The following is a 72,089-nucleotide window of genomic DNA, read 5'->3' as shown; positions in this document are numbered from 1 at the left end:
TCATCGTATTCCACGAGACATAAACCTCAAAGCCTCATAATAAACGATTCATCAATCGCCTGGTGGCGGTCCAGCCCAGCCGAACCCTGTGGGTCTCACGTCATCACGTCACTTGCGCCGCTTTCTTAAGGCACGTCTAGCGTGCGTGAGAAAATGTGCCCTACCTGCGTGTTTCGTCACGCACTGAGTGCGACAGATTTGGTGTTGAGAATTTGTCAGGCCCAGGACTTTAATCACTGTTCGGCGCTTTTAGCGGTGCAAACTAACTAAAAAATAACAGGGCAGCAGGGTTTCCTTTAAAAATATTTGAATATCTAAATATCTAAATCTAATAATAAATAGTAATAGACAGATAAACATAATTCCCAGAACAGAGTTCATTAGGGTGACATCACATTTGCCTTCCGTGCAGCTGTACCGAAACTCGTTCAGTGGCTAATTCTTTTTTTATTTTTTTATTTCAGTTCACCATTTATAAAATGTGAATTATGCAAATTAATATTGCCGAACAGTCGATGAATAACTCATTTTAATTATATTTTAATTCTTCATGCATATAAATATTTTAGAATAGAGGCCATATTTATTTAAATGTTACTTTTTTACATCGTGGACAAACAGGCTCTTAAAGGAGCGGTTGATTTGCTGAATCTGTCAGAAAATATAATTTAACAAACAAACATTTACCTAATATTTTAAGTAAAACGGTGGTAGTGAAAAAACTACCGAAAGTAATCAACATAACATTAACATAAACAGACATCTGTTTTATAAACCCACAATTATATAATACATATACAAAATAAATCTTTAATATATGTACACATATAAAACTGCGTTTGATTTTCACATTTTTAAATTAAATTTTCTAATCAACATTTAATTTGTAAAAAGAGATCATTTCAGAACCTGCCTGTGGAAACGTGTATAGTATTTTAAAATAGCGAGTTGATTATCTAGTTTATAACTGGACAGTGTGATAATAATAATAATAATAATAATAATAATAATAATAATAATAATAATAATAATAATAATAATAATAATAATAAAACATTTGTTTAGTATAATTGCCCCCAAAAGGTTTTAATAGATGCGCCAGAGTATTTTGAGAAATTTGGACACACGCGCACAAACACAAACACTGTCTCTCTCTTTTCTGAATGATAAGCATTTACACAATGCATGGTAGTGAACACTGCTGGTGCATTCTTTCTGAGAGTACAGGATGTGGTTCTCTTTTACCTGTGAGTATTTTGCGTCAGTTTCTAAGTAAGGCTTATCCACTCCAAGTGGAGAGCTCGCTGACGAGAAATTACTCCTGCTAATAGCGCTCCATTCGTCTAGTTTGGCGCTGGGAGAGGACGGACTGTCACTAACTGGGGGCAAAACAGAGACAGGGAAGAGTGAGATCAGAGGGAGCAAGCGTGGAGTACAGCACAACAACTAAGTCGATACTGACCCAGACCGACCACAGTCTAAACCGTCAGCGGCAGCAGGCCTTTTAGCTAACAGCTAAAACCCTGCCCCACCAGCCGTGAAATATCTGAGACCCAGCTCAAGCTTTTTACACATAACCCACCCAATCAGATGCTCTGACATTCAGTAATCAGTCATATATATATAATAGTTTTGATGAACAGAGGAAAGTTGAAAATGGTCCCTCAAGGACACTGCAGATGTTCGTGCTGAAGTATGACCTTGTTTGAAATACAGAGTGCACACTGCTGCTTTTACAATTAACCTTACTACGTGTGTGTGTGTGTGTGTGTGTGTGTGTGTGTGTGTGTGTGTGTGTGTGTGTGTGTGTGTGTGCTCGCGCGCCTCGCTGATCAAACTGAGCTTGCAGCATAATGGAATATAAGACGATTCTTTGGTGTAATGAGCAGGGCCATTTACCATGCGCCTTCCTGTGGGGACAAATTAGATTTACTCTAACCGTTTCCCTTTTGTCCGTGATGGATATTATATTATACACGGTTCCTAAAGTCTGAAATTGGAAAAGTAAGGCCACCAGGGCTGTAATCTGAGAGGGCTACAGAAGAATTCCTTGAGTTGTTCTTTCATAAACACATTTATACATCGTCGCTGTCCTGCAAAAAAAAATGCACCTCCATTTTTCACTTTTGGCATTTTTAAACATCACAGATGTTTTTATACTGTGCCTAAACTGATGATGAATTAACGAAACAGAAATGCTTCAAAATAAAGTTTTTTTTTTTATTCTATGCATGTTTACACCTACTGATTTTTATACAGGCTACTTGTGCTCCAAATGAGAAAAGGCCCATGTGCGATTTCTCTCGCGTTCTCTTTCGAGTCAGCAGTAGGTGTTTTCGACATATTTTTCATCAAATAGGCTGCCCTGTACAGCAGTAGTCACCGAGCGTACGTTCAACGTTATACCAGCTTTCAAACTAGCCACAACCATCTGCTAATCATTTAGAAATGCATAAATTGTTTAGAAAATCGGCTTCATTCCTCTTCAGTATTTCTTGTTTGCTATGAACAGCTGTAGTCGCCGTAGCTGCTGTAGTATGGACTAAGGCTGGATTGAGGCCTTCAAGAACACGGACATGTTTCTGCACAGCACCGTGTTATCTCAACCCACCCTCCCACCTCCTTAATCAACCCCCCCCCCCCCCCCCCCCCCAACACACACACACACACACATACATTCAGACAATGTGCTCCATAAGACAAAACAAGAATTTGCTAAATGACCAGTTTAATTTCGTATAAACGCGTTTTGTACATATGTTAGAGAAGCCCGGTACGCGGTGTTACATTTGAATCAATTGTCGTTAAAAATAACTGGAAATCTAACACCTCTGCATTTCTAAAAGTTGTAACGATTAAAAAAAATAGTTACATAAAAACAAACAATGGGATCCAAAATGTATTATGTATTATTGTTATTATTATCATTATTGTTGTTTTTGTTGTTAATAATAATAATAATAATAATAATAATATTTTGTATTATTTAGTATTATTGCTAGTATCATTATTCTTATTACTATGTTGTTGTTTTAATGCCAGTCTACCTGTGATATCGTAAACATGTAATTTCGCTTTGTGTCTCTAGTAAACAAACCCTTTATCATTTTGGCCTAAAGAATAGAGAATAGAGCACATGCATTTATATGTGTGATGTTTTTAATGAAGCCGTTGCAGAGTATAAAACTGACGTTAAAATACGGATATATAATATAGTGTGATGTAAGCATTTAAGTAGTGGCTAAATTTTAAATTAAACTAATCTAAAGACAACGCAAACTTTGATTTTCTTAATCTAATCTAGTTAAAATGTATACATAGTATTTGCATAAAAATGATTTAAACGCTGGGTCAGAATAATAATCCAATATGCTTGGTCAATGCTGTCCAATAGTAACAAAGCAGGTTGTGAAAATGATCCCATTTGGGTGCATTTTAACGCATGTACCAAACATCTGATATAAAGCACCATCCTCTTTTACAGGCTAAAGTTTATTAATTTATATACAGATATCCTTCTTCTTTTTATTAATGTGGGATTAGGGCCATGTTTTTGTAGCCTAATGTTAAAAGCCTAATATCTGCTCTCCAAATTATTAAAGCACACTCACAAAACAAACACAAACAAGACCTTTCAGGCACTAAACATAGGTTGGGCCTGTCACACACACTCACACATCAGATTAACTGTGCCCATAAAGGCAGTTTCCATTACCAATAATTAATAATGTGCTTACTTTGTTGCTCCGTTATTGACCGAATGCCCAAAATGTCTGTAACAGAATGAGACGATGGCCATATTCTGTGCATAGCCATATGTCCAGGTAGAGAGGACATGCCGGGGGGGGTGGGCACCTTAGTCCCCGTCGCTGCGATGGGAGTCGGGTAAGAGTACAAGTGGTTATAGGGCAACGCAGGCTGCGGCGGTGGATGGGACGTCTGTTTGCTGGACTCGTACTGGTTCTGCTGGCCCACGTTTCCGATCTTGTTGCGAAGGATCCTGCTAATCGAGCTGACGGAAGGCAGGTTGAACTTATCGCACACCCCATCGGCAAGCAACCTGTCCCTGATCTCCCAGGCGAAAATGCCCGGGTCCCGCTGCTTGTAAGTCCGTATGTGCTTCACCACGGTCGGGGTGGTGACCCGCGGCTTGCTGCCACCGATCGCGCCAGGGAGGATCGAGCCGGTCTCGTTGTAACGGGCCAGGATCTTGCTCACGCAGCCATGAGAGACCCGCAGCTGTCTGCTGATGTCACAAGGCCTGATGCCCAGCTGAGCCAGCTCTACAATCCTGAGGCGAATGGCGTTGGGCAGGGGTCTTCCGTTTACAAAAACACCGCCGAGCTGGTTCACCTCCCCAAAGGCTGGTTCTAGTCGTATAGAAACACACATACATAAAATGTAGAATCAGTCAACAGTGGCACTAGTAAACAACGTGCATCCACCAGACCTTCTCTCGCTTGCGATTCGGAAAACCCAATGCTCATTTCTCAGACTAAGGTGTCAGAAAATATTCGCAAAGGCCTACAATTGCCACCTTATTCCTTTGGTCGTACAGTTGTTCTACCTTTTTTTACCTGTCATTATATTCACTTACAAAGAATCAGCTTGTAGCTGAATTGCATACTGATCAAATGCAAGACTTTATTGACAGACACGCTACAATATATTCTGCATCTTTGACTATTTAACAATTATGTCGGTCATAAATATTACCAAAATAAATTACGTAACCGATTCAAGTTTATTCACAATGCCTAGTGTCCCTTCTGTAGCGCCACCAAAGTAGCGAACCCGCCGCTTCAGAAACAATGCACTCAACGCCATTTTAAGACTACCATCAGATTGAAGTGTGAAGTGCGATCTACTGCTGAACGTAAGCATTTCTCCAGCTTCACGGCTTCAGTAGGAAAAGAAAGACGAACTCGTGCTCTTACCCATCGCGTGCAACCCTCCGATGAAAAAAGAAACCCCAGACTGATGTCTCCTGAACAGCTCCGAGTCCAGTTTAGCTGGTCTCTCCGCTGGCCTGCAGTCAAAGTGAGAAGAGGAATCAATCGTCTCACGCAGATGCAATAGCGATTAGTTACAAGGGAGGGAAATTCGCGTACTGTTTCCTGATGGCAGGCAGGACAGGCTTACATTTCAGTTCGCAGGATTCGGGGGACGGCCTTCCAAACTTTTCTGCACTGCCAGGACTCGCCGTCCAATCGGGTCTCGCCGTACTCTGACATGCTGCATCTATTGGCTGAAAGTATTGACGTGACGAGCAGGCGCCGTGGCCAGGGCTTCCCCTCCCGCGTTTGATCTGCGTTTGGACGGGGTTTCCTCAGAGTCGAATGTATTTCATACAGCTCAGATAAAATGGTAAGTTTTCTCCCCGTCTAATTAACCGGTAATTCTGTTGATAAGCATAATTAAATTAGATGGTTTCGAAATTTCATAGATTCTTTTTTGTAAATGTATGTGCAAAAGGTGTAAATAACGAGTTTGAAGAAAAATCTACACACAAGTGCACAAGTAAACTTTATCAAATTTGACCAAAAATAAAGCGTGAGCTACAAACCACAAGTCGCCAACTGCATACAACTCTAGTATAAATATGAAAAAGATGTAGCCTATAGTTCCCCTTTTTATGCATTGTTGTTATATGGTTATATGCAAGTCCTTTTACCTCATTAAAAAAATGTAATACTTTCCAACCTGACATGTTTTTTTGTTCAGTTTTCCGCATTTGATAGGGTTTATTTTTATCCACGAATGTACAAAATGTTCAGCTTCAAAAACAGGTTAAACTTTGAACTCTTTAGTTTCTAACTGATATATATTGTCTGCCATACCATATTCGCCTACTTTATATATTTGTTATTTTTACATATTTTAGGTTTATTTAAAAACGGAAATGAAAGCATTTACCAATATACGAAATGAACAGTCTCAATGCCCCCTTAAAAGTTATCGAGCAATGTAGAGGTATCCTCCTGTGAGACCCTGGTGTCAGGTGTAGATGACTATTGTTCTGCTGCACTTAGGACTGTTTGAACAGTTTGACAGCCTTTGCATAGAGTCCCTCGGATCTTCCTAAGTCATTTGTATCTCTGTTTCCTGTTTACCTAAGGGAACATGTTCTGGGCTCCTGTGTCTGTTTATTTGCGCTTAACATCTTGATCTCACATCTTAACTGATGTATCACTTTACATTCTAGTCCGTGGAGCTCATGGAGTCACAAACTAGTGCATTGCTTCTCAATACTTAATACAAGAATTTGTTTTTGGTCTGTTTTGGTGGATAATGTGGCCATGCCGAGAATGTGTTCTAAACGTCTCTGTGGCGGTGTTTCCCTGCGGATGGATGGATTTTTTTTCTTTAAATGATCAGACTCTGATTTTAGTCACTGAAATGTGCTGGGGCACATTTGCAAAACATTTGCAGAGTCCAAATGAGACGCACTCTTCTGGTAAACTGAGACGATAAACAGCGCACCAGAGCCGCCTTCTCCTTTCATCTAATCCAGAATATACTGTTTAGAGAAAAAATAAAAATATAACAAGGTGAGCTGTATCCAGTGAAACAAGAAAAAGAAGGACTGAGGCCTCAGAAGAAATATGTGAATTCATCTTAAAGGGTGTTCACGTGATTAAGGTTTAATTGCAAGTTTGTTTACGTTGAGGCAAGTTTTGAGTGCCTTCTTAAAGAAGAGACGTAAATCTGGGGTGTTAACTGACCATTGAAAAACAAGGAGACGCGCAGTGTGCATTAATGAGCCATAGAATGCGCATGAGACAGCAAGCAAGCAATTTTTCAACCTCTGCGAGAAACCCGATTTAGACTTTTACGTAATGCTAGATTTTATAGTACTGGAATATCATTAGTGTTCGTGATATTAACTGAAAAACCCTTCGCTTGGTTTTACACATTCTTCTTCTTCTGCTTATTATTATTATTATTATTATTATTATTATTATTATTATTATTATTATTAAACCATTAAAATGTTCTAAAATATATCAATAAAGCAAATAAAATAATATACCAAAATTGTTGTTAATACACCCAGTAGCTTTGAAAAGTAATATGTTTTGGGATTTTCTTTGCAAAAAAAAAACATTCTGTTTTAGTCAATTTGGATTATAGCGATTGAAAATGTACAGTTTAAAGCAAGTTGAGACCAATCTATAGTTATGGTGACAGCAGTTATTATTTTAATGATGAGACGCTGAGAAGAGCTTCTCAGCGCTCATCTGTGCGTGACGCAAGGAGTGTGGAGATTGCACTACATTGAATCAGAACATTGAATCAGAACTGGGCTAAGCTATCATGTGAATGTTATCTAACAGGATTGATAAACAATATTTTTATCATACAAAAAGACCCACTGTAGTAATTAGTAAATTAAAAGGATATTTTATAATATTTATTTGAAAAATTCTTATTTCAGTTTTTATTATCTGTGGTAATTTGTTGTATATTTAATACCGTACATTAGACTGCTGTTTTTCGTTGCCCTTATTCCAAACGCATCTAATTTCAGTTAAATTTACATTTTTAGTCATAAATTAGCATATAAATTGACGGTAGCTAAATTGTAAAGACGAATATTCGTCAGAAGAATACATCTCTTTCAGTGGTCTGCAGCATGCCGAGGCGATCCGTGCTTTTTTTTTCAACACCACCACAAGTCAATGCATCACATCACTCTTAAGCACTGGAATTGATTAGCTCAGTTAAGAACCGTGAACGATACCTTCACTTACGGTTCTCTTTAAATATTTTCGTTTCTCCCCAGTGAAGATCATCAGACAGCCTTGAGTTTACGCTGCTGATTCGGCAAACCGATTAGAGTCACTCCCTTAGGCACTTAGGGGCAGTTACGGACAGAGGAAACTCCGGCATGAAACATTTACATATAGATTTTTAAAAATGTCCAATTATGCGGCCCATGAATTATGTATACTTTTTTATTTAAAATAATAAGCCATTCAGCTGCGCGACACTAGTTTGCGTTAATTAAACAAGAAAAAAAAAAAACAATTGACCAATTCAAGTTCGCTATGCGTGAAAGAGTTGCATATACATCATTTGGTTATGTTACTCGGACGGAAACTGGAAATGTGTTTAAAATGCATTACATATTTTAAACACATTTTAAATGCATTAGACATTGGTTTCTGTGCCTTCAGCAGACACACATCTTAGATTCTTCTCCTGTAATTACTTTATACATTACTGATAGTTTGCATTACTTTTAGTTAGACTCGAAGAGTTTGGTCAGAGGGCATTTACAAAACGCCGCGATAAAACGCCGCGATTGATAAGCTGATGAATCTGGAATTTAATTATTAGTTTTCAGATTTTATCAGGTGTGTTAATGAAACATTTTCAAGTTTCCCCATTCATCTATTACAAAATATTGTCGTCTCTCAAAACGTATATCCAAAAAAAGCTCAATTTTGGAGTATCTCTTTGTCAATTTGTTGTGGAATTTGCACATATGTATAGTAAAAATTACAGCTGCCAGATTATTATTACGATAAGACTGAAATATAAGGTGTTTGATAGAGAGCGACGTCATATAAAATTAAACATATAAAGATGACGGTGACTGCTGCTTGCTTAATATTTTTTTACGTACATCTTGGTCGGAGATCCAATATTCTTTTTTAGGGACATTTTGGAAGAAATGTCAGAAATAACCTGTGGTACAGTATCATAGCATCACAAAATAGGTTTGCAGCTGCGGGCAACACATACATTAAAGGTTATTGTAGACGTAGAACTGAGAAAAATTGGGTAGTCATAAAAATTCAACGGGCATTGCACTTCACATGCCTGTCAAACAGTAGGATATGTCGTACTGGATCCTATGACATGCAGTGCCTATACTGGGTAAAAATAGCAGGTCTGTTTTAATATCGGATTTGTTTTAGTTTTGCGTGGAGCAGCACAACAGTGCAAAGAGAATAATTTCTAATTTTTAACAATTTTTTAAACAAATATATTGTACTAAAATCATTTGTGTGCTGGAGCACAATAACACCTTTATTTCTCTTAATTGTCTAAATATGATAACGTGGCGGTAATAGCTTTATAATTCGACTCTGTGCCAGTATGGTTTTGTCGAAAAGAGACTTAACCATCGCTTGATTATATTTAGTGCTGGAACTAATTCAGGTTTGTTCATTTCATGTGATGTAGATGATAGCAGCTTGTTTAATGTAAAAGTTATTTTTTATTTTTAATCTATCCTTATAAATATAGCGCTGCATTGGATTAACAACATTTGGTCCTTTAGATGTAAAATGATTTTTTAAAGAATTAATATTAGTTTCCGGTGCCAAATTCAAGTATAAATATAGGTCGATGTTAATTCGACTTTATCAAAGCTTTATTATAAAACTGTAGTTTTTAATAAGTGTACATTTACGTCTTTAGTTACAGTAGTTTGTTTATGTGTAACTTGTCTTCTAATTTTCATGAATCAATTAATGATTAATTGTTTATTTTCTTTATTTGCCTTATTAATATACATGGCAATTTGGGAGACGAAAGTAGGGAGTGGAGTTCAGATGTATTGTCGTTGGAAACGTTCAATCTGACTATATTAAAGAAACATTAAAAATCACATTTGCATTTAAAAAAAAAAAACATTGAACAACTGCGAAATTCCATATGCCCGTTAAAAACGATTATTTATACGAAAAATAAATTCGTAAATCCGAGGAAAACTAGACTTAGTTCTGTTATTTGATTATAGTGCTCTGTTATAGAGGCAATGCTATATGGTTATACTCGGGCTTATATCGTGATAGATTCAATACCATAATTTGCTCATATTAATTAATCAATTAACTGTTCGTTTCTATATGGCGTTTCTCTTTTTACAGCACAGAAATGTATGCTGTCTGAACAGTATAGGTTCCGTAAATGTATATTAATTCGTACTGTTATTTAAATCTTTCAGCATCAATTTATCCGTTTAAATATAATGTGTATATATATATATATATATATATATATATATATATATGTTAATCTGTGTTTATGATAAGCATAATTTGCTTCTGGTAGTGTGTGTGTACAATAGGGAAAATCATACTTTACAACAGTCACCATGGAAAACCGATAGCAAAAAAAGATCACTTTTAATTTTGAACTGGTTCAAAAGGTTTCCGCTCATTAGGAAAATTGCGACAGACTATGGATTTACTGAAAAAATAAAAACAATAACTCCCTGTCCTCCTAGATTTCATGTAATCCATACACATGCCGATAATACATTAACATCTGAATACTAAAGAAAAGTTTGTATTTATAATATATTTATTATAGTATGTTTAATTATCATGATCAAGAAATATAATACATTCAGTTTTGTTGCATACGTGCAAAACTTAACCTTCTTACGCGCCTCACCGCCTCATCGGTTGATGACTGTAACCTCTATCTTTTAAATGGGACTGACACCATTAAAGGGCTTTGCAGGTTAACACCTCTAAAAGGTTGACTGCTCCTGTAACTTAAATCCAGCCGTAATGAGGACGACAGCAGGTTAACGACGTGTGTATGGCTGTTTTCGGGGCCACTTCATGATTTCACGTTAGAGGGACAAAAGCAACGATATTTACGAGGTTTTTAGGCATCGATCACAGTGACGGCTCTTAGTCCACACACCTGGAGTTCATTACTCTTAAATATTGCATTCCATTATAATTTACTTGTATTTTTCAATCAAAAGGAGCTAAGGTTTTCAGGTAATGGCCTGTTTAATAATGCCTCTTTATGAAGAAACAACGATATTTCAATGACGCTTTAGGCAGTTAATTACATTGATTACATTTGTATACAGCATTTTCTTACTTACTCACAGCTGGTTTAGCCCTTATCAGTATGACATTTTCTCCAGTTGGTCTCCGTCGGTCTATAGAGAAACGTTGTTACTCACTGTTAAAGATGAGTTAGTTCTAGATTTTCCACATTGTTGTAACTTTCTACGTCACTGTCAGCATCGAACAAGAAAAACTGTGATGCCAAGATTGTTGCAGAGGTGCACAGCTTTTTCTTGACATCAGGACAAGCACAAAGTAGCAGCCTATGTATTTGATGGAAAGCGGCGCCACCTGCTGCTCTTCCTGTGATAGTGCAATACCAAAAGTAAAAACTACTTCTCTTTTCTAGAAGGATACTAGTCTTGTCTTCCCTTTACTACTTTTTTTGGGTCAGATAGACTTGATAAATCTGTAACGATATAAATACCGTGAACCTGGAGGAATTACATTGCAATTGTGTGTCCAAGAACTGAACCAACAGTTGTACATTATTTAGCTTTTTAATGCAATGGAATAACCGCTTTTGTAAAAAAATAAATAAATAAATACAGACATGCCTGAGAAAACAACTTAAGTTGGTAAATAACTTATTCTGAAATGACAATTAGAAGTATCATAAAAGTGTATATAATTAGGTGGTGTTTGAAATAAATATTGTTTGTATAGGAAGATACAGTTTCAGGATTGACACATGCTCGTGGATTAAAAGAAAGAGAGGTCTACACAGAGCAAACACAGTGCCAGTACAAGTACAGTAGGCTACTTTAACTCTATTAACACTGTTCTATTTGTCTTGTTTGTCTTGTTATATATATATATATATATATATATATATATATATATATATATATATATATATATATATATATATAATTTATTCGAACATACATTTAGTATGTGAAATGCATTTTGCAATCAATGGAAAAAATATTTAAAAATAAAGGAACATTTGTATATTATTTACAGCTATGAAAAAGATGTTATCAATTTAGTCTTAATTATAAACATAATATAATTGTTTTCAGTTTTTTTAATAAATTAATTCTTAATCCCTGAGAACATTCATCGCCCTTATAAAAGAGATTATTATTTAAACTGACGGATTTCGAACTCATGTCTGTGCATAGAAGATGTCCGTCGCATTCATAGGTCTAGCTTAACAAGGTCATTCCACTGAGCCATTAAGGTACACTATAATCAACTGTATCAGGACTGGTATTGATTATAGATTACTTTCATTTTTTTTATTAATGTTTCATAGAAAACAACTATAAATGCACCGGGATTGCTAACATTTTTTTAATGGGATCATTGCCTAATTGTATATGTTTATTAATTCTGCTAATATTATTGTGGCTGCTGGTGGTGATAATATTATGAATATTCTAAATAATACATTAGCAGCAGGGGTGTGCCATACCGTGTGGTAAGCAATAATATCGCCAACATTTTTGAATATCGTGAACGATATTATACCCTGAAATATCGTGCCACATCACCAACTCCTCATTATCACATCAGGGTACTACTTTTTGAGTGCCCTCAACAACTGAATAAGAACTGCGCGCAACCACCAAGCCCCCCACCCCCGAGCACTTGCCTCCAAAATGTCTGTGTACGCCACTGTATGTCAAGTATTAATAATTTTACTTTAATCCAGGATATATGGAGATATGTAGATGCGTTATTAGTATCATGGCATTCTGGATCATTGACTTCTGTTACAATCTGATAAAATTCTTGCATTTTTAATTTCCCAGTTAGGGGGTGTGCCATATCATATCGTATGCAATTATTAATTTAAATTTTCATTTTGATGCAGTAGTGTATTCTTGATTTTTTTATTCAGTGTTTTGTCATAGCCGAGAGTATCTTTATAGCAAAAATACCATGAAATATCGTGATATTATTTTAGGGCCATATCTCCCACCCCTAATAGCAGAAAATATTTCCGTCAACGTATATATTTTAGCATGTTTTTGGGGCAAAACTTTGAGTTTCCTGCTGTCAAAGTCTGAACAAATACTCTAGGAACTCTTTATTTCAGAGACTATGGTGGTTCAAACCAATATAGTTTAGACCACTGTGGAACCAAAAAAGTTCTACCATTTCAGACCGTTTAGAAGTGCATTGTACCATGTTGTCTGAAAACGAACCCCTGTTTGATTGCTCAAACCTGGCTTATATTAGCTATATCAAAGCATGCTAACTGTATGTAATTGTAAACCGTCTGGTTATTGCTTAAAACAATAGACAACTTCTGATAAACAAGGTTTTTACGTTTTTTGCGCCTCTGAACTTTATAAAGCATTGCTCAGGCATGTTATGTAATAATTGCCACAGCCATGTATTGGTTTGGGCATCCAAATTCCAACCCTGATCACCGTTCAGGACGGTATATGTCCTGGAAGAGTGCCAAAGTGTATTAATGCCCCAAACACTATTTTTTTGTGTTTTATTCGTGGACAGTGTTGACTAATGTTAATAATTATTTGAAATTTATATTAATATTGTCTACCACTCTAAAGCAGTTAGTCCAATTTATCTTCCTTGAGATCTATTTTAATGCATGCATTTCATCAGAAGCTGATGTCTGTAGCCCAAATGTCGCTTTAATAATAAATATCAAAATATAACTTAAAGCGATGTTTTATGTTGTCTCAGAGCTGCGAGACTTCACAATATCCAACAGGGGGCGGTGCTATATCATGTCTGGGTATCTATAGGCTGAGGTTCACTTATCTTTAACGGGACAAAGAGAGAATAAAAAACTCTAAATGTTTGTGATTTACAATCCCTCAGGCGGCATTGTATCATGATAGCTAATATACCCACAATGGCAAGGTATTAAATGGAAAACTTATGTTAATCATTAAAAAATAGTCACATTCACAAATGTCACAAAATTGTGTTGTTTAAAACAGAAGCCTTATGTTGATCATGATCAGAAATGTAATTAATTCTCTGGGCTCAAAAGCATACAGTCCCCTCCGAAAGTGGAACACTGGAACAGTGAGGGCAATCCTTTTATTTCTACTGTAGACTAAACAGGTTTGATATCAAAAGATGAATATGAAGGATATCAACATTTCAACTTTTATTTCCAGGTATTTATATGTGGATCTGATACACAGTTAAGAAAGTACCTTCTGTCTGAACACACACATTTTTCTTACAGCAAAAGTATTGAAACATATGACAATGAGGTGCGTTTATTGCCCAGGTTTATCCTGTTACATGAATTATTCAAACAATAAATAGCACTTAGTTTTCAGATTTGGGTTTTGCCTGTGCAGGCTGTGCATTTTTAATTAGAGGAGTAAGCAACATGGAAATCATAAAGCTGTCTATGAGTAAAAAACAAGCAACTTTAAAGCTGAGAGAATCGAAAATCAATCATTGATTAACCATTGCTCTAATATTGTTCATAGCCAGTACACCCGTATGAAATGTCCTAAAGAAGAAAGTCGTCACTGGTGTACTAAGTAACAGGAAGACCAAGGAAAACCACAGAAGTTGATGACAGGAACATTGCGAGTGCTGTAAAGAAAAACCCTGTCATTGACATCAACAGCAACAAACTCAGAGAGCAGGAGTGAAGGTAGCACAATCTGCTGTTTGCAGACGACTTCATGAACAAAAATACGGATGCTTCAGCAGAAGACGAAAACCACTTAGTAGCAAAAGAATAGGAAGGCCACTCTGGAATTTTCCATGTAGTACAGAAAAAAGTCTGTGTACGAATTATGAACTAATGAGACAAAGATATATGTTTACCGGTGTAAAGGCTAAACTTTGGTTAAAAAGAAACAATCTGCTTATGATCCCAAATATACCAGCTCATCTGAGATGGGCTTGTTAATGCCAATTGATGTTTAATGAACTCAGAAGTCTACAGAAACATTTTGTCTATCAAGTTAAAGAAATATTTATCCAAACTGAATGGGAGATCCCTTATCATGCAGCAAGATGATTACCCAAAACAAACAGCTTGGAAAAGCATCAAAAAAGAAGAATGCAGAAGGTTTGTAATGTCAGTGGGTTACAGATCTGATGCAGTTATTACAGCTAAGTATTTGCAACTACAGGGGTTGGACAATGAAACTGAAACACCTTGTTTTAGACCACAATAATTTATTGTCCTGACGGACAGTTCTGGTGGAAACAGGAGAGTTGAGGTGCACATTGAATTTTGCTGTGATTTGGGCAGCAATCTGGGTTAGCACCCAAAAATCCCTTTCAGACAGCTTCCTCTTGCGTCCACAGTTAATCCTGTTGGATGTGGTTCATCCTGCTTAGTGGTATGCTGACATTACCCTGGATACCGTGGCTTTTGATACATCACAAAGACTTGCTGTCTTGGTCACAGATGCGCCAGCAAGACGTGCACCAATCATTTTTCCTATTTTGAACTCTGGTATGTCACCCATAATGTTGTGTGCATTGCAATAACTGTGCTCCTACCCTGCTAATTAAACCTTCACACTCTGCTCTTACAGGTGCAATGTGCAATTAATGAATATTGGTCACCAGGCTGCTCCAATTTAACCATGAAACCTCCCACACTAGTTTCATTGCCCAACCCCTGTAAATATTAAGTATTATTCACTTTATTCTATTTAAAGTTTCTGTTTAAATATTCCAATACTGCTCACAAGAAAAATAGGTGGGTCCAGACAGAAGCTATCTTCTGAAAAATGTATTAGACCCAGATGTAAATACCTGGAAATAAAGACTGAAATGTTGATCTGTATATTTTGGTCAGACAAATCTGTTTTCAAATCTGCTTTTATTATAAATGGATGCCATGAAATATGGACTGAAGACAAAACGACAATCCAGACTGTTATCCGCCTAAATGCTAAAAGCCAGGGTATGTCATAGAATGGGGTTGGGTTGCCGTTCTGTGATGGCGAAATTAGTGCAGAAATGTATATTGAGATCTTAGAGCAATATGTGTTGCAGTCAGTTCCATTCAAGTCAAGTCAAGTCAGTTCAATCTTTAGTATTAATTTAGCTGGATAGACTTAATAACAATTGACTCTTTTTAAAATGATAGAGGAGAAGTGTAATAACTCATCCATATACTATCTCTAGACTGCTTTTTACAGAGTTTTTGCTTTAAAGTGACAGAGTTTGAGTTCCTGTTTTCCCGCCAAGATGAACAAATTTAACAGTGCAGATGTAGAAATTAGGGTGGACTAACTACATGGTAACTATAACGATTGTAGCACTTGAATTAAACTCCCTCATTATATGAGGTGGAACAGAAAAAAGCAGGCGGCCAAAACTAATTATTTAACAGCTGCAGTACTTTAGGTGGAACCGAAGAAAAAGAACCCAACGAAGCTGTTTATTCTCTAAATAATTAAGTTACTTTACTTTTCAAAGTAGATTTGAATAGTAAAGAACTTTCAGAATTAAATATAGTTTTAATTCATATTCTGTTTGATATGGGACACTATGGTGTTGGTTTAGCGCATATGTAAAAATTTACTCTAGCTCTCCCTACCCTGACGCAAGAGGGATACAAGCGGTCTTCATTAAATTTTGAGGCCCTATACGTTCGCTGTGACCGTAAAGGGCGGTCCGACTCACATGTGCACATATTAAAAATGTGCACATATTAAAAAGCATTGCAACAGAAGACGTATTGCGATTGGCCTGCCTGCAGTCATCAATACAAAATAATCCTGCAACGTTGCATATCTTAAGATTCGCTGGCAGAAATAATGGAACAAAACAACGCTCAAAACACTTCCTAGCTTGGTGTCATTTTTTTTAATGTTTTGAAAACGGATGGCAACATTACAAAATTGATTATGTATGTATATATTATTTGGGAATAAATTGATATATAGTATCAAATAAAAAATAAGCTGACCAGAACAAAAAACATAAACATAAATAGCATGGGTTCATACTGCCTGTAATAAAAAGAACATACACTCAAAGGATTATAACAGGAAAGACATAAGCCACAAAGCTTCTGTCCTTGGGAAAAAGCAGGATTTCCAAAATACAGATAGCCGTGCTATGTCTCCGCTTTATTTACTGTGATGGCGATTACCTAAAACTGTCCAAAAACATTCAGCTAACTACACCATAACGAATATAGAAACACAACGACTACGTTAAACAAAGATATAAGCGTTCACATGTAAAAAAAATCCCTTTAAATCACATAATATATATTAGCGACGTATTTTCGTTATAGATTGTAGTTAGCATAAGAAAATAATGCTATTTTTATTAATATATAAAACATTTTTATTGTGTTCATTCGGTGTATTTTGTCCGAGTATTTTTATTATACGTGAATAAACGTGAATTATTTTTTCTGTCCCACAACAAGAAAAAAGGTTTCATGTTTCAATGTATCTGAAATGGCTTACCTATTGTATAAAAGGAAGAGGAGATTCTTTCAGCTTTCTGTCTTATTTGTAGTGCCTGGGTAAATATTTGACTCTAGAGAGAAGAGCGTGTAAGCTCTCCTTCTTGCTGTGGGTGTTTAATAGATTAAGAAGACACAAGAGGTCGTTGGTATAACAAACTTGCGTGCACAAGAGCTATCGTTTGCACTTGCAGAGAGCTTGCAGAGAGCTTGACAAACTTTTGGACACGCGTTGCTACAAGCCCTACTGTAATCTATACATTGACAGTATATGAGGTGCCTGATGCAGTGACGATACATGTAGGTCAATAAAAACATATGGAAAATTCCTGAATAATGTTTTACATAACAGTGCTAACGATGCTAAGAATGTGAGTGTAAATTATCATTTTATTTTTGCTGTGAAGGGCTGTGTCACTGATTATGAGATCCTGGTTGTTTAAATGTAACTCAAATAAAATTTTTAATTGGCTTGGATTAAAAGCTTTTTAAGTATGCTCTTAAGCACATAACTAATAATTCAGGATAGACTTTGTTGGCCAGTAGACGCGGAGCAGTACATAGTGGCCCAGATCTCATTCGCCCCCATTGAAAACCATGACAACAAGGAACAAGCACGGATTTATCCCAGAAAGTTAAAGGACATTGTGCGCAAGCGTCAATCAAGCATTATTTTCTGCGCTGAACAAATGCAAAATCTTGACTGGAACAAATGCTTCCAACGGGTCTCTGACGCAGGGTTACATTTCCCTCTTTTGTCCCCGCTCACTACTTGGCATGTATGTGTGTTCCCTTTTTGGCACCCGACCACCCAGGACGTCCAGAAAGAAGAGGGATCACCGCTCGGACTGAGAGAGTCCCGGCGCGCGCTCAGGGCCCGACAGCAATCGGGAAGGACGCAGGCCCTGGCGCGCGCTGAAGGGCCAGTGAAGGGCGTGTCGCGAGGCCGTCACCAACATGCAAGTTCCCTTCTCTGCTTAGAGAGTGAGCCATGTTTACTCAAGTCCTTCTCATCTGAAAGCAAAAACAAGCACCAATGTGAATGAATAAGTTATAAGGTTTTACCACTAAGATGAAACCACTTCTTTATTCAAACATAATTTATCAAACGAACAAATTTGATTATAAATACAAGAATGCACACAATCTTAGATTACGTTTCATTCACTTTCCTATTCTTAAGGTGTAAATTCTGCAATGATTGGACATGGGTGGAAATCCTGCAGATACAGGTGTATGTGGTTTAGAACTGCATGTTCCAAATAAGGAAACACGCTTGGATTCTGTGCCTTTTTTAAGCTTTAAGCTATTCTCATGTCATTTCTTTTCGAACTGGAAGTCAATTTAAGGATCAATGGTTTACTTTCCTATTTTTTCCGAAAGTGTTTGTTTCTACTGTATTTGGCTCATCAACGTGTATCAACACCCCCAATAAACGGCTAAAATAGGCAACTGTACAACGCCAATGGGTCACTTTGTATGCAAATATCCGATATGTTATTTGGGCGGGGGTGGGAGTGGATGGGAGGGTACGGGGAGGAGGGGGTGTCTCTTGTTGTCACTTGCCACCCAAGACGTGATTCATCCTCAACAATTACCATTATCTGTTTGCCTACTTTTCACGAATTCTTACGAATCTGTAATGATGAAGAGTGCTTCCTTCAGTCATTGTGGACATGGCTGGACCATTCTTCTGCGAGTTCACACACATACCCCTGACTGCGATTTAAGCACTCGAGTCACTGAGGTACTTAGGAGGGCCCAGGGAGGAGACACCACTGTTTAGCAGCTCTAAGTGGTGTTTATATAAACAGCGGCGCATCAGTGTACACACACTGTCACTTACCGAGCCTGACCACTCCACAGCTACGCTTCGGATACAACTCTTTGGGAAGGGACACATCGGCTGGAATTACAACCCGATCCACCCAATGGCTGTGCCCACCAAGTTTAGCTTCACCGTAAGGAGTATTTTGGACTTACCAGAAAATGATGCCGAGAACGCCAATTGCCTTCCACCTCTTCATGCACTGACTGGATCTCCGTACTCGTCCTGGACGGACAGGGACAGGGGCCACTGCGTGTGTAAGTCTGCATAACAAACAACACTGGTCGAACTGTGAATAGTGTGCTAAGAGAGAATAGAAAATTTTCGTTTGGTTTATTCTATTGGTTATTTTTTTCATAAAAATATTTTAAACATTTTTTCAAGTTAAAAATGTCCTGAATATAGGTTTTACACCTTTTCAGATTACAAAAGTGTTTCACATTAAATCACAATGGTGAACCGAGAACATTTTTTTTACCATTTATGAAATTGTGTGTTTTTGTTGAGTTAGCGATAGTGCTAAATAAAGGGCTCATACGAAAGATTTTATACATATGTAAAGAAATGGCGATAGTTAATTATATTTTTCTGGGCCTTATGTTGAAGTCACAAATTTTCTTGTCATCCTACTATGACCAAAGTTGTTTTCTTGTGATCACAACTTATTTTTTGTACCGTGTTATCATGACAAAAAGTTGAGAAACCAATACTGGTTATTCACACAAAACTATGTTCTCTTAAGATCACAAGAAAAATAAGTTGCTTTTCTGGACTTCTGCTCATTCATACATTTTTGCTTCGTCCTAGATGTCTTGTAAAAAAAAATAGTAATTGCATGCATGGGTTTTCATTAGGTTGTGGTCTGGTAGGCTATTTTATCTCTTTTTATTTATTAATACTTCAAATTAAATGTTTATTGCTTTTTATCTCTTTAGCCTCCGATGAGAGCAACCCCGAGACATCCCCTGACTCTACCGGCAACGGCGAGGAAGCCACGGAAATGGAGCAAAAGAAGAAGAAGCGACGCGTGCTGTTCTCTAAGACACAAACCTACGAGCTGGAACGGCGCTTTCGCCAGCAACGCTACCTGTCTGCGCCAGAGAGGGAGCACCTGGCGCGCGCGCTGCGACTCACGCCCACGCAGGTCAAGATCTGGTTCCAAAACCACAGGTATAAGATGAAGAGAGCACGGACAGAGTGTGGGGTCCAGGAGGCCGGTCAGCCACCGTCTCTACGCAGGGTCATTGTACCGGTTCTGGTTCGGGATGGGAAACCCTATCATACTTGCGTCGCAGAGGCAGAAAAGGGAGTCTGCTCGATCCCGCCCTATGGGCTTCAGAGTTTCCAGCGCATCCAGCCGTTCGCTCTTCTGCCCCAGTACCAGCACTTTACTCAGGACCACAGACCTCACTTCCTCTGGTGAACCCTCCGACATGGATCCAGCGTGCAGGGCGCCTGTTTGGACTATTATAAATGTATAGTGTAAACACTGACTGAGTAAATGCAATTTGCACATATTATATTTTATATTTAGGAACTAGTGTATTTGTTTTCTCATGTTTTCTGTGAAGTTTTGTTAAACTACGTACTGAAAAACTGGCTGTCAGGCCAAATGTGTGTGAATATATATTATAGTAGTTAAGAAGATGATTTATGTTTTTTATAGAAACACGAAATATAAGATAAGAGAATAACTGAAAAACTGGGCATCATATCAGAGTTAGAGTTTTTTTTGTACAAAAAAATAAAAATAAATGTTTTGAACTCCTTATTTTAAGCATTCCTCTCACTCACTATAAAACACTGTTAGAAGTTTGTAAGTAAAAATGAAACCTCTTTAAACAAAACATTCATGCTGGTTTATGGTAATTTTATGGTGTTCGGTGCTTAGTTAAAATGTATGTGGAGAGAACCCACTCCACCAGTGTAGTAGTATTATGTTTTAATATCTAAAAATAATTAAAATAATTTAACAAATAAATGAAATGATTGCTTTAATTCAGACCTCACTTCAGTTACTGTTCTTTTTGGACACATTTGGTTAATCCGGGGCATTGTTATGTACTATTAAAGATTTGATGGTGCTGTTGAAGAGTAAAGTGCCCAGCGAGACGCAAAAGGCTTTTATAATGTTAAGACTTTCACTTCCACCCAGCAGAGAAGAGCAAACACCAATCCTGAGTCGTATTTTAAAACTCAGCATTAGAATAGCAGGTAAACATTGCAGGATTAGGCCTGGACACAGACTAGCTCTTTGACCGGGCAGCTAACTATTTATAAGGATATCAATGTCCATTCTGTAATTCACGTCATGATATATATGGAAGAATTAAAGATAAATAGTATTTTTATTATTTTAATGCAAGCGTCCAAATCATATCGAATAAAATAAAATAATGTATGGAATGCACCCTACAAATGCGAGCTATAACATAAAATAAGGATCTATTGAGATGGCTATGTGTCTGCAATTACATTCTCTCTTCCAGGCTGCTTTAGCCACAAAGCTGTTCGTCATTAATTGTAGAGGTTGTTGCGCATCTTCCGTCACCTGGCCTTTTGTCCTGTCTCAAGCCACCTTGCCCCACATATGGAGGCCGCCGTGCTGGTGACTGGAGCGCTCTGGAGCGCCTTCACCGCTTTTTGTTTGGGTCTCCATGTGAAAAGACCATTGTGCAAGCTCCAAAAGGACCTAGACAAAATCCTCAGTGTTTCAATTCTCATGATGTTTAATCAGTCCTGGGTGACAAATTTATGGGGTTTAAGCACACAATGGTGTTTTAAAACTTGGTGGGCTTGGTGAGAGTCACAAAGACAGGCTTTAAGAGCTTTCTGTAAAGAGAGAATGTGAGAAAGAGGGGGATTATATTGATAGGATGTGACTTTCACTTACATTCTTCTTAATGTATGTTTATAAACAACAAAAGTTAGCAGAAAATGTTTTATAAATCACAGGGGGTATATTAGTGAGCGAAGAGGCTAAAAAAATTAAAGGATAGCTGGGGATATTTTAAATTGGAATACTCATAATTCACTGCTAGACTATTTGAAACATAATAGTTATGCACTTATATTCTTTTTAATCATATAATTTAAAATACGTGCACAAGGGAATGACAACTATATAACCAGTACTGTGTAGTTTATAAAATAGCTAAATGTATTGTGTATAAAAGTGCTGGTTGTCAGATTTGTCTTTTTCAGCATTTATCTAATCTGAATTGATATGCATCAGGCCTCAGAGCCTCTTAAAACGACGTTACACAGTGTGTTTGAAAACCCATTAAGAGTTTTACTATATTTTTGTGATGAAACATTTTTGTCTCCAATGTACCAGCATGATTACATCATCAACCTCTCATAAACATATAACATTTGGGAGTAAATAAACTATTTGAAAGCTCTGGAATATTCATTTAAATGTTAAGAAATCTAAGGCAATGGACACGTCGTGGGTTGAGGCTTAACGCGCCATTGGCTCCATCTTGAGGTCAGTCTTTTTTGCTTGGTTTCTACTGATACAGGGTTAAGAAGTACTAGAGTCCCTAGTGACACCCTTCCCAAAGAAATTGCACAATATTGTCCACTAGGTGTCAGGCCTGCACTGTGATTCTTCGTGTACAGGGGCAATGGATAATCAGTTCTGTCAGAGCTTTTGAAGAGACGCAAACAGGCAACGATTTCCTTATTACTATTTCCATCACACATTCTTCTCTGTCTCCTAAGACACAAGTGATGAAGAGTGTAGAGCTCATTTGGTAATTTTATACATTTAGATCCACTGATCAGAAATGTAAAGCTCACCCTACTGTCGTTCATGAACCGACATACAATAAACCATGGGTTTAGATTGAAACAAAAGCTTACATGTGCCCAAATACAGCGTTTGTCGTTGTGTTTTTTCCAAGGGACAAGTGAAAGCATTCTGTCTAATTATAGTTAATTGACCATGATAGCCGTGCTCCAGCACAAAGGATTCTGCCTGATGTAGATAATTAAAAAGGCTTTTGAATACTGGCTTAAGGAGGCCCAGGACTTCGAAGGAACGACGTTATGAGTCTAATTGTTATAATTGCTTGTGCGAAGTACACTTCATTACCACCGCGAGGTGCCAAGGTGTCTTCACCTTCTACCAGGCCCAACAGATACTGCCACAAACAAACTAAATTAAACTGCCACTACAACTGTGTGGCAGCTGGAGTTAACATAAGCGAAGCAAAAAAAGCATAAAAACGATCGAGAACTGGTTAAAATTGTGAAGAGTTGTTTGTGTTAAACTAAACCGATAGTAAATTAATGTAAACGTAGAAAGAAGCGCTGTGGGACTGACCTTGCTGACGTTTGTTCAAGATATAACCACCAGAAGACGCTGTCTACCCTCAAGTCAAAACAATAAAAGAGAGCCAGAGAAAGCGGGAGGGAGGGGGCTAAAGCTTTATATTTTTACATGCCCTATCTGGCGGCAATTTAATTAAACTGCTATCATTTTAATGTGGTTGCAGGGGCTGCAGACCAGGCTCAAAGATTGAGATTTACACGTTACGGATAAGCAATATTTTTAATTCTGCTTAATTTTTCGTCAGCCTGTAGTGAAACCTAATGAAGAATCGCATGCGCTTTACATTACATGATTAAAGCGGGTAGTCTGTCAGATTGATAGTATTGTTTCAAAGATATTTTTGTATGCATATTTTTTTTATATTTAAATGTGGTTGCCTGACATCACCGGTTGTCGCCCGATCGATTTCCATTTAGAAATAAATCTAAATTAATAGAAACTGTCATGCCATAATACCACAATCTTTTACACATACTCTGAATGAATACAAAATACTGCTCGAACATGTATTACTAACAATCGCCATAATATTGTTAATAAAACATTTGTTGTGTTAATATTTATGCACTAACGCTAACTCTTGTTTTCCGCTACGTAGGGTTATGTGAACATTTCTAAATGTTTTTAAACAGTAATTTTATTAAGCAATCAACACACACTCAGCTCCAGATTCACTCTACACCACATTTGCTTACTGGTTGTGTTAAAGGTTGTATTACTCTCGTGTATGTAAATCACCTGTTTGAACAGGAGGGAGTAATTTCAGATTTACGATTCTGCTTACCTTACGGTAAGTTACCGATCACATCTAACACAATCCACCTGGCTGGTAGTTTATTAATAAAATAATAACACTTATAGAAACGAAAAATAATGTGAAAATAACTATTGGAAGAGTAGAAAACCCTGACATTTGCACATAGCAAACAGACAAACAATAAAGAAATAGTTTATTTGCAAAAAAAACACATAAAGGTACTTTTAAGGTATGCACTTAGCGCTCATCAGCTGTTGAAAATGAACTTTTCACATTAACTGCTATACAAATTGTTATAGGTCTAAATAAAACAACAACAACGATAATAATAATAATAATAATAATAATAATAATAATAATAATAGTAATAGTAATAGTAATAATAATAATAATAATAATAATAATAATAATAATAATAATAATAATAATAGTAGTAGTAGCAACGGAAATACACAATAATGTACACAATAATAAATAATTATTTGACATTATTATTATTATTATTATTATTATTACCACCACTAATAATAATAATAATAATAATAATAATAATAATGATTGTAGCAGCAACGAAAAAGTCCACATAATTTACACAGTAATAAAGCATTATTTGATATATTCTTCCTCTTATTATTATTATTATTATTATTAGTAGTAGTAGTAGTAGTAGTAGTAGTAGTAGAAGTAGTAGTAGTAGTAGCAGCAGTAGTAATGTTATACTAACCCAACTATATACATGTTTTTATACATATTTAAATAAATATGAAAGATCTAACTGATCCGTTGACCTGTGTTTCTGTAGTTATCAGATATTCCGTGCTGTTCTAAACGGCTGCAAAAATCTGCTGCTTAGTGTCTTAATAACTAATTCAGTACAGAATGTCTCCAGTACAGGAGGCCACATACTGCGACCAGGCGCAGTGAGCGGAGCTTTGTGTGTACCTGCCTGGCGATAAAGAGCTGGAGAGCTGCAGGCTACTTGAGCGCCGTTAACTTTACCTGAGAGCCTCTCCTCCTCCTCCTTCTTCTGTCGAGCGGGTTTCTTTAACACTGCGCGTCTGTGTGGAGTCGATGGGAATTTGGACAACACTCTGCGTACGCCCAATAATGTATCACACAGAAAACCGGAGAGTTAATCATTCACGCAGCCTCTTAACACGCGCATATGTATTTATTTATTTATTATCAGTTAGCGCTCCTTCCTCACTGCAAGGGCACTTTTGCATGTCTGAGTACGATGGGGCAATAATGTAAACACGCCTGCAATCACCACAAGCCTCTTGTGGCCATTAAAAGTCAGGAGTTCAACTCAAGCTTGCCTCTCTGTTTTTTTTTTCTTCTTTCTAACAACTGAGTGGGTTTTCAAAGATTCAAGTCTGCGTGTGCACTTCTCATTAAGAGGGCCCCCCTCATAAACATCACTCCAACCGTCAATATTCCATCCATCACTTTGTTCCCCGACATTACCCCGAGAGCGATAAAGACATTTACACCTTGAAAGTGAAACCAGCACACCTTCACGCGCTGATGGGGTCTCGCATGTGCGCGCGTTTTGCTGGGTTGGGGGGATGGCAGGGGCAGCTCGCGACCACGTAATGGGGCTCTTTGCGTTTGGTGCACAGATGACAGCGTCGCTTTGTATTGTTGCCCTCGCTGCTGCTGATGCCCCGCCTCTGATGGTAGTCTTAAACCTGGCACCCAGCTAAAACAAACGAAAGTCAGCCTCGAGCTCCCACTCAAGCCAATTAAGGCGGACTCCAGGCTCCCTCTTACGTGTCCAGCTCGCTGCACGAAAAGCAACAGGAACCAGAGGAAGCTGGCCAGCGACGAGAAGGGACGGCTTCGCTTTTGCCTTCTAATTTCTTCCCTCGCCAGCACAAAACAATGTCGATGAGCCCCAAACATACGACTCCTTTCTCAGTGTCCGATATCTTGAGTCCTCTTGAGGAGAGCTACAAAAAAGTAAGTATGGAGGGCGGCAACTTGGGTGCTTCTCTCGCCTCGTACAGACAACCGCAAGTCACGCAGGCGACCATGCAGCAGCACCACATGGGCCACAACGGGACGGTGCCCGCCGCCTACCACATGACCGCGGCTGGGGTTTCGCAGCTGTCTCATACGGCCATGGGAGGCTATTGCAACGGGAACCTGGGCAACATGAGCGAGCTGCCCCCGGCTTATCAGGACGGAATGAGGGGCAGCACGACAGCCACCAGCTGGTACGGAACAAACCCTGACCCGCGCTTTTCTACAAGTAAGTGCACTTGAGAACGCATGTCGTCGTCGGCTGATACGACAGGACGCGAGGTGTCACATGCACCTTTTTTGGCACTTTAGGAATTGACTCGGTTTTCACGGAGGCGACTATTTTTCCTTTAGTCAAGCTATTAGGTAGTTTACACTAGTTCAGGAGAACACCTGTATACAGCAGTACAGCTAACCCTTTAGAACAAGCTCCTTTTAGAAAGTATGGCATACGGTCCACATGCACGGTGTCGGGTGAGGTTTACTGCTCACGGCTGTTTTCGCGGAGTTAAAGGAGGCAGGTGTAGTAGCTCAAACAAATCCACTCAGCCCGTTAACGAGCTCTTGAGCGTTGACCCTGCTTAAGGCGAATGTAAGAAAACGGGATGAGCATCACGTATGCATAATTGGCGTAACTGGGCGTAGTGAAAATACCAGAAAGAAAATGAATGGTATTGATTATTACTGATTTTTTTTTAATGATATTTTACTATTATTTTGTCTAATTATCATTATTACTGTTATTATTTTATTATTAATATTGTTTTTGTTGTTATGCTTTGTATATTAAAGTTTTCGTAAAATTATTTAATGTCAAGTATTCTTTATCATCATTACTGTAACATTACAGTATGATCTGCTGTATTTAATTAGTCCTCTTTTCTTTCAGTCTCTCGTTTCATGGGTTCCTCCTCTGGCATGAACATGGGCAGCATGAGCAGCCTGGGCTCTTTGGCGGACGTGGGCAAAGGCATGGGCTCTCTAAGCAGCGCGCCTAGGAGAAAGCGTCGCGTGCTTTTCTCGCAAGCTCAGGTCTACGAGCTGGAGCGGCGTTTCAAGCAGCAGAAGTACCTGTCCGCGCCCGAGAGGGAGCACCTGGCCAGCATGATTCACCTGACCCCAACCCAAGTCAAGATCTGGTTCCAAAATCACCGCTACAAAATGAAGCGGCAGGCCAAAGACAAAGTGTCTCAGCAGCAAATGCAGCAGGAGGGCGGCTCGTGTCAGCAACAGCAGCAACAGTCCCCTCGGAGAGTGGCAGTGCCAGTGCTAGTCAAGGACGGCAAGCCTTGCCAAGGCAGTGGCCACACGCCCAACAGCGCCGTGCAGAATCACCACCACCAGGGAGCCAACGTCATGATCATGTCCAGCAACGGCTCAATGGGGCAGCATCAGAGCCAGCAGGTGGGCAGTGCCGGACAGTCCCCAGATTTGGGGCAGCACGGCGCTAGCCCCCCGTCCCTCCAAACTCAGGTGTCCGGTCTGTCACACCTGAACTCTTCCGGTACTGAGTACGGCGCGGCCTTACCCTGTTCCGCTCTGCTTTATGGCAGGACGTGGTGACGACGGAGTGGACAATAAAATAAAGCAGACAGACAAACGGACTGACAGACAGTAACTGTGCTACCCAGTCTCGGCGTCTACCCTGAACAGGTCAACGAGAAAACTGAAATAATCAGATAGTCATGCGAACAGCGGCTGTTGCCCATTCTCATGCTTGACCCCCTAAATTTTCCTCAGACTGGTGGGGATACAAAAAAAAATACAGGCAACGAGCAACAATTCAGCTCTTTCAGACTGAGAAAAATGAGATGACCTTTCCAGGATGTGCGTCCAAAGATCGCGGAGTAGATGGAATTATTTATAATAGCTTTTAAACGGAGACAATAAGAAACCCACATTCCCGACGGATTAAAGCAAAAAACCTTTTGTCCCCTACAGACGCCTCCTCTCAACCTGACTCTTATAGATTGCAATGTAAGCCGTAGCTTGTACATTTCTGTAAAATGGTTGAATTAAATACATAGTTTTTAGCGATATGTATATTGTATAAATTTTTATCAATATTGAGGGTTCCATGTTATTTGAGTTCCATTTGTATTTGTACGTTTCATTTCCTTGTAACTTATAGATATTTGACTTAAATGCAGTCATACAATCATATTAATAAATTATGAAAAAAAATCTAATTCCTAACACGCCTTTAGTATAATTGTTTGTCAGAATTTAGCCAATTATGCATAGAATTATACAGTCATAGTGTAGTTATATCATAGCATATTTTGTTTTAAATTTTGAAAAAAAAATGTATACATTTAAGGACCAGTTTTGCTGCAACATTTCTGAAATGCTCTAATTTTTCTAAAGTGTGTGTGCCCCATTTGAGGACAGAGAAAGAGCTAGCTACAAAATGTGAAGTGCGTTTATTTTTATCTCAGCCAAGAAGGTCCCTTTTTTACTGTGTGTAATAGCTCACATTCTCTCTTGCAGAAGAAAATGCCTCAGAATTGGCACCCGCATTATAAGTGCTCACTTACCCCGCAAAAAATCCGCACATTATTTCACGCTCGATACCTTCAGTTATATTTGAAAGCCTTAATCTTGTTTGTCTTTTGCAAAGGTAAACCGAAAGCAGAGCTTTTGTGAAGTCGGCGCCCTTTGGGGTTTCTTTTCTTTTTACCGCGAGCGTTTGTCTGGCCACGAGTGAGTCAGTAAAGGTGAGGTCTCCACTCCTTTAAAAGCTGCGCACATCAAACAAACGCTCCTAAAAGCAAGCTTATCAATCAGATCCCTGACCAAACAGCAGTGCTCCCCTAAATAACAGTGTAAGACAATATACACATAGTCTATCAATACAGTGATGGGGAGAAGCTAGGGGAAAATGCAATGGCCCTCTTGTTTACGTATTGATAAAGTGTATAAACATTATGTATGTGCGCGAGCGCGTGTGTTAGTGAAGAGTAAAGGGCTATGGTAGCCTAGTTAGAAAACCACTTTGGACACACCTGTTTTTTTCCTGATTGTATTTTGATGATCTAAGATTTTTCGAATAAATGTAAACATATTAAATGTAAACATATTCATTAAATACGTAACCAGAATATCTGCTGCAAATTAGACTAAAGAATAGCGTCCGGGAGAAAAACAATCCCACGTTCTATACTGCAAAAGTTCCAGTCAGTATGTTGTATTGTGCATAATTCTAATTTTATGTGGAGAATTGCCTGAAGTATTCTCCAGTGAAGTCTAATTTTCCTTACAAACTTTATGCATTGAGGTTTTAAACAAAGCTCTAAACGAAAAGTCCTGTGCTGTGGTCAATATAATACACCAGTTTCAATCATCTCAACTCATATTTAATGTGTACAAAGGTAAAAAAAAAAAACGTATGCTATACTCGTATGGTTCGTGTAATAATTTGTTTGAATTAGCCTGTTAAAAGATGTTTACATTTCTTGACAGCTCATTAATAGTTGTCGGTGCATTTGCACATTAGGTTCACATTAACTAAAACGAAAGGGACAGCTGATAAATGCTAATTCCCTTAAAGTAGTGGATTGGAGTTTTCCCCTGTTCCATTGTACTCTGGGACTCATACGGAATCCTGGCAGCTGTTTATTCCACCTGGCGGCTTGTTTGTTGACAGCTTAATGTGCTTGCATTTAGATGGCTTTTTAGAGAGGTTAATGTCTTCAATTCTTTTATATGGAGAAAACTCGGTACATTGAAAATTAATTCGGGGAATGTAGAGAAAGAAATTTTTGAACAGTTACAAGCTGTAAGCCTAGGCGGCTCTCCAACCCATTCTCACGTGTCAAAATCAAGAAGCGGCTGAACCTGGTGAACGTATTTGTGAATAATACGGAGGCCCAGCAAGCCACAGCGACCTTGCGTCAGTACTGGAAGGTTTTAATGCGTCCCTGATTGTAATGGCGCATTTCTTTTGAATGAAGGGTCGTTAAATCAGCCGATTCACTTTAAATCAACAGTTCCTCCATCGTTGTCGCGGCCCTAGGAACCTTTTTTTTTATTTAGAGCTATTAAATATTAAATAATTTGTTATTGGCTGAATCTATTCTGCACTTTTAAAATTCTACATTTGCACGGTGGTGCTTGAAATGCACATACTTCATTGAAGGACATCTAATATAAAGTATCTTACACTGTCAGTTCTTATGTTCAAACAGAATATATTTTTTAAAACATCTATATATGTTTTAATTAGTATCACTGTTTTAAACATTTGTACACTTAAAGGAGCTACGCTTTTGTTTCTTCAAAGAAACATGTTTTAAAATAGTGTAAAGAGATACAAACGCTTTACTAGGTGTTTGTTTACCAAATCAAAAGTTCACAATCAGACTCGCACACCGCGCACACACGCGCGCACTACACACACACACACACACTTGATTTCTATGTGATATCGCTTAAAGTACACTTTGTAGCGCATTTGATTTTATGATTTTATATTCGTGGCCTACTTCCTTTTCAGGTGTACTCGATGTATGGTCCATCTTCTCCAATTTGTTTGCAGCGCTGCAAGAGACAAGCCTGATAATTTATTTGATGGATGTTATGGCGACCACTACATTACACTCGTCGAGCCTGGCTCGGATGGCTAGCCAAATACACAAAGAATAATGCATGTTCACTTAAAAACGAAGAATTACCGTTTAACACAATGTGCAAAGGCAGCCATTTTCAACCGTAATCCGGATGCGCCCAGAGATTCTATTAGGTTTTGCTCGAAACTTTCTTGTTGTTGAATCTACCATGAAAGACTGCAGATTACATTTACATGTCTGAAGCTCGGTGTGTGGTCTTTGTGTGAAACTTGTCGCTGTTGAGAATAACTCGTTGGAAGCGTGTGTGCTCTCATTGCTGCCTTTCAACTCATACGATGTACAACTACGGACAGTCCTGGCGGCTTTATGAGCAAAGGTCTCAGTTACTCCTTTCAATTAGACCCTAATCTCAGTGCAATCATGAGAGTTAAGTTGTCACGAGCTTTGCTTTTCTGCTTTACCCTCATTCAGAAGCCCACATTGCAGAACTAACCTTTGTAACCGTTCCTGATCATTTTTTGTCATCTGTTTCACGGTTTTGTGAATACTAAGTTTTAAGGACCACCTGCTGAGACACGAAGAAAGTACTGGGCAACAACAAGCATTTTAATCATGGATTTGAAAAGAGTTAAATACATACTGGCGATTAGGTTTGATAACAGTAGGGCCATGCCTTGAGATATTATTTTGAAATATAGAAATCTAAATAATAAATAATAAATATTAGTGCACAGCTTAGATGATTAACTGAAGTTTGTTCTTTCAAGTGGTGAACTAGTGCAGCGATGAGCCTAATGATGAGTCATACACTGAAAATGAACAGTGAGAGTGTTGAGTGTTGATAGCATTCATTTAAAGCTGTATCTTTTAAAGCACCCAAACGTCATATATATATATATATGTATATATATATATATATACATATATATATATATATATATATATATATATATATATATATATATATATATATATATATATATATACACATATGTATATGTATAGCAAGTTTCATTACACAGTCTAATTTTTGGTTCGGCGACCCATTGTGAAAATAAATTTGTAACAACACTAGTGTTTAAAACCATTAGTCCTAGGCTATGATTGCGGATAAATTATTAAAGTTATTTACGCGCCTGGAGCTGTTTTGTGCGCTGTCCGAGGTGCTGAAAGCGCTCGTTACCAGTTATACTGTGGTAAAGAACGTAAGTAAAAAAGGAAACATGTTAAACGTATTTCTGCTGCAATATAATTGCCTGCAAAATTCTTAGAAGGTGACTTTAAACGGTATTGCAGCAGAGAACTGCTTCTACTGTAGAGGAAAATTAGAGTGTCAAATATTATTACTTGATAAGGCGTAATTTCGTAAAATTATTACAAACAACGAGGATCTGCATAATTCTATTTTGTAATAAATCAAATAATACATTACTACAGAAGCGTGCTTCAGTCCATAAAATATGGCTGTATTTTAAAGATCTGGACTTTGTAACCCTGCACCATGTGTAATGATGCTAGGACACACAAACGTGTTTGTGCAAAAATCACAACCCTTAAATTCAACAATTTAAAGATGACAACAAGCACTTCTTTTACATGCAAATACGGGATAAAGTTACTTTAGATTTGATTTCATTTGATTCTTTAGATCACTTATTGCCAAGTAAGCCGCACAAACGATTGATTGGATTAAAATACACATCACTTTTAACTAGTCTATAATGGATATGCTGGGTTAATAGAGTGCTTAAAATACAACGATAAAGAGATGCAGCCTTTGGGTGTAATTAAACGTCTGATATGGGCTGCTGAGTTTTATTTCACCTCATCTAATTTTCGCGTTCGATTTATAAAACCTAGATAAAGAAAAATCAGCCAATGAACAGAAGATATGTTTTGCTTCTGCGTTTTTTTTTTACTTCCAAAATGTACGTGACAAATTGCACAATTACACATCACCTGCAATCACATCCTTTTGGTAAATCTTACTGTCAACTAGAAGCAGAAAAAACTATCTTTAATTGTCCAGCATCTGCTTCTTTAGTCTATTGTACTGTGTGCGCACAAGCGGGTCATTTGCGAGGAGAAATACTTAGCATGCAAAGCGGAACACGAGATGCTGTAATACTTGACCTTTCAGTGTAATTGTGGCAGCAGTGAAATGCAGCGCATTCAGCGCTATCTGAATGGAGCTTTTTCCGTCCGATGAACAAAAACCTGCATTTTCTTACCTCCCCTTTTTCTTTATTGCTTTCGGTTTTTGTTTCTCTCTAGAGAAAATTATTCTTTTAATGGCTACAACTGTTAAATACAAATTTCGAATGGATAGATCTGCACCGCAAATGCTTGTGAATTGCGCAGTCTTCGGCCTCCCTGTTTTCATGCTCTATTTTCGTGACGCGGTGAAGAAAGACCCGCGAACTGATTTCCACGCTCGATATTAAGTGATAAATTCTCGGGCAGCAATCTTATGGCGCATCCATTCGTTCCTATGTTGGAGTGCAGCCGTTTAGTTGATTAATGAATATTGGTCGTAACTGTGAGTAAGTGACAGTCAACAATGACACATAAACACAAACGTAAAATTAAAAAAAATCTCTGGTTCAGTTTAAAAGTATAAAAAAATAATATTTCTAATTTACAACATACCATCATGTTGCATTGATCCTGCTTACGAGGCAAGGTTAGAAATTATAGTTAATCTTGGTAAAAAGCACAGTTTATTGTATTTAGTGGCAAATCATTCTCTAAACTCTGAACTGAAATTGGTTCGTGCGATTACGCATGCTTAAACGCCAAGCAGACAAGTGGTACTCTTCCCTGTTCTTGTACTGTACCAGCGGGAGTCCTTTGGTGGCCACCGACCCATCACTAACCGTGTTAACACCGGGTCCCCTACTAAATGGCGTATAATCACCTCACTCGCTGCTTTTTTGATCAACTTTTTGTCGCTTAAACACAGGCCGCTTGCTAACGCATGTTTCCAAAAGGAAACTCCATTATCACAACGTGTATTTCGGTTTAACTTAATTGGTCTAAATCAGGCTGACAGAGAGCTTACTGAACCGAGAAGATGTTTCAGGACTGGCAGTGATGCAAGCCTCCAGTTTGCTGCAGGGGTCTAACTGGGGTCTTTATGGTACTGTACACTTTAAAAAACAAAAGTGCCATAAAGGGTTCTTTGAGCGATGAAAGGAACCACTTTAGATTCCATGAAGACACATGTTTAATAGAGTGTAAAGAACTTTACAACTGATAAGGGACATTTACATCAAGTGAAGTTTCTTTAAACCTTTAAATGTCTCTTTATATTGACAGATAAGATTTTTTTCTTGTATGCCATCATTAAAGAACCCGTAGTAATTTCATTTTATAATAGATATATATTATACATATTATAATAGCCATTTTCCTGCATTATTTACAATATCGTGAGATATATGAGACATTTTTCATTATGACATTATTCAACGAGACATTATTCAAACGAATTACATTTAAATTCTAATGAGATGTGTGCAATTCTGGCAAATGTATATTTTGAATGTAAATAAATAAGAAAATCGCTGTGTGTCAAGTTAGTAGTGTCTAATGATGTGAAATGGCCATCTAACAATGCTATACTGAAACTCTATTAAGACCTGCGCTCATGTAAGAACACAATCAAGGGATTTTGTTCCAGATAAGGCTGCATATACCAGCCCGGCGATTTCAGAAAGGGAAATCACTTTAAATACATGTTTGACCAATACATCATTTGAGTTGCGACATAAATAGGTAGGGACAATAAACAGGCCACATTAGGATCCCTACAAGAACGCGAGACTGCCAGGAACGCTGCCGGCTCTGCTGTGTGCCTGGCTTAACATTAAGACCTGTTGAAATGATGCCTTTTTCTGCAGAACCAAGAGGAGGTATGCTATTTGCCCCCTAATAAAATATGTCATTAGGAAGAATTCATCTAACACAAAGGGAACGGCAGTCAAAATTGCCCCACTGCTGTTCAGTAATTATATAGTTTGCCTGGGCAGCGGGCTGTCGCGCGTCGAGGCAGGTGGCAAGTCCATCATGCAAATGGCTTGGCGGAGCCGCCACAATTAGCCAGCGCGAAGTCGCCCAAATTAACAATTAGCTAACATGCAATTCCCTCTGTGAAGCGCGGAGGCTCGCCGTTGTGTGACCATTGTATTACGCAGGCAATTGCACGTATGTCGTATCATTTATCATTTCCACGCTCCATTCACAACTCGGAGGCAAAGGAAATCGTGGTGAACGCTCATCATTAGAGTCCCCCTGATTGGTACTGTTTCCGGGATATTCACAACTGCCTGCAAAATCAAATGCTTCTATTTTACTAGTCTAATAGATACCCCAATCACCCCCACCAAATACACACACACACACACACACACAGAGAAAAAAGTTAAACTAGATACCAAATCTTAAACCGATTAAAACACAACTTGTGGCAATTCACTTTTTAAAAGTCTAAAAAACAATATTTCCCTTAAGTGGTGAACCTATATATATATATATATATATATATATATATATATATATATATATATATATATATATATATATATATATATATATATATAGTGTCTTGTGTTGGGTCTTGCTCGATACATTGATAAATTAGCACAGAGAAAAAGGCTCAACAATACCCAACAGGATAGATATATTCCCTGATGTCCTGTGTTTTATTGTTTTTCTGTTATGTGCCCCCGAGCTCCGCACTGGCCAGCCGTTACATGCTACCCAAATCCTAAAGGTCCTGCTATTCTAACCCCTCCACGGATCCCATTGGAAGCAGCAGACTACACGCCTGCAGCACTGATGGGCAAAACACAGCCCACCCACCTACTCATTACTGCTGCTGCCCTCCGACATGACACGAGAACAAAGTAGACATTAGGCCGCATTAGAGCCGGGAATGGCAGTCATCAGTAACCCGTTATCTGTTAATGAAGGGAAACACATGCAGGGCGATACACTGGAGCCGATCAATAGCGCGCCTGGACAATTACGAACCGCGCACCAAAAGTGGGAATGCAAATCAATTTCAGACTGTGTTTGCTTTGAGACCACCGAGTCCATCCCAAGCAATTACATGTTCATTAAAGCCAATTCAACATGGATGCTACCGCGAAAGCAACAACAGTGGGTTTGTTTCACTGCGTCTTAAAAAGGAAAGATTAACAGCTTCTTTCTGACCATAAATCTACCTGTATTTTTAAGATTAGCTTTTTATACTTTCACGCTTAAAAAAGTAAAAATAATGTCACTGAGGTTGCACGAATCTCACTGTATTTTTAAAATGTGCTTTTTATACATTTTCTCTGGAAAAACGATTGTCAGTGGGGTGGCAGAGAGGAAACATAATATTTGCAGCATGTTCCATATATATTTTTTTCTATTTCAAAGATAAATAAAATGATTCATGAAGTTACAACTTGTGAAAAGAGAGTGCATTTGTGTGTGTGTGTGTGTTTGTTTTTAACACCGCTTTGAACAGATATAGACTTTAGTGCTTTTGCCCCAAAAACTCACCCCGCCCCCAACACAGGCCATCTAAAAAGTTTACATCTAAAAAAATAAATTAATCAAGGAATTCTAAATATTAATATATTATATTTAATATAGGTCCAACCTACTTTGTACTCACTTTGCAAAATCAGATAAGTTAAAGGGCTGACATTCCTATCAAACCAGTGTACTTTCCTCACAAAGGTTGAACAAAATATGGTCTTATGGATCATATAAATATTTTCTCTTCATTACCGGTACATTGTTACACAAAAGGTTCAAGTAATAAAAGTTGCTTTAAGGGTTTGTGAAACAAACCTCATATTTGTAGAGAACCTTTTAATTGATTATTTGATAGTCCTTTGAACTTTAAAAAGGTTCCTGATTGGCCAGCTTATAAGGTATGTATGCCCACAGAGCAACAACCACCTTCACACAAACAAGTTTGGCAGAGAATGTGTGAACTTGAATCGGCCCTTTTATTGTGAGCTGATCTTTGCCAAATTCACAACCAACTGAGAGGCCGTTTGAGAGTCATTCAGAGCACTTGACATCCACTACGTAATGACACACTTAAATTCATTTGGCTGACTGTAAACAAAAGAGGTTAAAAGAAAATGGTACAGTTATTTTATGCAAAAATCTTTTTGTGGTGGAATGATCACAAGCTGGAACAAACAGTGGAATAAAGGACAGAAGTGAACAGAAATAGATTTTATTAATGAGCTGTTTCTGTTTAGCTTGTATTACAGTATAAAACTGATAATGAGAAATATTGCAGACAAATTATTGAACTATTTGGATGTGGGTTTTTCAACTGTTCAGTGTTCTGCAGGCAGCAATGCTGCAAATATGTATTCAAAATCTGAAACTGGTCAAGGGTTATACCGCCATTAACCACTGTCCAAAAATAAACATACTTATAAAGGGACTAGCAGTACTTCTATGATCACAGAACATTACCTTCACAAAACTAATTCTAATCTTCCAATCTTTTGTATTGTACATAACCACAGCATCTTATAACACCAGTCTAAGGCAAACATTTTTTACTCTATTTTTTTCTAGTATTTACTCACAAGGGCTGACAATGATTAATTGGATCACTGAAATAATTTTAATGTATATTTACTTTTAAAGTTCCCAATAATTCCTTCATCTGGAATCTACCTCCTTTAAAAAAAATCACCCCTTTATCTTAAAATGGAGGTAAGCAGACTTGTTTTTGCTACTAGAGCACATTACTTCCCATAGACCCATGTTCCCCTCCCAAACCCTGTTAGCTTCCCAGTACAGGACCGTGGCATGCTGTGTTTTGGCAGGAAATCAATAAAGGGGAAAATCTGCTCTAATCACCCGTACATTTACCATCACAATCAACAATCAAAGCCAAGACCTGAGTCTTTATTTGTAGGCCTGAGCTGCCCAATTTTCCCACTGTGAAAGGCAGGCTAAATTAGAACCCTTGGTTCCTGTTAGCAGCTCTTAATGGCTCTGATTTGTGAACTGCTAAATGAGGTTATGTAAATTGATCCTGAGTGCAGGCAGGGGCCCCCAGGTGACAGGTGCAGTCACCCAAGAGTGGGGGCAGAGGGGGAGGTATGAGACAAGGAGGGAGAAAACTTAGTAATGTTTAGAATCTATAAGACATCTCATCACCCCGTCCCATCCTTAAAAAAAGAATGGATTGGATGGATTTTCAATTAAATTCCCTTTAAAATATATTTGACAGGAAAAAATGCAATTCTTCTGCAAGTAAAGAGTTTTCCATGCAACATCTCATTCCATCACTACAGAGGGGAAAAAAACAATTAGGAAACAAATGTGCTTAAGAAGATATTTCTAACCCACTTCTCACAAAGTTTTCACAAAGATTCTGAGAACCAGGGTCCAACATTATAAGAGCACAGTTCTGAACATATCTGTGGATTAAAAAAAACACACAATCTGACTTTTTGTTAGGAACTTTCTCAAGTAAAAACATGTTCATTTGATTTTTACTTGACAGAATATATGTTTTATTAAGAATAAGTTTAATTAATGTCTACTATTTAGTTGTACTTAAAACATAATTTTATTTACTCAACTAGGCTGAGTTTAAATAGCATAGTAACGTTTACATTAAAAGTTAATATAACTATTGGTTCCTGGCATCGATTGTGTGCATAATAGGCGTGTCCCCTCACCACTCGCAAACAAGGCCTACTTTCTCTTAGGTATTTAATTAATACCCAAAAAGTATAAGAGGATTAACAGTATATTTTATTATCCCTTAAATATGACTAACTACTGTTTATTCAGCATGGTTAGTCTTTGTTTTTTTGTTTATTAATAGAGGATGAAAAGGCCCTGCATCTTTATGACATCCCATTACATTAGAATAATAAGCCAGTTCATTTCTTTATTGCAGTTCTTAGCCAGCATGGAGTCACACTTTACAGTACAGAAGATGGTAACATGCCCTTATGGCTTACAACAGTGTGGCTAGGCAGCCAACCATTATAGAAAAACTGCACACTGATGGTGAGTTGGTGGTAAGAGAAACCGCCATTATACAAATAAATGATGCCAGGAACCAATAGGGAAGATGCATGGGTTAATTTTTAAGTGAAACCTACTACAGAAACAGCAACTACAGATATTTTAGTGAGTATGAAGTGCAAGTTCAATGTCTATAAAGTTCTCCGACACCACTTCTCTGCACCTGTTCACTGAAAATGCGAAAGTGTGGAGTGTAGTTTATTTGAGTGCTTAGTTAAAAAAAAAGTATTTAATACAAACTTAGAACTTTACTAAGCTTACATCAGTTAAATCTTTAGGATATTATGAAATCATTAAAGTTAAGTTATTTGAGAAAAAAAACTCATGTCAGCTGATGTTACTTAGGATCTTGTTCTTTAGCAGTTCTTTTTGTAGTGGTCCATACTACTCTTCACAGTCACACTCATGCATCATCATACCCTTTAAAGAAAAATTCCTCTTTTTTTATCACAGACAGAGAATAGCTGTAGAAATGCACTACACATTGTTTCTGGTATCATTCATACTTTTGCAATGCCGATACTAATAATAACAATCATTTATCTTTGATGCCAATGCCATGTTATTCCCATTGAAGCTCAAGCCATATGTCAGTGTGAGGTGATGGAAGGGTAACATTTATTGACCACAACACACCATACACTAATCACGAAAAAGACCTTTAAACTGGTAGAGAACCCTTAAATCACATGACAATTCTTAACACTTACACATCTCTTTGACAAAGAGTTCTTTATGGAACCAAAAGTGTCTATTGCATTGCTCAAAGAACCATTTATGTTTTATGGAAACTCAATCCGGATTTAAATGTAAGAGAGAGACAGAAAGAGAGATCAAGAATAAGAAAGAAAGCATGAGAGAGCCTGGACTTCTTTTGCCTGATTAGATAAATGTTAAATTGTCCACAAAAATCCATAGCAATTAATTGCAAATTAGTAAACAAATAATTAAGCACTGAACTGGAAAATTTAATGTGTGCTTTTTATGTTCTAAGGTTCAGCTTGGCTGCATGTCTTGGTTGTAAAAATGAGCAGTATTCTTTGTTTCTGTCTTGCAGTGTGGGAATATTCACTAACTGCAAAATGTCAAAAGATGTCAAGTGTTACAGTTCCTTCCCCACAGTGGAAGAATTAAACGGCACCCCAGAACAAATGGGAGCTGAGGAGTTTGTCTCAAAACCCTTCCTAAAATGATTAACCTGTCCAGAGAACATTAAGAACTGAGTTCAGAACTAAGAGCTTTGTGGTTGATGGCAATTGTTCTTTTTTCTTCCTGTTGTTGCGTTCGTCAGTCTCCCCTCATTATATGAAAAGAAGAAGAAAAATGTATGAATGGCCAAGGGAGATTTTCCCACAGTCCTTCAGCACAGAAAAATACACCATTGTGGGAAGCTTCCCATTCCTAACGTCCTTACACATTTGTTTGACAGTCAGGGTTACTATAAATGGGGAGTAGCCTTTTCAGAGTCTTCTTTGGGTGAAAAAAAACAGATGATTTAGAGAACAGAATCTGACAGCATCACCAAGAGAGTGACACTGGAAACAGTCGATACTGAATCAGTGTCAGATTCATCAACACTCTGTTAAAGGTCAAGATACCTTGATGGACACAGTTCACAAGTTCACCCTATTTAGCAATGATGCCTAGTTGACATGGACAGTCATTAGCTAAAGGAAGCAGTGCCATCACATGACTCAAACAGACAGCTGAATATTACAGGCTACCGATAAAGCACTATGAGATAATGTCAGGATGCAGATTTAAAATAATTGGCCTACAATATTATATCAGTAGATAATAGGCCAAAAATGTTTTCTTGTCTCATAAAGGATTTATACATATTTGAACAGGGAGACACTATATGTAATTCTGCCTCTGTACACCATTTTAACGGATTTGATATTTGCAAAAATATGAAACTGTTAACAGTAAAGCTTAAACCTTTAGCTTTCATTTAAAGAGTTTAACAAAAAACTGCTTTAGCCATTTATTTTAATGTTAAGATTTTAGGATTTATGATTTTAAATAATCCTTCTATTTTTCACAAGCTCAAATATTACAAAACAAATTACAAAATGCTTGTTTTTAATTCCTGAGTTTATATTCTTGGGTTGTTTTAATGTATATTGTGGGTCATTATCTATAGGTGCGGTCACTGCATTTAAGCAGAAAGTAACTCCTCAATTAAAAAAAAAATAACTACTACACCTCAGAACTTATTTAGCTAACAGCTGCTGTATCAAATGACAGTGATCCAGGTAACCACTCATGCCAATGTCATAAAAGACCCTCCATCATATATTTAGATGATTTGAAAGATGCTACGTAATGCAGATCAAGAACTCTTATTAGTGAGTCAAAGAACAAATTAAGGATAATGAGGTAAAAAAAAATCTTATTATGTATCAGGTACAAACAAAAGCAGTATCCATGAATTGCTGAGAATTTGAAGAGACAAGACGGGAAGAGAATCACCAGTTTGTAAGAAATTCTGTGATTTTTTTATTTAAATGTATAAAAGTAATGTTCCGCAAAGAAAGAATGGAAGGAACTTGCATATTTCTCCTTCTATGGTGCATAATATCAATAAAAAATATTAAGAGAATCTGGAGGGGTTTTTTTTTGCATCAAGAATCTGCGTTCAACAAGAGCTAAAAGAATCACATGGGCACAAGATTACTTTTGCAAACCTTTGTTAAGCAATACAGAATTACATTAACAAAACAGAGGTGGAATCAACTTCTCTGGGCTAAGAGTCTTGAATGGACTATCACACAGTGGGGGGGGGGTCAAGTTTTTCTTCGGGGTGTAAACGGAAACAGCGCAGGCGCTTCACTAAACTGAAGTCTTACAATCCTTACAGTGTCTCGCTTCCTTACTGTAATGTCTACAGCACGTAAAAGATAAATCCATTACATTAGCTAATCTAGCACATACCACACAATAACCTATATAGTCATCATACATAATATATTATACAGCAAAATCCACAGTTAATCCTCCAAAAACAAACGCAATGCTATTGGCTGCTATCTTTTATCAGCTTTCTCGCTATTAATTTTTTATTCATATTCTACAGGATCTCTCCCACAGGAATCGTTTGTTATTTAATAAAAAAAAAAAATAGAAAATAACAATGTAACTTAAATCCCTGTAGATAAGGCTTTTGTCCCATCTTATCCACATATTTTGACACTGTGACGACAATATTAAATGTTAAGAGGAGATATAGGAATGCATTTATATAGCTTCGGTAATGCATTTTTTTTAAAAGCTTGGCTATTGGTCATTTTCAAAGTAACCTAATAAAAAGATAAGCTTTTAGTTTCTTGTTCACATTTCCTTTCCACCTTAACAGTTTCCCTGCATTAAAACACACTTTTTAGACTGTAGTAGATGATAAAAGTGTTTTAAGAGTTTTACACATTTCTGCTTAGGGTGTGCAGAAAAAACAAACAGTCCATGTAAAACAGAACGTGGATTCCCATTTGAATGTTCTGTTCCACCTTAAAAGCGCTAAAAATTGTATCTACAGCCTGTGTGCCGCGACAGCAGCATTTAAGGCGGATTGGTAAATTAGCAGCATTTAAAGTTGGATAGCAAATTCCTGTGAGTTATTTATGTAAGGAAAAGTGTGTTTAAAGTGCATATTTAAGAAAGCTAAGTAGATAGCAAGCTACTTACACGTAATGCTGTAGCTTGGGCAGCTTGTGCACCTTAACTTAGACGCAAGTCACCTGACCAATAATGAGCCAGGCAGGTAAACGAGAGGAATGCTTATTAACATGGAATGGTATGATCCACTATAGGGGTGCTTGAACTCCTATTACAATATTCTTCCAGGCATAAATACCCCATACTATCGTTTTTAGCCCTTTAGGGGGCTTGAAGTCGTAATTGGGGGTTGAAGTCTTAAGGCGTTGGCGGGTTGGTGCAGAGAACTGTAGTAAATATAAAAGCACAAAAAAACAATAATCTTTTTGTTGTTACAGCACATCAACTAACCTCCCACAGGAGTATAAAACATAACAAGAGTCCCTTTTGTTCACTTAAGGTTAATATAATAATAATAATAATAATAATAATAATAATAATAATAATAATAATAATAATAATAATAATAATAATTTTGTAGGAATACATATTTTATGTAGTTATTTTTTTTTACTTTAACTCAGTTACATATGTCACTTAGAAACTTTGAGTTAAAACTATGAAAAATGTAAAGTTACAGGTAGGAACAATTTTTTAAAGGATTTGTGAGACATGCGTCACCATGTGCTCCTTTCTAGTTTTTGCCAACGGACCTTTTGCACTTTATTCATATTGCACAGCCCTGGGTTGGAGTAAGTGAGGAGGCAGAACTGGGAAAGACTCACCACTGGTTATTTATAGTACGTTATACTGGAGTTTACTGGTTTCTTCTTCTGTCTTTCGCTCTCTCTCTCCGTCTCCTAGCAGCCACTTCCGGTTGAGTTTCCACCAATCAGCAGCGCGGAGGGACACGGAAGTGCAATGGCGGCGAATGGAGCGGGTCTGCAGTCCAGCGAGGAAAGTAAACAAGAGAGCAGGAGCGGAGAAATGCGCCCTAACGAGGGACCCAACCAGACTCCTAACCAGAGTTTCAGACAGTGTTTCTCCTCCCTGCTCGGGTCTCTCACTGAGCTGGGCTGTGAGGTTGGTTATACTGACGTATTTTTCTAGTTTTACACCTGAATATATATATAGCAAGAGCTGAATGCAGTTTATTACCGTAACTACAGTCGTTTGTCGCTTCAAATACAAATATACCCATACACACAGACAGCGCCTGGACTCAGGGTGTAGACGTGCTGGAAATCTACACCCGTGTACACGCTGTCTGTTAGCTTTTTAGCTAGTTATGTTCTTACAAACCAGGACTGTGTACTGGCAGCTAGTTAAAACACTGCTGCAGATTTCCTGCACGTGTGTGAGGACTGGATGTTCAATACACAGTGTAAAGGAGAAATCCTTTGTGAAATAGACTTGAGTTGTAGTGAAACATGATAAAGATTACAAACCTTTGTTAAATAGTCCAACTCGGTTCACCCCCAGCATTCTGAAAGGCAGCACTTTTAGCCGAAGCTCCCAAAAGGCTTACAGTGCTAGTGATATGGCACAGCATTGCCCATGCAGAGAAATCACTGTTTTTACACCATTAACAAGCTTAAAATAGCTGCACACTTCATTGATAGAATTCTGAGCGCCCTGACATTTAAAACGAGGCACTGAGAACTTTGAAAAGTGCTCAAGGGGGCTTTAGTGCTGCCACTATGATTGCCACTATGTGGCATATGTGCTTTTCTACTCGACATCCGGATGGGTGGGACAGTTGTCAAAACAAAACTAATTTTTAAAGGAGCTAGTTTTATGCTCTTAGGATGTTCTGTATATGTCACTTAGGAACTTCATGAGTTAAAAGCTAAAATAAATTAAACATTACAGGTTGCAGTAGAAACAAATTTTAAAGGGTCTGTGACATACATCACCATGGGCTCTTTTGGCATAAACAAGTTTCCTGATCTCAAAATATGGGTTATCATTTTACCTACAATGTGTAATTTATTATCAGTATGTTTTACACAAACAAAGATAATTGTTAATCCTGATATTGATTTGAGGTCATATCACCCATACCACAATACCTATTAGTGCAGGTTGGTGTGCTTGGCTGGCCAGGTAACTTAACCCTAGTCTGTCATGGGCAATGTATTTTTAACTGCTACATTCTTTTTTTTAATCTAATATTTTTGTTTTTTTCTGCCCTTTACTATTTAGTACCCCTGATGTCTATACATGAGTGTAAAAAGCTGGATGCTTCAGATTGGCTTGAAAGATTAAAATTAATTACATAGTATGTTAACATCCCAAAAAAGTGGTTTAAGTCTGGTAACATTTACAATACTATATAGTTCCCATTAGTGTATTAATCAGGTGAATCAAACAAGCTGGAGTTTGGTAGACATTGTTTTTGTACATAGTACAAAAAGGGAGCTGGCATTTATTAACCTTGTTACCACAAGTTTAAATTAAATGGTAAATATTTAGACACTAGAATTATACTTAAGCTCCTTGGTACTTGTTTTCCAGCTAAAATTATGCACCAGCGTTTTAAGCATCACTGCCAACGTGAATGCAGTTAATGTTGCTGACCTGAAACCATCCCATGTGTACAACTGTTTACAACAACACATCTCCAAGTTACAGGTAAATACATTTTATGACATATTCCCAGAAAAAGACTATTGTCATAGTCAAATCAGTCATTCAGTACGGTCATTGGGTACGGTTTACCAACTGTAGCTTTTTATGGGGTTTGTTTGTGTGTTTTTCAGCTAATATCCTCAAACCTGAAACATATTGTGGAATTGGAAAATCAGTCTACATCAGCCAGTAGAGAAACAACCAGGAAATCCAGCAAAGAGTTGGTAACAACATCTGACCAAGAAATGGAGATAGACCCAGGGCAAATTTCTACCACATCACAAGACCACACTGCCCTTAAAGACACTGCGAAGACCCAGATTGATGACAGCAGTATTCAGATTAAAGCTGGCAAGGCTGAGGTAAAATATTTGCACATCTTATGCACAATATAGCAATGCATTGATTAGGAATTATGCAGAAAGTGGCTCATTGTTGCTCGTTCTGGTATAATAGCTTTAGTGGAGTTATTCGTAACTGATTTAGAATTTAAATTATTTTGTAGTAGAAATATTTAAAAATGATCATTTAAAATGGATCACTAAATAAAAATTGTCTGATGTGCATTCCATTTGAGTAGATTAAAATGAACAAAGTAAACATTATCTATGTGAAATATATATTTTTATGTGGCCCTATTTGTATCATGTACATCATGTGACTTAAAGAAAGAAAATTCAGACAGTAAGGCAAAGTTATTTATAAAAATATGGAATGCAGAGTTTTGCCATCCTGTGTGAGAATCTACTGAAACATGGTAAAGCCTCAGCATAAAAAAACTTTCTAAACTGCAGTTAGTCAAGAGTGGAATGTTACATTTAGCTCTGTTCATTTAGCAAGTACGATAAATGCTATAGCATGTGGACCAGAGTTTTCAAGTTTTCATATGCAAAGGCAATAAATTAAAGTAAAAAAAAAAAAAAAAAAAACACTGTTTACAATACAAAAAGCAGAATTTGTAATTTTTTTAACATTTTACCTTACATGCTGACATGGACAGCCACAAGAGTATGGAGACAACTCAAAAACACCAAACAGACCATGTCAAAATAAAAGTAACTAATGCAAAAAAATAAAAATAAATAAATAATAAATAAATAAATAATTAACATAAATATTAACACTCAAATATTTACAATCACCCTGAAATCTGGAGACTTTTTGTAAATGGTGGGAAGGACAACTCGGCATCATAATCGGCCCAGTTATCCTGTAGTGTGGGCCAGGCAAAAAGGGGATTAACTGTGATGTCATAAAAACTGTGTGGCTAAATTGTACCATAATGAATTTCAAATTGTCATGCATATTATTATTTATTGTATTAAAACCTTTGTTGAATTATTGTATAGTTTACATATTATAGTGTGCGACCTTCTGACCTTCTGATGGCACAGTTATCTGTGGCCAGGAGTCCCAGACAACACAATTGGCCTAGCGTTCCTTGGGTGGAAAGAATGGCCCTCCTACTCCCTCAGTGATTTAGTGCAATGCCTATGATTGCCCATTGCTTTGTACGTGTTAATAATCTATTTTTCCTCTGTCATCTGTGCCATGTTCCTGAAGGTCTTGGTTGGCCATGCATTCCAAAGAACCCTTGAATTGCCATTAATTCTGTTTCTGGCAGTGAAAAATGTAATACTCTTGTAAGCTGTAAGTGTTTTTTGAGCCTCACTCTGCTTTGTAGGCATCAGTTAGCTTTATTTGCAGACCTTCAGCCAATGTCAAAACATTTTTTTTTGTAAGATGAGCCTATTGCCATTACAGCAACAGTATACAGCAGCAACAGCAGCTCTTATCTAATTCTTATAGGCAACAGCTCATATGATTCAGCTGTTTCAGCTTAGAGTTTAGTGTTAAAATCCGGCTGAATTGAACTTTATCATGAAGTTGAAATGGAAAAAATGACATGAAATGTGACACCATACATAAAGATTATCAAGGTTGAAACCAATTAAATGCTAAATCTATTTTCTTTGAGCCTTTGAGCTCTAATTGTTCACACTATTGATTTTAATCAGTGTTCACTGTTAAGTGGCCATGTGTTCAAAAGCAGTTAAGGTTGATTTGTCCAACAATACCTGTTGCTTGTCTAAATCTAATCAACCCTAGGTGGTCTCCTATGTGGTGACTGAACTGTTCTGATTCTTGCTGTGGGTCTGGAAGGTAACTCAGACCAATCTGAATGGAGTGCTCTCTTGGCGGTTGCTCTCCCTCAGTGAGAAATGAATAGCGGCCCTGTTGGAGAGTTGTGAGAGAGGTCCAGGCCCTCGCTGCATTATGAAGTGGATGCTCATTACTCTGTGAAATTGCATGTGGGTGAAAGACAACGAGGCTTTTTATTTTTATTGTTTTTTTTAGTTATTTATGACAGCTATAATAAATGGCCAGGGCAATCTCTGCTGTCTGGAAAAGCTGAGAGTATAAAATGTTTTGATAGTTGGCGTAATTATGTCCACTGTTGTCACTTGTTATGAATGTAACCCCCATAACATTCTGTTCCTCGTTATCACTAAACAGCAAAAAGACGAGTGTGGATTGATTTCTCTCAATAGCTCATCAATTCGGCACTCTTGTTTTGTCTCTCTCTTTTGCTCTCTTGCTCTCTCGCTCTCTTGCTCTCTCTCACAGATTGAACGCAGGATATCTGCATTTATAGAGCGCAAACAGCTGGAGATCAATGAAAACAACGTGCGGGAGTTTTGCAATGTGATCGACTGCAATCAGGGTGAGAATGGGAGGGCACCAGAGGTGCAATGTGGGGGGAGGCGGAAAGGTGGGAGGTCCACTGAGTGACTGCCAATGTTTGGGAGAGTGCTGATTTTCCTCTGGCAAGAGGTCAGCCGGCAGTACTTGCCTTTAAAATTGCAGCCTGAAAATATGACCAGTTTTGGTCTGATAAAACTGGATTCTTCGTAATGCTCAAATAACTGCCATAATCCATTTATATTTTGTTAATGACATCTTCCAGGAATTATATAGATCTACGCCATTCATATTTGCAAGATTAAGATTATTCGTTTTTTTTTTTTAAGAACCTTGCTCTTTTTTCTGTGTTGTATAAATGTGTTAAAAAGGCTGACGACTCATAGCTCTGTTGTCTATGTAATTTCTCTCTTTTTAAAAAAAGAAGTCTGTTTATGTCCACATAACACTGCAAATTGTTGCTTGTCTCAATAATAAATACTTGTTTGAAGGAGGGGAAAAAAAAGCTAAACTAAAAGCAGGACTAAACATTCTATCTATTGATGTTCTATAAAAAAATGTCAGACTTGGTGTTCCACTACTATAAAAATTGTATTTATATTTCTAAATATATAAAAACGTGTGTTTGGGGTGAATAGGCCTTAAATAGGAGGGGTTCTAAGTGAACCTTCTTTGTTCTTGTTCATGAACTGCCTATTCAATGGTTCATTAATTCTCTTCAGAAAACAGTTGTGCCAGAACAGATGCCGTCTTTACACCATATCCTGGATTCAAGAGTCATGTCAAAGGTCAGACACATTGTCTTTCACTCTTTATTCTGTCAAGCACAGCTAACAAAAAGTTGCTTTTTGCAAGTAAGTGCAAATTGTTTGGAGGTGCAGTCTATATTGTTCATTCTTTGACCATGCAGTGACAAGAGTGGTAAATACTTATGGGCCCCAGACCAGAGGAGGGCACTCTGAGCAGGGAGAGCAGCAACACGGCTTGTTCAACAGAGACTGTGGAAACCCCGCCATTGAGGAGCGGCTTCACAACATAGAGGCCCACCTGAAGCTACCTGCAGGTGAGCCAGCAGGGTTGCAAATAAATTTTAGCTTTTATATAAAATCATATGATGATATATGTGGTTTTATGGCCTGCAATCTAATGAAAATAGTTGTACGCTAAATCTTTGAAAAAAAATATAATTATTATATAGAATCTCCTTTGTTTTATATCTCTGTTTTGTAGCAGGTCCTGTCCCTCAAAGCATTTACCAGCGGCTGAAGAAGCTAGAGGATCGAATCCTGGAACTCGAGGGTCTTTCCCCGGAGTACTTCCACTCCATGGTGAGTAGTTGTGGAGGGGGAATGGAGAGGATGTGTTTGTATGTTATATGGCGAACAACATAAATACAAATTGAATTCTTCTGTGGAGCACAGCACTGTGGAGTTTCAAATCAGTTGGTAGGAAGGAGTAATTTCTGTTCTTTTGAATCCTGCTTCAAGTATCAAGAGAGAACCCTTAATATATCAAATCCTATATGTCTTTATTGGTTTATGAAGCCAGTGCACGCAGCCTAATGAAATGACTGTAAAGGTAAATGACGTATTTCATAAACTTCGAGCTATTGTACATTGTGTGTAAAGACAATGTTTTGAAGGTTTTGCCTACATTTGCATTAATAGAATGGCTTCCCGGTGCCAGAAGCTTTTGAAGAGCGTGACCACTTTAGCTTCTGCATGCTACTCATTCTCTTACAGTATACATATACTTGCCATCCTGCAGACTTTTGGCTTATGTGTGTTTTTTCCCTCCACTCACGACAGTCAACCAGAGAGTTCTTCAAAGCCATTAAAAGCTGATATGAGTGATATTTTTTCCCCTCTCTTCAGAATTTGTTATCCATGTCAGATTGTAGCCCATCAAAGTTAGCTGAGTAAGTGCTCTTGAACCATTCTACGCCTCCTCACACTGGCTTCACTCAGTTCAGTGCTGAGCTGAGAGCTACTGATTTCCATGTCCTTTAGTAAGTGTGTGTGTGTGTGTGTGTGTGTGTGTGTGTGTGTGTGTGTGTGTGTGTGTAGAGCCTATAAAGTGGGGCATTGAGTACACTGTAAAATATGCTGATCTTTTTACTTTGTGCCATTGCTTTTAGCGAGTCCAGTGAATTAATTAAAACAGTTGTGGTGGGGGCCAATTGATCTCGTTCCCAAATGTGTTTATATCCACCCTGAAAAGTGATTGAAATTAAGCTGAGTTGCTAGAAGCTGATGAGCGAGGAGATAGACAGAATAGATGAGGAGGACAGACAGAATAGATGAGGAGGACACTGGGTGTCAGAGTGAATGTTGATGGCCTCTTCTGCACAGTGCTAATCAGTACTGTGCTGAGACTGGCCTGCCTGGCTACTGCTGATGACAGTTAGCTTTGACTGTTATGTCAACTGCTATTAAATCTAATAGTACATAATTTTGTATGCCAAATTTGGACATCTTTGGTCATATTTCATATTTGTTATTGTTGCATGCTTTTTTTTTTAAATCCAGAAGTAGTAAAAACTGCTTTTGTACATCTAATGTACAGTGCAACACAGTTACTGCACAGTTACTGTCTTTCATAACATAACAATAGAATCAATGCAAACATTTGGACACTCTAGATTCAGCAATTAATCACACCCTGTTTGACAGAATGTGCGTAAGACAATGTGATTGAAAGAATGTTTGGCAGTGATACAGCAGTATGTAGCTATTTAAAAAAAACAAGTATATTATAGCTGTCAAATTAATGTGCTAAATAAAATTAATTCTGATTAATCGTCTTCCCTGGTGCCCTTTGACCTGATGCTACTGTAACTGTAACATGATGGATATTTGGCCCATGTTGGCCAATGTTCTGACCTTTATAACTCATATCATATACATCATCAAAATGTACCATATTTTCCCATATCTTGGACTTCATAATAAAATTCCCCTGGCCAGACCCCTTTCAGACCTCAAATAATACAAAGAAAACAAGTTCCTATTTATAAAGTTAAGAGAGTTAAGAGTTCAGAAATCAATATTTTGTGGAATAACCCTGTTTTTTAATCACAGTTTTCATGCATCTTGGCATGTTCTCCTCCACACTGCTTTTGGATAACTTTATGCCACTCTTAATTTGGTAAAATTAAAGAAATCATCATTTTTAAGTGCTCTCTTATTTTCTTCCAGTGCTGTATATATATATATGCCAATGGCCATGGATCATGAATATAACTAAGCACATATACAAGAACCTCCCATTTTATAATTACCTCATAAGTGATTGTGTTTCAGCTGGCAACAAGTGATGTAACACTAACTGATGCAGTGAGTAGCTTTTCATTTGTTAGAAAATCTTGTTGAAAGATGCATCCGATGGTCGTAAAGATTGCTGACACTACTAAAATCAAGATATGTTTAATAGTTCAAGTAAGAGCATTTCCACATGCACAATGTAGTTGGTTGGAAATGTTAATGATTTAGTCTTGAATTGTCTGAAAATTAGAACAGTGCATCACTGTGTCCGTAATAAGGTTAAATAACATGTATTGTTTTTTAATATTTAATTGAGAAAATCGGAGCAATTTTTTTAGGATATCGATTCTAATCAGCATTACTTTTTATTCCAGAGTTACTCTCACAAACGTCCAAAGGCTTCAGGTTCTCAGGTGAGCATTTGCATTGCAGAGAGCTATGACACATTGGCATTCATGAATGGGTGAACAGACCTTTTTAAACATTTCTTTTTTTATATTTTCAGAGTTACAGTCTGACTGAGTTGGATGGGAAGATCAATGCAGTTAAAACTGCCTTGCTAAAAAGAGCGACTGACTTCCAGTCGGCAGAAGCGAGGGAGTTTACCTTTTGACAAATGCGCACCGCGTACACAAGAACGGCCTTCGCTATTTAATCTGCATTTAACTCTGTATGCAAAGCTCTTCTGTCAATGTCAACGTGAAGCAGTGGTAGGAACCAGTGTAATTTCTGTGTGTTTCTAAAGTTGTCTGCAGTGACTTTGTATTATAGATTTGAAAAAAGGGAGAGTGCGGTATAACTGATGTAGTAATTGAGAGAAGAAAAGAAAGTCATGCTGTCATTTTTCATTTTTGTAAATACATCTTTTCTGTATGAAGTACTCTGACTATTTTATTTTTCTACACACATTTTTCTTCATGTTCACAGGACCTTTCTATGATATTTAGCCTTGAAATATGTCTTTTAATCTTAGAGCTGTGCTTTGTGCTTTTGTTCTTGGATGTGGAGAGGGAATTAAAAAGCATATATAGCATATATTAAAAGAACTACATTGACAAAAGAGCATCTTTTTTCCTCTTTACTGTCATCATTTCACAGTGCAAAATTCAGTTTATTAAATCCCATCCTGGAAAAGAGCATCACTGTTGCTATCACAGCTACTGTCACCTACTTAATGGCAAATTATTCATTTTTAGAATGTAAAGATAAACAAGTGCCTCGCGATGTAGAAAAATGATATACATTTATCTGTATATCATATTGAACTCATGGATGACCACCAGGACAGGAACTGTGTGCGTGTGTTGTGTGTGAAAGAGAGAGCCTGATTGCGGGGTGGCAGGCAGTGTGATCAGACTGCTGCTGTGCGTCTCTGCTCACCTCTGCAGCCTGTCATTGCAACAAATGACCTGATTACAGATTCCCCAAGCTATGAACAGACAATTAGTCTGGGAAGATTGCTCCCTTTCTCCTGACCAAAAGCCGGTGCGAGGCCACATGCGAGGCAGTTCACCTGTGATCTACAGTCACATTTTGTCCTTCGAAGAGCATTTGATTACAGTGATTTTAGCAGTGCTGTGTTCAATACATTATCCACTGACCGCCGTCTGTTGTGCTTACAAATGATGACTAATAAGACGATTCTTTCACTGTGGCAAAAAATAGGTCTTGCACTGTAGTCAGAAGAGCAGAATGGTCGAATTAGCACAACAAAGACTAATCAGGGCAGAATCACGTTTGAAGCTGATGGACAGTCCTTTCATGCAAGGCTTTGATTTGATGTAGCTGTGGGTGCTGCTTGGAATGAATAAAAAAAATACAGTATGAAATATTTCCACGTTACTGAAGCTATTGCTGGATGTTGCCTTATTAGCATCATTTTGATGTACAAGTTTTTTTAAGACAGTCTTTTTTAGCTTGGATTCATGCCAGCTTCACACCAAACAGCTTTTCTATCGATAAGTTTAAGTGTTTAGAGAACAATTTCCAGTATCTGAATAAAATCACTCAATCAAGTCTTGCTAGAGTTGCACCACACATCTTCTCTAATGTTTTGTGTAAGGTGGACAGGTTTGCTGTTATAATGCTATGATATAATCATTTTCAATGTATATATATATATATATATATATATATATATATATATATAAATATTGATGTGTAAGAAAAATTGATAGATTGAAGTATTCCAATACTTTATTGATTTAAAAACAACACCGTATTGCTTTTTAATCATTAGTTTACATGTAAAAATTGTTGGCAGACAATAGTTAATTTAGGGCTGTGTTAAATCAGCGAAAAACTGCTAGAAAGCAGTATTGTACTGTCATTGGATCCCCTTTTCAGATTGCATAAAAGGTCAACTTTTTATTTACTCAGATTTTATAAATGATGTGTGTTTTGATACCATGACAGTTTTCATGTATTGTAGTGTACATCACATTGCCAAGTTCTTACAATGCACAGCCCTTATATAGTATATTCTAAGGTATATAGAATAAGGTATTCTAAGCTATAGTATATCCCCTCCCCCCCCCCCCCCCAGGAGCTGCATGGCTAATATGGAGTAATGAAATTTACAGTGCAGATTAACACAGCGTAGTCACTCATGCCTCAAACTGTGTTAAATTAAATAACCTCACCCAGGCTTGCTCACACGGTTTGTGACAAACTGTTACAACAAACTATTTCCTATAGAAATGCACATCAGGTTTAGTGTGGCCACTAGTGCTGTTTTTAGCTGTGCAACACATTTCTGACTATTTTTATGTCGGTTGTTTTTTCTCCTTTTTTCCTTTTTGTGCTTCAGACGTCATTCCTTTTCAGTGCTAATGCTTTACTGTAGGGTTCTCTTCCTGCAAATTGAGCATTTCATTCAGGCTCTAACTTCTCCACTCTGACAGGTTATCAAATGCGCCTGAGTGCAGGCTTGTCAAAACACAAGACTTTTCGCAGTTCTCCGTGTGAGGGCTCGCAATCTCCTCTTCCAGTGAGGAGGGAAGTGAAAGCTGTCTCTTCCAGGTGTTCTTCCAGGCCTCTTTCGAGCTCCCTCCGCTCTCACTCTCCCCTACCCACCCCCCTTCCCGGGCCCACTGAAAAAAGGCACGCAAGGCACCATGGGAGGTGCATACTTGAACGCAGGGACAAAGCGAACGGGGAGTCGGCCATTGTCCCCCCCCTGCAGCTTTTGTCTCAGTCTTGGGCCCCCTTATGAAGCTTAAGGAGAACAAATTGGTCAGACAATAACAGATGGATTATGAACGTGAATAAAAGCTTTTGTCCGGAGATATGCCCAGCTAGGATCCGTCCTGACCCACGGCCATTGAGCTGAGAATGCAGCTTAATAGGCAGGTGAAGTACCTTTCATTGAATGTCAATTTTGTCTTTTGTGGAAATTTGGTGCAGCATTTTGCCGCTAATTTTGGAGGTGTCGCAGCACTGAGGTGTATTTTGAGAGGGTGATCGGCACACAAAAAATTTTCAACACTGCTTTGATTATCAGGATGTTTTAGGAGACAAAAACAAGAGTGAATTGTTAGTAGAACATTTAGAAATGAAGATCCAAAAGGTGAAGTCTTGAAGGAAGTCTTGTGTTCGTGGGTCAACACTGGTTTTGGGGGGATTTAAAATGATTGACTTAATTATTGATAACAGTTGTATTGTTCTAGATGTTAGGGGGCAGCGAAGGCCGTTTTTGTGTCCTGGAGGATTAACTCTGTTCCCCCACCCCCCAACCACTCCACTCCACTCTACTCCTCCATTCTGTTCGTGGCAGTAGGTACTTCCGCCCTGATTCGCCCTCTGCTTTCTCCCTCTCTTTCTTTCTCTCTGTCCCACAATTTCTCTCTCTCTCTCTCTCTCTTTTTCTTCTGCTATCTCTTCTGTTCTGCCTGTATGTGATTAAGACTTCTTGGCAGTCTTCAAAAAAAGCCAGTCAGCTTTTCCTCTTTTGCCAGGGTCCCCCTACATTGTGCTAGAGAGAGCCAGAGACTCATAACCATTCATAACTCACCAACTCCTAATAGGCCTCAACCCTCCAGAAAGAAGAAGCAAAGGCTTTTTGCCCCCTCCTCCCCCCTCTTTCCTCCTTCTCCTGTGACTAGTCAGCCTCAGTCTTTCTTCCCCCATGGCTCTGTGTCAAAAAAAACTGTTGCTCGTTTGTGCGGGGAACAATGAGGAACAAGGCTGAATCTCTAGCGCTGAACAAAGAGAAGAAAAACAGCTTTTTCATTCTGCAGAACATTAGTTTCTGACACATTTTAGCATGGTGTGTGTTTTTTTCCCCTCTCTCTCTCTCTCACTCTCTCTCTCCGGCCTGAGTGTAGTGGCTGGGTTCTTTAAAAGGACCACCTGTTGGCTAGCAGGCTGCTCTTCATTACGCCAGCAGCTATTATCACAGAGAGAGGAGCTCCACAGGGGAGTTCTGAAGTTAACCCTGCCAGCCTGAAGCCGCATGCTCCCCGCCACGCATCAGGAAGTCACACACACATTCTTTAGGCTACTTCAAAAAGAAAAACTGCTTTGCATGGTGCTTTTTTTAGTTTTCTGTTTATGCGGAATATGGCTATGCTAATGTTCCAAAGGGTGTCTGTACAAAACGTCTCTGATCAGACCAGAGCTTGAGATTTTATAGATTTTATATTACAGCCGATCAGGAATACTGTAATATATATATTTTTTTGTAGCAGAGAAGAACTTTGGTACAGTGTGAAGAACTTTTTTTCAGTTGTACAAAGAACCTTGAGTTGATGTAGAGGTTCTTCATACTCATACACAACTACTTTACTAAAAAAAAAAAAAAAAAGTTCATTTATGGCATCAGTGAAAGAGCCTTTTGATACACTTTTAAATATAACCTTCTTTGTTACAAAGAAAAAATGAGCATTACAAACTGCTTAAGCTGTTCACTTAAATTTAATTTAAAGCTCATTTCATTGAAAGCTGTTATTTAAGGGGATTAGTATTAAGGATGTTTAGTGGTTAAGCCATCTTAATGTGTCTTTTAGAAAATGATTAGTCCTGCTTTTACATGAAAAGATTGCAAGATTGCAGAGTGCAATCTTCTGGCAGTGTTGCTTGAATCACATGCTATTTACAGTCTGTTCTTTATGTGTGTGTATATATAACGTATATATGCAAAAGTTTGACCCTATAAGAACAGAGGCGGCTGTGGCGTGGAGTTCAGCGCAGAGTGCTCCTCCTAAGAGTACTGGAGCTATGCGGCGGTGGCTAGGCTTTCTGGGGTTAAAATGTGGCAGTTATATTGCCAGGATGAAGCAGCAGGAGCCGAATTCAGGCAATTACAATCAAGTCAGGGCGCAGTTAGAGCGTGGGCCTGGAGCCTGAGTAGGATGCTGATGAGACACTTAGCCACACAGCCTCAGCCATTGGCCCTCTCCCTCTCCTTTTGACTGCCAACCCCCCCTGCTGGATGGCCACGAATACCTGCAACTCACACACATACACACTGATACACACACACACACTGCTGTACTACCCTCACCATATAGCTACACTCCATCACACACTGAAGATCACTTGTAGGCATAAGAATCGGTCAAGATTATAGCGACAATGGACAGCTTGCATCTGAAAACCTGTCAAACTTCAGAGCGATGCTGGGAAACACATTTTCTATACACTCTAAAAAAAAAATAGAGATGTCAAGAAGGGTTCTTTGGATCGAGGACCCAGAAGAACCACTTTTGGGTCCTTGAAGATCATTTCAGTGGATGGTTCTTTCAAGAACCAGTGTTTGAAATGAGAACAGGTTCTATGCCAGGTTATACAAGGATTGTCTCAGAAGTGTAGAGCCAGTGACCATTCAGAAACAATTTTATTTATTTATTCATTCATAATTAACATATTTTAGATTTTTTAGAATTTAGATTTTTTTATTACATTAAATAAGGTTGTATCTCAATATATAACATTTTTTGTATTATTCATTATACAAATGCCATGGAGTGAGTGTGCTTTTCTCCCTGCTCTTGATTTCCTGAACTGTTTAGTTTGTTACATGCCATACGTGTGTGCTCTCACCACTACAGATTCTATATGTATTAAAATGAGCTCTTTCTGTGCTGCAGGCTGTTGAATGTATTGTTCGATTCCCATTCACATTCAGTTGAGAGCCTTGTGTTGAAGGAGACAGCACAGCACAGTCTGCTGATATAGTGGAATTGGTGCTTCACAGCAATATTCATTTAAATAGAGGTATTGAACTTTACCATTTAAACTTCATACAACTGCCTGGAACAGTATAATATAGTCCCAGACTTGTATTCCTCAGTGTTTCTCAGCCCATTTACAATGTCTATGTACAATTTATCATACACAAATCGTTAAAAAATAATTAAAATAAAATAAACCTTCAGACACACACATCATTTTCTTAAAGCTCAAGTGTTTTTTTTTAGTTTGTTTTTGTTTTTAAAAAGAATAATTAAAATACAGTAAAACAGTTGGATACTACTGTGTAATGGATTTTGAGTATAATTAACAAGAAAAGCAGAACAAGACGTCCAGTCAGAACAAGGTTTTTATATTAGTAAGACATTTTGAGACATTGTTTGTCAGCACTTGAAAATCACTTTTACAGCTACAGTAAATTACAGTGAAATGACCATGATGTTCTTTAAAGTAAAATCAACTGTCAAAACTTTCCTAATCACTTGTTTTAGATTTAAAAATATATAAAAAAAATCTTTTAATAAATGGATCAATACAAATGTTCTATGTTAAAATACTGAATTTTGCATTGACTTCTTGCAAGAGAGTGAGGATGCACTACTCTTTAGACATTTGGAGAACCTTTTCTATATTTTGTATTTTTTCCTTTAAATACACATTTGTTTCATTTTAATTTTAAATAGTAAAATACAATGCAATATGGTTAATTGTCAAAACATCAATTATTTAAAAAAAAAGTTTATCCTGCTTTTTTAGAGTAACTGGATTAAGTCAGTTTTCATTCATTTAACAAAATGTAAATGGAAAACTAATGTTAACAAATAAACTACAAAGTTTATTCAGTAAATACGCTTTATTATACACACATTTTGTTTTTAATACATGCAGAATATGCATTTTGTGTTATTGACTATGAACAATGTAGTCAAAATGTTTAGTAATGTTGTCAAAATATTAATGTACATGCCTAAACAAAACAAAACAAAAAAAAAGTAGGCAAAGCCCAACAGATGTTTTTACTGATGGTTTTGGGCTGATTAGAATACAGATTTAAAAACGTTGTCCCTATACTAAACAGGAACTGGCACAGCCTAGTATACTAGAAATGGCTTTATACTAAATGTTGTTATTATATATTGCTGTGAAGGTTTTATTTCATTGAGAAAAAAAATTCCCAGCTTTAGTGAGGTCGGAATGCTGGACGAACTTACTTTATTCCCACCTCATCTTAAAAAGTACTGGATGAAGCATCACCATTCCAGAGAACACAATTCCACTGCTCTAAAGCTCTGTCATATTCTATTGGCCCCACAGTACCTGCAGAGATTAACAATCTGTGTGTGTTTGTGCTTTTGCACGTCTGTGTCAGCAAAAGGTACATCTTAAAGAAGCTAAATGCATTCATTAGAAGGTGTGTCCACAAATTTCTGGACAACTTCTACTTAGTTTTGATGTTTATGTTTCTAAACAAAGTAGGCCTATCGCTCATCATCCATTTCACAAGATGTTCACACACACACACCACCATGTGAATACCTGGGGTAACTGGAGTATTAGGCTGCACACCTGAGGCCTGGGCCTGCTCAGTGTGGGCTCTAATCTCCGGGCCATTCCGCAGCGAGGGCCTGCGTGACACACAGTACCAAGAGGTGGGGGTGTGTTCCCCATCCTGATTACTGCAGCCCCCCTCCATACCCGACCTCAGCCCCAGCCCCTATCTCCTCTGGCCTCCTACAATGTCGGCATCTACACAAATCACTTCTGCCCCCTTCTAGTGACAGTGGCACAGTTTTTTTTTTCCCTTTTTTTTTTAAGTTGTTTTTGCGATGAGAGGAACAAGCAGGGAGGGAGACACCTGAAAGCAATTAGACATTTCTGCGTCTTAATTTTTGCCAAAGAAATCTCAGTGATTTCTGGAGAGCTCCTCGTATATTTTGTGTGCACCCTCGCCGTGCTCCGTCTGGCTGGTGTGATTTTTTTTTTTTCCTTTTTTTTTTTTTGCTTTTGCAGCACACCTGATTCCTGATGCTCATTTTCAGTTTAAAGTGCTTGGCTACGCAAAGTTAGCATCAGCATATTGATTTTGTTAACACTGTTGCAAATATTTTGTTGCTGTTGACAGTAGACTTGTTTATTCCCAGTTTAACACAAGGCTGACTCTGCTTGGTGCCTCGGGAGCATGCAGGTTCTACACAAAAGCAGCGTGAGGGGGGAAAAGCCACTCCAAAGCCCATTTCAGTTTAACCAGGCTGTAATCCACGTAAAGTATGTAGCTGCATGTCTCGTTTTATAGTTGCCGCTCGTTTTTTTTTTTTTTTTCTTTGTATCCAAATTGCTGGTTTTGGGCCCTCAATTTTACCCATGGCTATCTATTGCTCGATGTGTTTGCGAGCAATCCTCCACCTCCCTTTGGTATTGCCTACTAAAGGGAAGGCTGTCGTCAACCCCCTCTCGCCCAATTCCTGTAGTAATGGCTGTTTTTTAACAGTGCTTTATCTTCCCCTGGACCCCAGACACTGCTCTCTCTCTCCCTCTCTCTCCATCTTTCTCTCTCTCTCTCCCTATCTCTCTCTCTCTCAGCTCAGTCCCCCTGGCAAATTATTCCATCTTTGCAGAGAAAGAGAAATTGGATTGTGCTGATCCTGTTTTTGTGGCAGCAAGGGCAGCCGCAGCATTATCCTCGGTTGACACTAGTGACGGAGAGGCAATCACACATGGCCACACTCTGACAAAAACACTCCAGGAAATCATACCACAATAAGCTCTGACTCTGCCTACAGGCCAGCTACAGCCACAAACACACACACAACACACACACACACAACACAACTACTACCACTACTACTGCCACTGTTACAAGGCCATTGTAACCTACTAGACAATCGTCTGCCTTTATCTTATTCTTCTGTTTTATAAACGATTCTAGCTCTGTTCATCCCAGACCATCTACAGCTCTGGAAAAAATTAAGAGACCGTTTTAGTTTCTGAATCAGTTTCTTTGATTTTGCTATTTATAGGTATATGTTTGAGTAAAATGAACATTGTTTTTGTTAATTCTATAAACTACAGACAACATTCCTCCTAAATTCCAAATTGTCATTTAGAGCATTTATTTACTGAAAATGAGAAATGACAGAAATAACAAAAAAGATGCAGAGCTTTTAGACCTAAAATAATGTAAAGAACGTATGTTCCCCTCCACCAGTCTTACACACTGCTTTTGGATAACTTTAAGCCACTCCTGGTGCAAATAGTAAAGAAGTTCTGCTTAGTTTGATGGCTTGTGATCATCTATCTTCCTCTGGATAAGATTCTAGAGTTTTTGTTTTATTTGATAAAAAAAAACTCATCATTTTGTATTTGTTACAAACCAATATTGTCTTAAGGTGTTTATTTTATTGTTTAAAAATTGCATTAGGCAAAATCTAATTACTAAAAATATTTGTATTCAGTGCCTTCAGACTTGTTCCTGAGAGATCTATTATGACAATTGCTTGGTTGATAGAGATATCAAACAATAAATGGACATCAACCACATCAATCATTTTTCTCACTTGGATATTGCCCATTGTGTTTACATAAAAAAGATACAATTTATTGAGTTATTAAGTTATGTTGATTGTTATATTATAAAAAAAACAAACAAACATAAAATTCTTGACTGAATTAAGATCTGGACCTTGACTGTTCTACTGTAGTCCATCAGATTTTGGAATTATTAAATGTTAAAAATGTTATGTTATGTTATGTTATAAGTTATAAAGCTTCCAGTTGTTGAGGTTGCATGCAGCTGTTAGCCGTTAATATGAACTCTATGTGAATACGTCATCCATAGAATCGAGTGCCAATGCACCTGAAGGAGGCTGTAATTTAGCTTTAAAAAAAACACACACACACACAAAACAAACCTATCAGATAAGTATCCAGTATCAGAACAGTCACGAGTGAAGAAATTGACAATTTGGTCCATTCTTAAAAAGAAGAAATGCACTGAAGAGCTAAAGAAGACCTTGGGAGACAGCTAAAATAGATAATTACAGAATTCCTTCTTCTAAAGCTGCATTTAAAATATCAGGCTGAAGTGACTCTGATCTGATTTTGTTCTGTGCAGACATATCAAATCCAATACTTTTATTTACTTTTATATGTGGTCCTGGAATGAATATGCATTGGCTTGATGGGCAGAATAAGACACTAAATGTACAATACAACAAGGTCACAGATGAAACAAGAGACACAAGACAATAGTGCAATATAATAGTGAAAGTATACCAGTTACGTATGATGGGGGGATTAAAAAGGGAATGACAGTACGAGTATAAACAGAACTCATATAAACAATAGTGCAAATACAGAAGTATAGAAGCTTAAGGCTGGTAAAAGTGAACGAGTGCACACAGTTCTTAAATTGTCACAGTTGTATGGAAAATTAAAGTGGGTTTGACAGTGTATAAGCAGTGTAAGCAGTAGTAGTGCATGTATAGGGTGTGTAAGTGCACATCAGTTAAGAACACTCTGGAGAAGGTAGGTGCAACACTGAAAAAAACACAATTAGATGAATGGGTTAAGATTATCTTGATCTTAACCCTTAGAACCCCATTGACACAAACTGCGTCAAAAATCATGCATTGTTTATACAGCTTAATAAAATTAAATAGGAATGTGTCAACACACCAACATGATTTATACATTGTGACAAACAGGGAAGCCTATTGTTTCTAAAAATAGTATTGACCTCGTGCTGAACTGATGTGTTTTTGAGAAGTATATTGTTAAATATGCCTAAAGAATAGACTTACCTTTATATTTCCATGCTTTATTCTTTATTTATTTATTGTAACAGCATTTATTGTCTCAAAACACCATAATCCACATGTTTACTTTCACTTTGGGGTCTGTAGTAAATCTCATGACATCATTGCTGGCACTGACTCATCAAAATAAATTAATTAATTAATAAAAAGCTAATAATATTTACTTCTAGTGTTTCTAAAATACATTTGAATAAACCCAGATTGGCCCAGATTACTCAAACTCTTAGAACTGACTGTCAAGGTTTCAGCCATCTGCATCCTACAGGTAGGAATACTGTGTATTGTCACAGTAATAAGCCATGTAATGAACTATCATCAAAATCCTTATACTTTCAACTAACATACATTCTAATCTAACTATTATTGAAAAGAAAAATCTTGTGAGAATTGATTTGAAGTCTGTACATTAAAAAATAAGTAAAAAAAAAAAACAGGCACTGGGTAAAATCTTGATCAAAATATTTCCAAATTCTGGAAGCCATTACAGAAAAAAATAGAAAAAATATAGAAAAAAATAATAGCATGTGGCTGTCTCCTAAAATAACTGTGCTATAACAAGTAAAAGGGGAACTGAAAAAAAAACTGAGAAAAAAACACACCAAAATACACTGGGGTTCAAAGGGTTCATCTTAATTTTAACCAGATTAAGTTTAGTATGGATAAAGAAAGGAAGGTTTTATGAGCTCCAGCAATACCATGATATACATATCTCAAACATTTTGGATGAACGGGCATGGCACCTGTATGTATGGTTGCTGATAGAACCAGATCACTGGTGATAATTGATGATTGATTGCTGGTAGAATTAATAAATTCTGGATGATTTCTGATGTACATGGAGCCACACCTCTACTCAGATTCAGTACAATTTGTCAAAGACTTGGCAACAAAAGTGATAGGTTGGTACTTTAACAGTACAAATGGATAATGACCTAAAAGACAGCAAAAGCTATGAAAACTATCTAAAGGCAAATAAATAACATTTTCTTAAATGGCAGAAAGAGTCGTCTCATATGAGAGTCGTCTCATATGGGAAGATTTTCACTTACTGAAGGCACAACTGAGAGCAGAATGACTCAAAAACCAGCATCAAATGAAGGCTGCAAAAATATAGGCCTGGAAAAGAAACCCAGCATTTGGTGACCTTCAGACAGTCCTTTACTGCAAATGAGTTCCATTCAAGTACTGAAATACACCTTATATTTAATTTTGGGAGTTTATCCAACAATGTTTGAGCTTCTTGAGTTCTAAACAGCTCTAAACACTTCATACTTTAAACTTAAATTTCTATATGACTTCATTTTTGTTGAACCTTGAATTAACACTTAACGTTTGACAAAAGCCACAGGGCAGGATCCAGCATTGTGTCCAATGACCCCTTTTTCCCATCTCTCATAGAGGATAAATAACGCTGCACTGATCTGCAGGATATGTGTGTAGAGACTCCTGCATTAAATATGGATTTGATTTCTGAAAAAGTCACTAGTCCACTTGTCACATGTTCACAAGGACAATGGTAGCTAGATGATGTCAGTCACGCTCACAGTTACCACGTTCACTACTGTGCTGTCCACTGTGGGTGATAATGCCCTTTGTGATGTATTCCAACATGTGATTCACACGTGACACTGTGAACCAAGGAATGTTAAATGCCTACACTACTTAAAATAATCTAACACCATCTATCACCCATTTATCAGGCCTTACTCCAATTCTGGTAATTCACATGGCCTTGCCATGAGCACACTGGCCAGTGTTTAGTAACACCAAACAACTTATACTGCTGTGGGCGATCCTGTTAGGTTATTAACAGTTACTAATCAATCAACCTACAGTAAACTCATAACATTTGGCATGTCGGTGTATATAAATTCATGTCATTGCTGTATAATGAAAAACAAGTACCTCCATTTTTCGCGATTTTTAGTTTACTACATAATTTGAACAAACAAACTATACCTTACACTGTGCCTAACATTTCTCGATGAAGTAAAAAAATAAACTCTTTAAAATGACCTGAAATAAACTCTTTATACATTGACTTCCACTGAAAGTTTAGATGTTTTTTTGTCTCTCCTCTAAAGTTTCAGATTTGGAGATACTTGTTTTTCATTGGACAATGACGATATAAATGAACATTAATATATAAAGCGTTATTTTTTTAATTCAAAGAAAATTGTATCTTTGTTAAGGTAATATTTTTTAATATAATTTACAGCACCAGGCCAGAAAAATAAATAGAAAAATGAATTAGGTTCTAAAGGTATACTATAAAAATCTATTCAAAATCATTAAAAAAGATATTATAAAAAGAATATCTTTATTGTATATAAATAAAGGCAGAAAGACAGGAGCTGAAAATCCACTAAAAATGCTGCGTGCGTCTCACCTCTCTGCTTATGTACTCAAAGCTGAGGATCAAGCACAGCTCTTTACGTGAGGGCCATGACCCCCAGCTGTTAACACATACTGAAGACCTTTCTCATAGAACACTAATAGCTTAGCACTGCCGCATGCACACGCACACACACACACGCACAGACATGTGATTACCTTCCCTTTCTATTCTCTCACCCTGTAGCCGTCTTCTTCTCCACAAGACCTTAATCTGCTTCAGTAGGCAACTCCCGTTAAACTCATTGACACACCATTCTCCTCATGTCTGTCCCATAAATAATCAATAGCAGCTAGTTATACTGCAGATAAAGCAGACACGTGCTACAACAGCTTATTGCTGCTCACGGTTGCCTTACAGATCAGAGATCATGATTAGAATTTCCAAGTGAGATTTTCCTTCCCTGCTCAGGTTCTGTTCTGGAATTAATACAGGAAAAATAACAAAGCAGCTCGCACTTCTTTCAGTTAAAAATCAACACCTCCTAATCCTGGGTCAATATCAATATAACATGTCTTTTGTGCAGCAGTTTTTTTTATATAAACAATGTGTCAAAAGTGTAACAGTATAAAAGTAAATGTAATGTAAGGGGGAAAAAGACATTAAAGACAAAAGCTTAACCTGTGCAACAGGAGATACATTACCAAAACCGTTTTTCTAAAAGCCATAATGACTATAATGTTATATTAAAATTTTTATTTGGAACGCCAATGAAAATTAATGCATTTTAGTAAAATGCAAATATATTATTGTGACTTGATGTGCAGGTGTGATGGATCAAGTATAAATCAATAGGATGTCGGAGTGGTATAGTATGTTTAAACTTCTTATCAAAAAACAATAAAGTTCACTCTTTCTGGATGGAGAGATTTGTGTGGATATTTTTTTCAACAATGAGACGTCGGAATGAAAACAAACTGAAATGAAATAAAAGTAACAAGGCTATTTTTAAAATGTGGTGACTTCAAAGTTCAGATAACTGCATAAAAATTTAAGAAGTCAAAGTAAAAAGTCTTTTAAAAATAGTTATACTAGATAACTAAAAATTCCTAAAAACTCCTTAAGTAATGTAACAATACATTTTTCAATCTTTACTCCAAATGAAAACTTTTATTACATAGAGATTTTAGACATTTTATAGAGTTTTCTTTATTGTTTCTTGTGTGTAGTGCTGCCTGGTTAAGCTGAATAAATTAATAAATATACTAAATATATTTTTAAATATTTTAAAGATGGTTTGTAATAATTTATACATTTCAATAATTTGTTCAGCTACATTCATAAAAATATCAAGCTGTTTATACATATCCAAGAATTCCCTGTCCACCCTGTCATCCTGGAATAATGATAACCACCAATTTAAGAATGCAACCTTTGACATCAGTGACACTAAATCTCTCATACTGTTTTATTGTCAAGGGACTATAGACACTAACTGCATATTCTGCAATTAATATTAATATTTTCACTTAATAATTATCATCTTGTATCCATATTTAGCTGAGGTAAAGCTTACACTGTCCACCCTGTTGTGGTAAAATATAAGTGTTCAAATACTTTATGAAAATCAAAATGTTTCTTTGTAATAAAACAAGATAACCATGAACAATTTAAAAATCTTGCAACTCTAGGTCAACCATGTTCTCTCTGCAACTTGTCATAACAGGATGTATACATGCATGACAGTAAATAAAAATAAATTAAGCTGTGAAAATGAAGCGATTTACCAAAAGGCACAGTATTATGAACCTGAAAACCTATAAGACTGTTTATACACTCATACACACACACACATTGATTGGTCCTAATCTTCAATTATTTTCTTTGTGTGGTGGTGTTATCTATAAGTGTGTGTTAAACTGGTACAACTGTGTGTAGCACAGCAGTGGTGTTAGGGATCTGCGCATGACCTTGTTAGACTGTAGCTCAGCTTTTTTCCAAACCCAACTAGTGCCAGTCTGTCTCTGGCTTCTCATTAATGAGCAGTTTTTGACACAGGACCACTGCTGGAGGTCAGTGTGAAAAGATTTAATTCAATGTCATTTTGAAGCAATCCTATTGGCTCATTTATCATTAAATTCTGTCAAATCAAATCTAATCAAGTTTAGTTAAATAGTGCTGCTTTTTTATCACTGATGTAACAAAGTAAATTTTCAGAAATTTGGTAGCAGAACAGAGAATTGGACAGAACACTGAACATATAATACAGAACCCCCAGTGGAAGAAACCAGGGCTCACATATAAGGGGAGACCCATATATATATATATATATATATATATATGGAAACTTTTAGATATAATATATAGTAGTTAGTAGTGGAGATTGGAGAGAGAGCAACTTGTTTGAAGCATGAAATTCTGTCACAATGTAAAGAACAACTTTCAGATTTAAAAAAAGTTTTTTTAAATGTATTTAGCTAAAAGCAAAGGCCTTAAACAGTCTAAATAGTCTAAAAATAAAGAAGACATTGAATATAATTTTAATCCATTTTTAATCCACATTTCTTATGCAAGTTAGCTTCCTGGTTTAACAGTAGACTAAATTAAGATGATTCCTTAGGTTCAGCTTGAGGAACTGTAAAATAAAATGTGTAGGTAACACCCAATTTTGTGCCACTGGCTATTTTCAGTGTTCTAGCAATTCCATATTTTTCCATATTTTTTGTGCAACACTTGTAATTTATGTTGTTTGTCAGAAAACAAAAGAATATCAAGATTACTTCTCAAGCATTTAAGCTTAATTGTGAAAGTGGCCTTAATTATGTCTCTGAATGGAACTAAAAACTCTTAAAAAGTCCTAAATTGAATTCTCTCATACCTAAAGTAACCCTGAAAATTTATAAAATTAATCTTTCTTACCACTTACCCACTGAAAGGTGAAAAAGTGAAAAAAGATGATTTTTTAAAAATCTTTATCTTTAGTGACATCTGGTGCAGATTTTTCTCGATTAAGTCAAGACCTACCATTATTGCTTTAATAAAGAACTGGTGAACCAGAGACAGCGTCCCTAGGCAGCTATAAAATTCATTACTACTTATGAAACTCTCATCTCACAATTTCCTAGACTTGTAGAATCTGTTACTATCATTTTGGTGCCAAACAACCACAGTACATTTTAGAGGCCTTGTCTTGATTGAAGTTTGTGTCTTGAATGAACAAATGGTTGGATCTGTTGTGGCACTACAAAGGAAATCTATTCATTTTAAAGCAGGTGGTGCTGATGTCATAGCTTATCTGTGTGTATGGTCACAGAAAGTGAACGAGGAAAACTTTATAGGAAAAACCTTTATTAACCTTCAATAGAAATTAGTGAACAAGTTTTTGGAGCATTTCTATTGGTCAATTTCTTAGTTTAAAACTGAAAACCACTTATCACATTTATAGGTCGTGTTAAGAACAAAGGCCAAATCCAAATTACCATGTGTCAAAGTAAAAAATGTCAGAGTTTAGCGTGATGTATGTATATGTACACTGTTTAGGTGTGCAGTTAGGTATATATATATACATACTCATACATAGAGATAGAAGAGCCGAACCCAATTTCATCTATGAGGGCAGAAATCAATCTCATATCTCTCTCGTTAATCCGCAATGGCTCTCCACAGATCCTGACACTAATAAGGTATTGAGCAGGTGAGGGCAGGGGCTGTGGGTGAAACAGGCAGGCTAGGGGGGCTGCAGTCTGGCACTGTTCCAGTTCAATTATGTGACTTGTATATAGGAGACAGGAGCACAGTGAGAGGGAGAGAGAGAGAGAGACAGAAAGAAAGAGAAAGGGAGAGAGAGAGAGACTGCACAAGAGAAGGGGCACGAGATAAGAGGGAGAGGCAGTGCACTGGGAGAAAGACTTCGGAGAAAGAAGGTTGAAAAAGACATGTAAGGTTGAGGGGGGGTTGGAGAAGGGCGAGAGGGAGAGAGAGAGAGAGAGAGAGAGAGAGAGAGAGAAGGGGGAGGTTAAAATCGATCCCATCTGTGGTATGATGGTTAATTAAAGCAGCTCTTGAGTAGGCTGAGGATGAGTGGCTTGGCTGGGCTCCTGCAGGCACAGCTCTGATTGCCTGGAGAATGGCTTCTTTCTCCACACGGAGAAGAGGAGGGTTGCTGCATGCGCAGACCCACTCACGCACACAAATGGAAATGCATAAATGCATGTTTTCAACGAGCGCCCGCATATGCACTCTCTCCGAGACACATGTTAATTTAAAGGCAGCATTCGGCCAAACATTTTTCCCTACTCGTAAAGCCCGCTCATTTACCGTATATATATATATATTTATACCGCTGACCTTTTGACATGTCCGTGATGACTTGTTATGGTGGGTTTCAAATGCTTGAATGGGCATGCGCTACTGTAGCGTTTGGTCTTCAGCGTTGTGATACTACACTTCCATTAAATAGGTCGAGGATAGGAGAGAGAGAGAGAGAGAGAGAGAGAGAGAGAGAGAGAGAGAGAGAGAGAGAGAGAGAGAGAGAGAGAGTCTGAAATGCTCCTGATTCCTGAAAAAAAGATAGAAGTTGCTAATTTATAAACCATCATAAATAAGATGTTTAAAAGATTATTTGACAAATGTTTTAATTCTACATGGTTTTTTTTCTTTTCTGTTACATTTACACTTCATACACATCCACTGGCTTTTACGTTTTGTGTTATATTGCTGTAATTTGATGTCCCTTGTTAAAGTGATGTTTGCTATATAGAATTTATCATAATATTGATAATAGATATTGTAATATTATTAAGCTAGAGGCTCTGTATGTTATGCTATTTTTGCTTTTTGTGATTTTTTTTTTATTGTACCAAAATAAACTTCTATACAAAAATGTAATTAACAAGTCCTTAGAGTGTGCCCAAAACTTTAAAATTATTGGTCCAGTTTTTTTTTTTTTTTTTAAAGTGATGTCTGATTCCTTGGGCATTTGTATAGACCTCTGCCCCTGAATAACTAATTTGGTGTCGCACTGAATTACTTAAACTTATTTGACCATAAATTAAACGTTTTATTGTTTTCATCTTTAATAGGTCTGAGACAATTACTTTTACACTGGAAATCTCCATTGCCCCCCTCAGATCTCATGTGGTTATCTGAGTTTAATGTCCTTCTGAAATTGGGAAAAAAAATATTTACACTAAGAGGTTCGAGTCACAAATTTTGATTAACTTGGCAACCTCCTCTTCATTATTTTAACCAATTACCACCTATTTCCATAAACTGACAAATTCTTTAGTGTCTTTATTTATGTAATTAATCAATCATACTGTGTGCGTACTATACCCAGTGTTACTTTTACTTTCATTATTTTCTGTTTACATTTGTATGTTTTACATTTTATTTAATTGTTTAGCCTAAAAACACTACTTATCTTCTCTCTTTTTTGTATTCTCATTAGTCCAACATGGGTGGGGTTGTAGAAAATGTTGTTTAGAGGAAAATGGATGTTAACATTGCTTTTGTTATTTGTACTGTAACTTAATATAATATTCAATAAAAACTTATATTAAAATGTTGCATGAAAATATGAAACTCTTGAAAAAACAGCAAACCTTTTAGCACAATATAATTAACTATATTTTTTTCTTAACTGCTCTGTTATTTAAAAAAATCTGTATAATGTAATTGTTTATAGTTTAAATGTGATCAATGAAAATAAGTACATTTTGACCTTTATCACTCTTTCAGTGCCATGTAATGATTAAAGAATAAAAATAAAGCTTTCTGAACTTTTTTCTCAAACTTTTTAACCTATCCCACCCCCTTCCAAAACAAACCCCACCATATTTCATATAATTACATATATACATATATAATTACATATTTTATATAGTCACATAGTGACTCACAGTGAGAGCCAGATTAAAGCACAGCTTGTTGTGCACAATTGTGTACTTAATTATGATTCAACTTTAACACTGGAGGCGATTTGTCAATGTCTAAAGGGTTCTCTTTTTAATAATCTTATTTATTTTTACTTAGATTGTAGAATTCATTGAGTTCGCATTTGACAAATATGACAAGCTAGCCCTGTAACTTTGGATTCCAACATTTTAGACTTTTCACGGACAAAACCTCTCACATCTCACAGAGGTACAAATATATTAACCTTGTTCACATTTTATGATGATAACACAAAAGCCACAGTGTGCCCCATCATCTCTAGTTTTAATTATTTTAATTATTTTAATTACTATTATTTTAAATATTGATTGTAACATACAGTAGCTGCATAAAATCTTTAAAATTCTCCAGAGAATTCAAAACTTCTGTATAAATATCTCCATAAACATGATTCAATTTGTATCTAGATTATATCTATTTTTTTCGTATTGCATAAATAAGACTCTTGTTCTTTTACAAGACAAAAAGGCCTTTAAGTTTCACTCTGGTGTTTCACTCTACTGTAACATAGTTTTACTGTACTTTACTGTACCATTACTTTACATTATTATACTGTAACATTTCTGCAACATTATTTTACTGTACTTTACTGTAACATAGCTTTACTGTACTTTAGTGTAACATTACTTTACAGTACTATACTGTAACATAGCTTTACTGTAATTTACTGTAACATTACTTTACAGTACTATACTGTAACATAGCTTTACTGTACTTTAGTGTAACATTACTTTACAGTACTATACTGTAACATAGCTTTACTGTAATTTACTGTAACATTACTTTACAGTACTATACTGTAACATAGCTTTACTGTACTTTAGTGTAACATTACAGTACTATACTGTAACACTACCACAACATTACTTTACAGTACTATACTGTGACATAGTTTTATTGTTCTTTACTGTAACATTACTTTACAGTACCATACTGTAACATTACTGCAACATTACTTTACTGTACTATACTCTCACATTACTGCAACATCACTGTATTTTACTGCAACAGTACTTTACCACACTTAACTGCAACATTTTTTTACTGTACTATACAGTCACATTACTGCAACATTACTTTACAGTACTATACTGTACCATAGCTTAACTTTACTTTACTGTAACATTACTTTAAAGGACTATACTGCAAAATTACTTTACCACACTTTACTGTAACATTGCTATACTGTACTATACATTTACATTACATTTACAAGTTGACTATATAGAAAAAAAAACCAACACGTATAGTGATCTATGAAAGTCCACAGCGGTACACTCTTAAGTAAAATATTAATGTACACACCATTGATGACACTGATGTGCAAATGCACACACACAGCTTGGCTAGTTCCTGTAGGAGAAACAGCCAAAAGATTAGGATTATCTCTGGAATGATGGTGCTCCATCTATAAATTGTTGGGTAGTTGGGGATGAGGTGGGGTTGGGTGGTGATCATCCAACATGCCACCAGATTCTCACAGCACTGTTTCACCTGGACAGTAGACAGTTACTGCAACAAAAGTGGGAACTCTTTATTAGTATCCTTAATGCTGAAGGAAACAATGAATAAACAGATGTTCCAATGCTATTTAAAATACTAATGAACTATTTATAATTGTTGCTATGATATTTGAGCACAGACGAAAACTCATGAAGTTCTGCTTCTGAGCTGATGTTGTCTTCCAAAACACTAGGAGACTTGAGACTTCTTTTTTACGATAGCGCTGAACCAGGCAGATTAATGTGTAATCATACTCTCCATGCCGCAGAAGTGTGGCAATAAAGCTCATTCC

At 37.2% G+C, this 72,089-nt stretch overlaps 4 protein-coding genes and 1 long non-coding RNA gene across 6 annotated transcripts in view; 3 read left to right on the top strand and 2 right to left on the bottom strand.

Moving 5' to 3' along the window:
• Positions 1-5,175, bottom strand: part of pax9 (paired box 9) — an 8,341-nt gene extending 3,166 nt beyond the window's left edge. The window contains exons 1-3 of the mRNA XM_007252554.4: positions 4,938-5,175; positions 3,738-4,370; positions 1,246-1,379 (exon numbers count right to left, since the gene is read on the bottom strand). Of these exons, the coding sequence (XP_007252616.2) occupies positions 1,246-1,379; positions 3,738-4,370; positions 4,938-4,941 (771 nt within the window). The 5' untranslated portion in view covers positions 4,942-5,175. The remainder of the gene's footprint in view (positions 1-1,245; positions 1,380-3,737; positions 4,371-4,937) is intronic.
• An 11,422-nt stretch (positions 5,176-16,597) lies between these two features.
• Positions 16,598-42,831, bottom strand: LOC107197695 (uncharacterized). The gene is made up of 3 exons (XR_001518716.3): positions 42,492-42,831; positions 19,204-19,311; positions 16,598-18,234 (listed from the first exon to the last, which is right to left on the bottom strand). It is a non-coding gene; the product is annotated as an uncharacterized LOC107197695 (long non-coding RNA).
• Positions 18,822-20,819, top strand: nkx2.9 (NK2 transcription factor related, locus 9 (Drosophila)). Its single transcript, XM_007252568.4, has 2 exons — positions 18,822-19,305; positions 19,984-20,819. Exons 1-2 carry the CDS (start codon positions 19,152-19,154, stop codon positions 20,469-20,471), a joined length of 642 nt encoding a protein of 213 aa, XP_007252630.1. The 5' UTR covers positions 18,822-19,151; the 3' UTR covers positions 20,472-20,819.
• On the top strand, positions 25,627-28,208 carry nkx2.1 (NK2 homeobox 1). The gene is made up of 2 exons (XM_007252551.4): positions 25,627-26,398; positions 27,059-28,208. The coding sequence occupies exons 1-2, from the start codon at positions 26,029-26,031 to the stop codon at positions 27,730-27,732; spliced, it is 1,044 nt and encodes a 347-aa protein (XP_007252613.1). The 5' UTR covers positions 25,627-26,028; the 3' UTR covers positions 27,733-28,208.
• Positions 42,832-43,268: 437 nt separating the features above from the next.
• Positions 43,269-51,878, top strand: LOC103043329 (MAP3K12 binding inhibitory protein 1). 2 transcript variants are annotated; one of them, XM_007252553.4, is made up of 9 exons: positions 43,269-43,484; positions 44,919-45,035; positions 45,164-45,394; positions 47,661-47,757; positions 48,458-48,523; positions 48,646-48,798; positions 48,969-49,063; positions 51,373-51,411; positions 51,504-51,878. In XM_007252553.4, the coding sequence occupies exons 1-9, from the start codon at positions 43,323-43,325 to the stop codon at positions 51,609-51,611; spliced, it is 1,068 nt and encodes a 355-aa protein (XP_007252615.3). In that variant the 5' UTR covers positions 43,269-43,322; the 3' UTR covers positions 51,612-51,878. The 2 variants fall into 2 exon arrangements, with proteins under 2 accessions (XP_007252615.3, XP_007252614.3); XM_007252552.4 differs by having other exon boundaries at positions 48,966-49,063.
• Positions 51,879-72,089: the final 20,211 nt, after the last annotated feature.

The sequence above is a fragment of the Astyanax mexicanus genome, chromosome 14 (genome assembly GCF_023375975.1).
Source record: "Astyanax mexicanus isolate ESR-SI-001 chromosome 14, AstMex3_surface, whole genome shotgun sequence".
Classification (NCBI taxonomy): domain Eukaryota; kingdom Metazoa; phylum Chordata; class Actinopteri; order Characiformes; family Acestrorhamphidae; genus Astyanax; species Astyanax mexicanus.
This window is presented reverse-complemented; position numbering and strand designations above follow the sequence as displayed.

Bases quoted from the DNA above. Each gene is read 5' to 3' on its own strand.
- nkx2.9 (XM_007252568.4), top strand. From the start codon at position 19,152: ATGGCTGTGCCCACCAAGTTTAGCTTCACCGTAAGGAGTATTTTGGAC. The intron at 19,306-19,983 runs GTAAGTCTGCAT...TTATCTCTTTAG, and splicing joins GGACAGGGGCCACTGCGTGT to CCTCCGATGAGAGCAACCCC.
- nkx2.1 (XM_007252551.4), top strand. From the start codon at position 26,029: ATGTCGATGAGCCCCAAACATACGACTCCTTTCTCAGTGTCCGATATC. The intron at 26,399-27,058 runs GTAAGTGCACTT...CTTTTCTTTCAG, and splicing joins TGACCCGCGCTTTTCTACAA to TCTCTCGTTTCATGGGTTCC.
- LOC103043329 (XM_007252552.4), top strand. From the start codon at position 43,323: ATGGCGGCGAATGGAGCGGGTCTGCAGTCCAGCGAGGAAAGTAAACAA. The intron at 47,758-48,457 runs GTGAGAATGGGA...AATTCTCTTCAG, and splicing joins TGTGATCGACTGCAATCAGG to AAAACAGTTGTGCCAGAACA. The intron at 48,524-48,645 runs GTCAGACACATT...TTGACCATGCAG, and splicing joins ATTCAAGAGTCATGTCAAAG to TGACAAGAGTGGTAAATACT.